The following is a 56,152-nucleotide window of genomic DNA, read 5'->3' as shown; positions in this document are numbered from 1 at the left end:
ATAAAATAATAATAATGTTAATAAAAGTGAGAGTAGGAATAAAGATGGTTAGCTGGTCTAGGCGTGTTCAAAAGCCACGCCTCCTTTCCTCAACATCCGGGCCTTTCATCGCGAAGCTGGAAAAAACACTTCAAACTCTCAGAGACGCCCATAATCAGAGTGTGTATCTACTTTCACCTACTTATACTACATTTTTTAATACAAAAATAAACTAACTGTAGCGTCTCTTATAACTTAGCATTAGACGTTTTTGGGGAAAGCTTGTAGTGACGGATAGTGTCAGTTTGTGGCTGTCACGAAGGCACGCGCGCGCTCACTCATACAGCCGCGCGCACGTGCATGTGACGCGCGCTCGCTCACTCGTCAGCGGGAACGCGCTCGGGTCCCAGCCAGTCAGTCAGAACCGACCCGAGTCTCGAGCGGAATACTGACGGACAGATACGGTAAGAAACCGGCACTTACGGAACTAACTGTCATAATGGTCCAGGCAGGTCATTAAATTGTAATATGTGAATTAATAGGAGTCTTGAAAGTGACATTTGCACACTTTATGTCTTTGAGGACAAGCTAGCAAGCTAACCGCTAACTAGAGTCATGGATATGAGTTTCTATTTGCAATATTTATAACTTGTTATGTGTATATACATTAAAGCTTTATGTAGTCAATATTAAAAGTCTTTAATACCTCACAGTTATGTGTTTTCTGTTAAAACAAAGCGCTTTAAGTTAGCCTGTCACGCTGCTGAATGAGTGTTGGTTTATATTTAGCACCTCAGCAGAAATATCAATATAAATATAGATTTATATTTATAGTTTTAATTACATTGAACTGTAATTAGACATCGCCACACGTTCAGCATGTGTTTACATACATCATAAAGACAAATGTGACATCTTAATACACAAACACACCACACAGTTCTTTGGTAGAACTACTGAACGTTCAGGAATTGACTTTATTAATGAAAGTGTTCATTCAAAGTCATTATTTGAATGAACTAACTGAGTAAATAAGAACAGATGAAGCAATATTTATAAACGGAATCAGCCTAAACCCCTTAGTCCTCCATGCCTGTGATATTTCTCTGCTTTGTCACATTATGTTATGAGGTGTGTGTCTGGTGTTAATCAGCTCTGAGTCCAGACATGCATGACTAAAGCCTCTATTTGTGGTTGTGTGAGATAGTGTGAGAGGACAGGCTTATCTAGCCTACATTTTCATATATATTTTTTGTTAGTTTTATAAAATAACACACTAAGATCATATAAACGTGTATAGTAAAGTATGCCTGTCAATGCAAACTTCTGCGTTCTGTTAAATTGTCTCAACAGAGTGCTTTTTTAGACTATATTTTACACAAATATATGCCATGAAAGGATCATTCAGTCTTTTCCTACATAGTCTGTCCTAAATTATGACAGCTGCTGATCATTTTGGTGTTTGTCTGCAGAATATTAGGGGAACCAAGTGGATCAGGCTGTGGAGTTGCTGCTGACATGGGGACGCCAGGATCAGGACGAAAACGGGCCCCGGTTAAAGACCGTTTCTCAGCGGAGGATGAGGCTCTGAGCAGCATCGCCAGAGAGGTAAGAGGTGTTCGCTTGTAATTCTTGTTCATCTCAATGGTGTCATCTTGTGGCTGGTGGTTTCCTGTGACCACAATAAAGAAAGCATTCAAGAAAGGCCCCGATATACTCACTGTGATGTTTATTTTTGTTCATCTCATGGTAGCAACGTGGATGTTCGCACAATCTTTGCCATTCCATGCACATCACGTTTATTAATAGGTCTTTACATTGCAGATTGCTCTAAAGTAAACAGCTTTACATTATTAGCCATATTATTTTGCAAGTATGTTGAATACTAAGCATTAGTATTAGTAAGTATTATAAAAGTATACTATATAGTACACTATAAAGTAGCTTTTTCTCAGTGTTCACATTTTGACTCGTTGGCATCTGGCATATTGAAAATATGCTAAATTTACATCAATCCTAGAGTAAAACAGTTGAGTTCTTTACCATTTAGCTTTTCAGCAGAATCAATTCAGCCAATCTCTGGGTCTTAAACTTAAGCCCTGCTCTCAATGTGGGATTTCAGCCAGGATTTTGTTGTCTGAGACAAATTTAGGGAATCCTAAACTATTCCTGAAATTCTAAAATCTGTGATCTTTGATTGTTGGTTTGACATGTTCACAGACAGCCGCTTAATGCACATTGCGATCAGATTTTTCCTGCCAGTGTCAGAAGATTTCCTTTCCTGCAGTGTGACAACAGCTGCAATAAGGATCAATCCAAGAACCAATAGCCAAATCAGATGACTCAATCCATACAACAATTCATATTACCGCGGGAAATGTCATAACAGTTTTTTATCTCCCTGGTTTTATCATTGAGACATGCTGTGTGCGAAATTGCCGCTATAGATTGTTCACTTTGCAGTAAGGAATCATTTCAGAATGCAGGATAGTGAAAGTGTCACAGATGGATGACGTTAAATTCCACAGGAGTTTTCTTCCATGTTTGGCGCGTCTTTATTGTTTTTCAATCTGACATTATGACAGCTGAGATCTTACAGTGTGACATGGGAGTCCTGTTCGTGCAGTCTGACATACTACAATCGTTTATAAAAAAAATTCGAAAATTATTATTAAAAAATTGCACAGTATGAGCCAGCATTTGCTTAGCTTAAATCATTAAATCAGAATAAATCATTAGCATCTCGCTCAAAAAAAAATCCTATTTAAATCTTGACACTTTTATAGTTACATGTGTACTAAGATCAGTGGAAATGTAAAAATAGCTTTTTCTACACTGATAGGGCTAGAATATTCGACGCAATGATATTTTGCAAATATTCAGAAAATAGTCTAATAGCACCAAGCCCTACACTACCTGTTAGAATCTGCGTAATATCATTGCACCTTCTGCAGCCATGGTGCTGCCTAACGGTCTAATCTGATTTAATAATTTATGCTAAGCTAAAATGCTCCTGTCAAAACCAAAGTTCAGCTGAATGGATTAAAAAATGGTAAAACTCACTGTTCAACTCCTAGGGAAGTTGTAAAATATGCATATTTTCCAAAAAAAAAAGAGGAGTTTTCCTTTAAGATTTACATGTCAAAGCAGGAGGAGACTCATAGGCCCCATTTACACCAATACGTTTTAGTTTTTAAAAAAAGAGTTTTAGAACAAAATCGATACACGTCCACACTGGCGTTTTACCTAGCATTTCTGCATAGCTCTCTGTCGAAACTACACTGCTGAAAACGCACATCACCTGACCACACACACTCTGGCATGCGCTGCAGCATATACCCGCATCTGAGCTCAAGGCAGTTACCGGGTGCTCTGTGGGCAACTCCCCAGATGAGAGCAGCGCAGGTCAGACGGTTCACCAAGGATCTTCCGCTGGATTTCATCTCACTATAGTTGTTAAAAGTAATATTTAATTAACCTTCTCTATATCTAACAGCTCTTCGGTCTCTTAAATCTATTACTTGTTCTCAGGTAACATGTTTTGGCTGAGAGCAAAAATAAGTTGATATTTTTAATTTATGTAATTGCGTACACAGATTATGCTTATTTGACTGATTGCTTGCTTATATTGTATAAACTCATTGTGTGTTATACTTTTAATATGGCCGTTATTGATTATTAAAACTGACATTTAGCAAAAGAAACATTATGTTTCATATTTTTCGAAGAAAATGAAATGAGCTAGTAATGCTAAAGGGATCCATTTTGTTATAAATATGCATACAGTGAAGATTACGGTCATATAAATATGTAGCTACACGACGCCTCAACATTTTTAATGTCTGTTAAGTTAAAATCACAATGAAAATAGGCAGTTCCTTATGTCATGTTTTCATTTAATTGTTAAGATAGTAAAGCAATGTGGCCAGGATGTTGTGAATGATGTTAGAAAGTACACTGTTCCCTTTGAAGATGTACCCGATGTGTCCTCAGGAGTTTGATTTCCATATCAAACTTGCGAAGGCTAAACTTACAAGGAAAAGATGCAAGACTGAACTTTGTACACTAGCCTAATATTGATGTAAAAGCCCAAATCAGATAGGTGAATGTCTACTCTGCAGCCTCACCTCCGATTTCAGATGTCTCCATACCCCCCCATCTACACTGATATGAAGCAGCAGCGCTTTAAAACCAAAAAGGCCTCTTCAGGGTTTCCAGAATGCTATTTTTTCAGGGCTCGAAAACTCCGGCATAGTGTGGACGAAAGGCGTAACTGCAGGAACTTATGCGTTTTAAAACTAAAATGTATTTGTATAAACGGGGCCATAGTCTTGCCTACCTATTCTATCATCGCCACCGTCCAGTAGTATTTCAAAGATGTTTACCAGCTGAAGTGGTAAACCTTTCCGTACTGTTTGCTTCTGCAAGCTGTTGCAGGCTTTTGAAACAAACTCCAAATAATCTTAATTTTGGTCTGATTTTGTTCAGAACTGTCACACCAGTTTGTTCTCTATTTTTGCTTAAAGGGCCCATATTATACATGAAAAAGGGTCATATTAATCGTTCTGAGGTTTATTTGTTCCCAAACCCCTCCTTACCGCGAAGCTAATCTGCGCTGATTGGACCGATGACAGCCTGTTGCGATTGGTCGACAGCGTTCAGCACTAGACAAATGCCCAGCGTGAGACAAATGCCCAGTGCGGACGTGCCGCGCGATAACCCCGTAACCGTTATAACCCCCGCACGGGAAGTATGAACCACACTTAGCAGTAAAAATGAAACCGATAGCGTGCACATCATTTACTGAGTGTGATTTCCGTCACCAAGCTTTTCTCCCTTCTCAGCTGTAACTTAGATCATTTCTATTTGCAAGTGTTGCTCTGGCACCCCTTGCGTGAAGTGTTTTATGTTCTCAGGGCTTACCTGTACTCTGCTTTGCCCAAAGATCCCATCCCCAGCCAGGGGGTTGTAGTGCTCACCAGCGTGTAGCATGCTGCCTTTGTGCCTAATAAACTGCCCTTATTTTGCACGCACCCCTAGTGTATTGTCTGCCCATTCTCACAAGTCTCATACACCAGTCTTTTCTGATCCTTCCCTTAACAAACGAATGAATCGCCCACTGTAAGCGTGTTGACTGCTGAATCAATTGTTTCCCCTCACACTTCCAATAATATCCAGGTAAGCACAGCATCCTCTTGACTTATGCCTTCAGGATCTGTTTGTCTTCGCGGCTGTGTTAGTGGGCGGTGCGCAGGCTTAAATTTTCCCGGGTTTGCGCCCATAACAACTGTTTCGTAGTCATGTCACGCCGAAACGGCTAAAGACTCGTTATGAAGATGATTCATTCTAACAACTATGAGTTAACTCTTTTTTTATTTATTATTATATATTTTTTTAGATGAATCAATAGTTTTACAAACTGTCCACTTTCAGATTTAAGCCTTAGGTGGATATTTCACTTCACTTAGATCTGTTACACACTACATGGAACCTCATTTTCGAAAACCCACAATAGGGGCTCTTTAAGATATTTCAGGGCCTTTAGAAATCCAGTTTTATTGACCAGGAAATTAGTGCAAAGCCAATTGAGATTCTGATATACATTTAGTGATTTTTGTATTTGCTGTAAATTCTTTGGGATATGCTGACACTGATCTCAAACCATTTTATAGATTTTTTTCCGCTAAAGCAGTGATACAGAATTATGTTTTACAAAGCTAATGGACATTCAGTGGACGTCAGTAGAATGAATGATAACTTGCATTTCCGCAAAAGTGAGTCAGATGCTGATTCTGTTGTTTTTCCGTCTTCATACACAAACTAAATGGATAGGATGCTATTTCAAGTCATTGGAGAGTGCCGAAGGTGTGGTAAGCTGTTTGTTTGTTTTTTTAAATACCTGACTTAAAGTATCCCTCTATTACATGACAGATATTACAGGAATATGTGTACCTGTGTCGGTGATAGCCCAAGGCTCTGTAAACAGCAAAAAAGAAATGGCCAACACCATATAATCAGAAATGTTCTCCTGCTGTCAGTCATTGTGCCTGTTCGTGTTTGCTGACGTTGGATTTCCTGGCATGTCTTTGAAGGGCGGTGTTTTGGAAAGAAGCCGTTTGTTTTGACATCTTAAATGGGGATCTTAACCGAATTTAAGCGACTTATCAGTATGGAAATATTTATCTTGTTAAGCTTGGCATTAGACTTTTTATTGTCTTGATAGTTTACCTATTGGGATATAAAGTTTATGTTTATAAAAGTATTTGTTTTTGTACCATTTTTGTAATAATGTTAGGTTTTATGGACAATATATTTTAATATTTAATATTATAAATATTAAGGAGGAAGACAAATGAATACAACAAAATATATACATCTAGGTGTAGATGTATATATTTGGACAAAACGTAAGATGAAATTCAGAGTATTATTCCACTAATAAGACTTAGTGAGGTGACATTTAAAAGTTTTGTTGTATTATCTACATAGTTCACCCAGAAGCATCATACTTTTTTTTTTTGAAAAATGTTGGAAACCTGTTACCATTGACTTTCTTATTTGTTCATTAGTATTTTCTACTATAGATATAAATTTTTACAGGTTTCCAACATTCTTCAAAATATCTTCTTTTGTGTTTAACGAAGCAAAATAACTAAGAGTGTCATAATAAATGATGACAAAATTTAATATGTTGAGTGAACTAGTCCTTAAATTGTGTGATTACCAAATTATATACTGAATTAAATGCCTTATTGCTTCAATTCAGTAAATGTTAATCTTGAATTATTACTAAAAAACCAAAGGTTATTTATCAAGGATTTGGCCATGTTGGTCAAGGCCTTTGGAGTTCGTCTGTCAAATGAGACACATGGGCTTTATAGGGTGAAGGTGAATGTCTCGTATGTAGTTGTAGATGTTTGTAAGTCTACATAGTTTGGACTTGCATTACATTGTTGGTCAGTCTCTCCATAGCATTGTTGCGATGTGTTAATATGTGGACGTTCAGGTTCTGCCAGTTGGAGCTGCAGCTGATGAAGTTTGACTCGCAGCTTGAACAGGGAGCAGCCAGTATGGACTTGTCTCAGATTTTTCAGCAGCACACATGTGTGAGCCCATCACCAAAACTCTGTCTGCTATCGGTATGTGCTCTGGGACTAATCCTGCTGAAATTAACTTGTATGACCCAAATTTATAATTAAAGAGTCTCTTGTGACTGAATGGGATGACCTTGATGATGCTAAAGCAGATTGGATACCTGAGAGTTTGATGTCTCACTCTGCATCATATTTGTTTAACATGTTTATTTTATAACCATGCATTCCTGTTACTTTAATTCTTGCATTTAGTGCTTGCATTTAAAATATTAAAACAATAAAGAGCAAATCTAGATTAATTATTTGAGCTTATCAGCCAGTTAGTCAGCTCTTTTAGGATTAATCAGCTATAACTTTTGGAAGTTTTATTTAGTACTGCAAAAGTCACTGTGATCAATAACCAGGGTTCATATGGTCATGGAAAACCTAGAAAAGTCATGGAATTTTAAAATGGCATTTTCCAGGCCTGGAAAAATTTTGGAAAAACAGAAAAACTCACAAAGTTTTGGAAAAGTCATGGAAAACAGATATCTCTTTACTTGAATTTAGGTTATTTACTTATTTTCTGTCCGTGGCCAATCATATACTCTCACATTATTAGTGCGGTGTACCCATTATCTAAATCAGTTTTACATAGATATAAAAATAAATTGAAACTAAATTGATTTGTTACATGTTTTATGAAATGCTGTAATAAATTTGAAGATGCATTGTTTTTCTTTTACCATGCATATGTAGACATTGCATGAAACATTAGGTCACTTGAAAGTCTTGGAAAAATCATGAAAAAGTCATGGAATTTTAGTAGTAATAAATCCTGAATAACATCACTATATATTTCTAACTACATGCTGAATTTGGGTTTGTAAGGGTTTGATACAAAGAACAGGATTTTTCTGTTAGAGTTACATGGTGGAAAGAAAAACAACGGTAGGTAGCTGACACTGTGCATACCTTTCTTTTTCCTCATTAACAGTTTGTTCAGTGTTTAACATGAAGGAAATGGGAGGCAGTTGTTTCCTTTTGATACTGTCACTGAAAAAGCAGATTCATGAGCCAATATCTCCTAACCTGAAAATGAACCATATAAGGATGTTTTAAAAGAGGGAACAGAGAAATCTAAAGCTGCATGGTGTGAGTTGCAGTGCAGAAGTGAAACTCCAGCCACATTGAGGATGTTTTGATAAGTATCTAAATATTTAAGGATGATTTATTCCTGCCGTGTGAGTGATCTGGCATGTTGCTGTGCGCTTTGCTGGAGTTTGTGTACTTCTCAACCCACACTGAGGCAATCTCACTTTTTTGAAGTGGAATTGCATGCTTATCAATTCCATTAAAGCATACATTGCCGGGTCTATGAGAGTCACTCCGCCCATGCAGTTCAAAGATTATAAATCACTGTCTACCTACAGCACGCATAAAGCCTTGGCTCGTTTCATTGAACCTGCCTCCGGATCCACCCTTTTTGCGCCTGTTGCAGAGGGAACTCCCTAATGCTTAACAGAGCTCTCTGTTAACTGAAAGCATGCCGTTTAATTTGCTTATGCATGGCCCAGGTTACTGTGGCTAAGTATGAGCCATGTAACCCCCTGTTGAGGTCACTTTTGCTTCTCCCCGGTTGTGTTGCTTTAAAATGCCACTCATTTTCATGGTCCATTAGTTACAAAGCAACAGAATGAGTTAGTCCCCTCATCTTGGAGTATCTAGGGCAAGGTGTGATATTTCTGAAGCTATTACTGGCTTGCCCTGCTGTCTAAAGTTTAATGTGAGGTCAAAATACTGTAGTACTTTTTTGCCTGGTGAAATATTCAATATGCATGCCTGTGCAATTATTAAAAATACTTTATAGGGCATAATAAAAGTGTAATATTTGTACATCAGTGTTTTGTATAGACATTTTTGTAGTTATATGTAAGTTCACTCAGCGCTGTACAATCATCTATTTATTGATATTATTGCACAATGCCCATAAATTGCATCACACTGTTATTTACAGGTTTGTGTGTGCTGATTTACATATTCCACTGAAATGAAGGCTTTGCTAATCAATATACTAATGTAATGTGCCTGCCGTAAAACACACGTTAATCAGCCAGCGAAATAATAATTAATGTTTGTTGAGATTAATATCGTACGTTTCATGCTGGATGCTCCTTGAAAATTGAAAAGCACTTTGACCCACAACCAGTTTAGGGTTGCGTGATACTGATAATCAGTACCAATCAATGCTGAAATTAAAAAAACATGCATTACCTGCTAACATTTGAGCGCTGTTGAGCATGTTAGTTCTTAAACAGTGCTGATTTGCAATTGTGTTCTTGTGCAGAAATGACTGATTTCTCAGTTAAGGTCATCAATTCACAGAAATCACCGCTGTTTACTAAGTCTAACCACAGATACAGGGATACTGGAGCGTTTCAAAGTCACGTCAGTCAGCTGGTTTGTCCATAAGCTAACATGCAGTATGAGTGATCCGCTAATGAATCACTGCTTTAAAATGCTCCAGTGTCCTTGTTTCTGTTTACACTCTGTAAACAGGTGAGTTTGGTGAACTCATGATCTTCATGTCCAGTCACAGTGATTTCTGTTGAGCACATGAACACAATGGCATATCAGTGGTGTTTAAGAACTTGCTTAATAGCGCTCAAATGTTAGCGTTTTTTTAAATTTCAGTATCAATTGCTACTGAATTTCAGTATCATGACAACCCTCTTATGTGAAGAATTCAGTTTATGTTGCCATGAACAATCATTAGATTCATCAACTTGAATTAAGTTTTGATGAACTAATTAAAACTTCTGAAAAGGGGTGTCAGATTTTTTTATATGGTTATTGTGGCCAAAATATTTAACAAAAACAAAATATTGCAGTGTCTGTAAAGATCTTTTGACACAATTTTTTATTTGTGAACTGTGTGCTTTTTTGGCACAACTGAGGCTGATATTGTTTTATTTTTTAGTATTCTATACACTAATAAAGTCGCAGATTGGGCCAGGGGTTCAGATTTTGACTTGCCCTGCCAAAATTTTGCCAAAAGTATGGAAAATGTGCAGGTATTTCATTGCAGTTTTAAATTATTTAACAAAAGAAGGCTGACTTGCCAAACTGATGGAAAAAATTTGCAAATACTTTTGTTGTACTTGCGTAAATGTCTGGTTCCAAGATGTTAGAAACAGACATTTTTTTTTTACCTCATAATTTGATGTTGCCGTCTCTTTGCTGTACTGGTTGTTACCAGGTTACGGAAAAAAATAACATGCTGACAACATTAAATCAGATAAGAGGAACCGAAAAGCAACATGGTGTTGATGAGAAGGTAGAATTTAAAGGATCAAAATGTTTCTTGATTCAATGATTGAATTGCACAATGATGATTGTGTGACTGTATTTGCACGCAACTAAAAAATAGTCGCAGGAAAATTAAACTTTAAATTAAAAACCTGATCGGGCCAGTAATGATCCTTACTTTTGATACTTTGATTAGGAGTCTACCATGTAAACAGTGATTTATTTAATTCTTTTTAAATTAATTTAATCTGACTAAAGTCATAATCGAACTAAACAGAAATCAAATTAAGATGTAAAGTATGCTGATTTTTGTCGCATTATTGAAGTGCAGTACGGACATGTAAACACCGCAATTAAACTATTACCATCGTGTAGGATTTTTACTGCGTTTTGCGACAGGCTAGTCAATAAGCACATCGATGTTGGACATTATTCTCTGCACCTATCGAGTCATTGAAGGACCCCAGACACACACACCGCATTATGGGGAGGTTTTTTTACCATACAACGTGCTGTATCAAATTCTATTAAAATAACACTCTTCCAGCAGTTCATACTCGCGTCCAATATCTCGTTTGTCATGGGGGGGCATGCATGAAATATTTCTGATTGACAGTGAAAGTGCCAAGCTGCACAAATTAAAAATAAAACATCAAAATTACATGAAACTCATTAATCAAACTATGTGCTATAACATGTAATACAGGATCATGAAAGGAACATTCAAAAAGCAACTCATGTAAACATCTTAAGCATATTATTGTCTTATTCAGATTAAGACAAATAATTCCATCACTGATGTCCATGTAAAAATAGTCACGGTTTCATTTAGTTAATTTCACAAACTGGTGCAAAAACACTGGGTTTTAGTGTGCAGTCAGTGAAGGCTTAGTAGATTGGCAAGACATTTTAATATGCCAATTGCTTGAATAACGAACCAGCGCAAATATAGACACTTTGCATTTTAATGTGACCTAGGATAACACCGTTGCAAACATTTCCATATCCGATGTCGATAAGCTTATTGTGTAGTCAGTCTGTGGCATATCATTGGTCTGGCCGACTACAGAGCTGTTGTTCTTTAGGATACAGTATGACTGTGTCTTTAATAAATGAACTAGCTATGTTGGAAGTTGTGAAGTAAGTGTGTCTCCCCCTGGTCAGATTTCCTGTTGCAGTCTCATGACGGAGGCTCTGCTGCACGGTCTATAGATAGAGCTGGAGACACTGGGCTCAGTTGAGCTGCTGTGGTGAACGGGTCAAACTGTCAGACAGCTCAACAGGTGCGGCGCAGGAGAATCACACACACACACACACACACACACACACACACACACACACACACACACACACACACACACACACACACACACATCAAACCCACCCTCACTAACCTCACCATATGTGTAAAGATTTGTTATAAGCCCCGTTTAAATGTTTGCTGTCAGGCTGCATACTTTCAAGTCACTGTCCTTTCTGTCAGGGTGTAATTGAATTGAAGTGTAAAGTAATAAATTACTTTGTTGGAGGGTATTAGGAAATAGAAATGTGAAATACAAGTCATACTGCAAGTGTGTGTATGTGTCACGAGGAACCATCCAGCATGTTGTTGTGTTTACCTGAAGTGTGTGTTGTTGATCTTAAATTAGACATTGCTGCTGAATCATGTTTGTTGTTATTTTCACCTGGTTAAAGATGATTTCCGGTAGACGTGAAAGAGACCACCCCATCAATTTAGCCACACCCCTTCTTTTTCCAAGCCCTGCCCTTGACAGTACGTCAGCCATCCTTATGTCAACAGAAACACTTAAGAAAATAATGAAAAGCATTTGCTGCATTTTTGCCAAGTGCTCTTACAAAGACAGGTGTGGTTTCCCAGAATTCATTTTTGTCACTCTTAGAGGTCTTTCATTCAGTTAAAGGTGCTGTATGTAAGTTTTTTTTCTCTTCTAAAGCATGAAAATACCGTAATATGTTTGCAGATGGAGTGAACATCCTTGTTCTGAAAAGCAATGCTAAAGTGAAATATTCAGCTTTAAAAATGTGCGTTACGTGCCTGAACATCTGTCTTTGTTTCGGTCATTTAACCCACCCAATGCCACTATAGCCAATTATATTTCAGCTCGCTGGGTTGTCTTGCTGGAAAACCATGTATTTTATTCATTCAGTCAGGAAGGCTCTCAAACTGTGTGTCCACGACTGAAATGTGACCTGCAGTGGACTGTAGCTGCCCCGAAATGAGACGCAGATTTATACAGTAGTTCCACATGAGGTGGTTATTAATGAGCAAATAATATAAATATTTCAAATGTAAACAATAGGTGAGCAGTTTACATTGTAACCCTGTGTCCTAAAAACATGCTATGTGAGAAGATACACATAAACACAACAGAATATTAAACAGCCATTCAGAAGCACAGACTAGTGCACTCACGAAATGGTAAGGTTTATAATCTAATTAATACATATTAAACCTCTTTAACATTATTAAATGTACATGCTGAATCACTGATATGTGTTGTTGTCACAGTTCTAAAGTTCCATTTCTAAGGCCCCGTTTACACTAGTGCGTTTTAGTCTTAAAACGGCGTTTTAGAATGAAAACGATCCGCGTCCACACTCGCGTTTTACCCAGCGTTTCTGAACTGCTCTCCGTCCACACCAAAACGCTGAAAACGCACATCACGTGACCACACACACACACACACACACACACACACACACACACACACTTTGGCAATCGCTGGAGCCCATCTACCCAGATGAGAGCTCTGCTAGTCGGACTTCTCATCAAGCATCTCCCGCTGGATCTAATCTCACTATATTTATTAAACGTGATATTTCATTCATCTTGTTGTCTTTATCTAACGACATATTCCCTGACTTTGGTCATTGGAATCTATAGCCGCTTTTCCACTATCGTGCTGAATCGTTCTTTAAACAGAACTGTTCCATTCCGTGCCAAACCGGGCCAGACAGCACGGATACGGTTTCATTTTCCACTGTCGTGCTGCGACAAAGCTCTTTAAAACATTACACAAAACGCATCAGTAGTTGCCTTGGTAACGCAATGTAAACGGCTCCCTTTGTTCAACTAAAGTTAAATAAGAGCCGAAACTATTTATTTTTTTTTTTCATAAAAGCAAAAGCAACCATGTGACTAAACACTGTTATGCCGCTCTATGAAATAGGGGTGCTAAATGTGCACCCTTATTTATTTATATGTTGCGCAGCTCTGGCTAAATTTTATTTGGAGGGAAAATTACCAAAATGTAACGTGATGATTAAAAATAATTGGAGGGGAAATAAATAATATTTAAAATCTCTGAACATGACAGAAAAATAAACAATGATAAGACAACAAAAATAGTGCATTTGTATTATAGTGGCAGAAATATAATTTTGTACAGGCCTTGTCAAAGGTGAGCGGGCACTTTCACTAATAAAAACACAGCACATAAATTATTTCATTTTTAACAATTAATTAAATTACACTGCGTTTTTATATCAAAAGTTGATAATGATATAAAATATACTACATTTTGATGGTAAAATGAAACCAATTAAGCGATGGCTGTTATTTGTTTTAGTATTCAAACATTAAATAACGAATGCAGCAAGTGAAAAAAGATGAATATGAAACAACACATATATTGCAGGATTTAAAGCATTTAAAGCACTATTATATTTAGCAAAATGCTGCTCTATTATCTTTTTATTTTGATCATTTTATTTTTATTATAATAATTATTTTTGTGTTCATATTAACTAACAAGCTGTAGGCGAATTATTGCTAGACGTTTTAGAAAATATTTGCGTAGCTAGCCTATATAAAGATCACCACAAAAAAACTAAAACACAGAAACATACATGCCTCATAAATGTCATATAACTTATGTATAACTGAATCATATAATTATCTAGAGCTGAAATGATGAAAATTGCTCATTTTATTTTTTATAAAACATTTGTCAAAACGTATTGATATTTTTTGAGTAAAAGCAATTCTGACATTTAAGAATCCATATTTATTTAATTCGTTCATTCTTTTGACTTGTTTATTAGTGCATATGCTATAATATAAATCATACAACAGTACCTTGGACAGTTACAGTGCCGCTCCGTAAAGCTGTCAAGCAAAGTCTTTTGGACGGCCCACATTACAACACGACGTCCTTCAGGTGGTCTCGCCGGTATTAACACGCTGTCCTGGCTTTGAATTAAAAAGTGCAATTATTTCCTCGTTGTTAAAAGAGTCTGCAAGTTCGTGCTCCATGGATATATATATCGTGATGTTGTTGTGGAATTTGGACATCGACGATGCTAAGCGTGACTTTATTCACTTTATTCGATGCGCAGAAGGAAAAAAAGTCAGCAGCGCAAGTCGCTGGCATGTTTCTCCCAGATCAGAGCGAGTTTTGTGCTGTGAAATACAGCGCTGCGTGCAATAAACTCACATTCAGCAGGCGAAGTAGGTCTGTATTCAAGTCAATAAAATAATAACGTTAATGAATAAAATATCTTCGTAAGAATGTGATGAGTTATTCACTTCTCTGCCAGAGACTGCTCTATGCTCTCATCCCATACGATCCCATACGAACCACTAACATCATTAATTTAGGAAATCATCCACCCTTTTCAAACTGTATCGTTTAGACCTGGATCGTTATTTTATATTAAATGTACTGTAGTTTATTGAGGATGTCTGATGACTAGCGCGCTTCTGCTGAGCCAGCTGTGGTAGCTTAGCAACCGAGTCGCGACGTCAACACACAGAATCTGTCAGCACAGTTCAGCACGGTTGTCTAACCGTGCCGAGAATTCCAGGCCGAGAACGGTTTGTAATCGTGCCGCGCCGTTCCAGGCTCAGTGGAGAAACAACCGTAACCGTACCGAAGTGTTCTTAGAACGGTTTGGCACGATAGTGGAAAAGCAGCTTATTACTTGTTCTCAGGTAACGTGTTTTGGCTGAGCGCAAAGATAAGTTAATGATTGATGAAACCACGTAGCCTATTATGTATATTGACTGATCGCTTGCCTTTATTTCCTATAATGTATAAACTTATTGTATGTTATACTTTTATAATGGCCATTATCGATTATTAAAACTGATATTCAGCAAAAGAGAGGGTGTGTTTCGTATTTTCACTGAAATTGAAAGGAGGCAGTTGTCATCGGCTCCGTTTTGTTATAAATTTCCACACAGTAAAGATGACGCTCATGCAGCACGGCGCCTCAACATTTCTGCTGTCTGTTTAGTTGTTAATATTAAAATAAATATAGGCAGTTCCTTATATCAAGTTTACATTTTATTGTTGAGAAAGTGAAACAACGTAGCCAGGGTAACGTTAATGTGAATGAAGTTATAAAGTACACTGTTCCCTGTGAAGATTGACGCGTGTCCTCGGTATGTTTTCCATATCAAACTGAGAAGAAGAGATGCAGCCTTGATCAAACTTGCGAAGTCTGAACTTACACGGAGAAGATTCTGGACTGAATTGTGTGTTAGGCTACTTAATATTGAGGAAAAGCCCCAATCAGAGAGGCGAATGTCTGCAGCCCCGCCTCCGTTTTCAGATGTCTCGTCTTTCCCCATCCACACTGAGACGGAGCAGCAGCGTTTCAGAATGAAAACGGCCTCTCCAGCGTTTTCGAAACAATCCGGCGTAGTGTGGACGGATGGCGTAACCGTAGCAAAACTTATGCGTTTTCAAACTAAAACGCATTAGTGTAAACGGGGCCTAAGGGTTTATTTTATTTTCAAGATCTGAGGTGAACTGTATCCTTACCGTTGCCCACAGCTTGATAACGTAGTGGACCAGGTCCACTAATAATGGACGATCGCCTGGGAACCTAGCAGGTAGCATGGGCGTTACCTTAGTGGATGGTAAAATGTCTACTACGTAGTGGACTCTGTCCAGTACGTGATTGTGGCTACAGACTGCAGCGAGGACATCTTGAAAGTATCTGCTACTGCATTTAGTAGTATGGCAATAAATGTCATGTAAAAGGGCATTCAAGCTCACATTATTAACATTTAACACTGGTAATCATAGTCAAAGTTTTCTATTGTTTAGCTGCAAGAAAAAAAGCCATTTCTAAAACAGAGATTTCAGGTGTTGGTTAGAACAAAAACTCCTTTTGATATGGAAAATATTGCCTGTATTACGTGACGTTGCTTTTATTTAGAACATGGTTTAAATCAGCCTTAAATCAGCCTTTGGTTTGACAGTCAGTCAGGCACACTGTACCTGTTGGTGTGGTCAATCTGGCAACCTGCCCTTATTGTGTTTTGAACCAGGTGTACAATACCTAAATCAACCACTGGGTGTCAAACTTACATACTGCACATTTAAATACCTTTCAACAGGGAAAGTGGATGCCCAACAACCAGCCTTGCTTTCTCTTTTTATATAAATATCTTGTCCACCTACCTTTTATATATATCTGGTCCATCCATCTATGATAATGATTTTGCTTTCTCAGCTGTAGATGAATGGAAAATATGACTGTTCCCCACTTCTTATTGTTGCCGTCTGTGTTTTGGGCATTTATATATAGGACAGTAGAGAGACAGAGGGCCAATGGGATCAAGTCATGACTCAGGTTTGAATATGGGTCCCGTGAGCCAGCTGCTCGTATATATATCATCAGCATGTGTGCTATTCGTAGCTCTGACGACTATTTTTGTTATGATTGCTGACTTTTGAAACATCACCAATAAATGGAAACAAATGTGGAGAAACTAGTGGAAACAAAGGAGAGTTTCATTTCAGGGCCATATGTCAACATGTGTACTTAGGGAGATTTCAAAAAGTTTCAAATAGTTTTTTTTTTATCTTTTTGAAAGAAGTCTCATGCTTTGTGAAGGCTGCATTTATTATCTGGTCTTCAATGTAATATGATGCTCCAGAAAGCCACTCTGATGTGCTGCACAAGAAATGTTTCTGCTTATTGAATCTTGGAAAAGGTTGCACTACTTAATACTTTATAATATGTACTGCAATACCCTAATGCATGTGTTTCAAATATTTATCTTTTGTAAAATTACATTTTCTGTTTTGCAATTATTTTGTTCTGTCAAATCAGTTATTTTCAATGTAGCATTTTAATTTTCTTTAGCTCTTTGTTATGGGCTTTTGTTTATGCCATATTATATTTATGGTATTCATTTTTAAACATGGTTATTAACAGCATCAGTTTGACAGCACTAGTTAACTAGTTGCACTACTAAATACTTTATAATAGGGCTGGGCAATTTAAACATTTTAACTCGATTACATTTATTGACAGTTTATTTATTTTGCCCCTACAGTTCACTGACAAGTTATGTAAAATAAAATGCTCACATATTACAAGTGAGATATTTTTGAATGAAGAGTGAACATCAATGCTGAACAACTGAAATTAAAACACACATTGCCTAAAACAGGCACTTTTTTTCCTATAAAAAGTTAAATAAATAACAGCGTGTAATGTCTACTTACATTTTTTTAAAAGGTGTGCTGATTTGTGACCGCAAGAAGCCTATGCTCGAAACAGAAGTATAAATCAGCCTTAACCAAGCGAGGTCACGTAACTCCACACGCAGTAGGGAAAATAATTGAAAAATATGACCTGGAAAAATAAGATTGATTATAGATCTATCGATTTTTTTTTTATCTTATTGATTTTTGATTAATTGCCCAGCCCTACTTTATACTATACACTAAAATATCCTGATGCATTTATTTCAAGTTTTTGTAAAATTATTGCTCTTTTGATTAGTTTTGCATACAATTTCAGAGCTTCCCACACAAAGACTTTACTTGGGCGGACCGTCCAGGTGTATTAACAGCTGCCCAAGTATATTTGGTGACACTTTTTTGTACTATTATTATCATCCTTTTACACTTTTTTTGTATCCACACAAGATTAACGTTCAGTATCAATTAACCAGTGGAAACGCTTCTCTCACCCTACACTTTTTGCATACCTTTTTTATTTAAGCCTACTTTTTCTTTTGGCTTTGCAGCTGAGCGAGCAAGAGAAACATTAAATAATACATTTTTTAATTGAAACAAACAAAAAAAGAAAACTTTACAATATACTCTGAGAGGATAAAATGCCATCTAAACTGGCTGCAAAATATATGCACACCATTACAAATCCAATATAACCAGAGATATTGTCTGTTTTTATTCCATTTTTCTGTCATTTATTTTTTCATTTGCTGTATATTTGATTAATTTGATGATATTAATATATTAGACATTTTATACATGTACTGAAATGCTTTGGCAATACTGTGCAGAATGTTTTGTCAAAAAAGTAACTTGAACTTGAGAGGGAAAGAGAGCAGCTTTTACAAGTGGGTTCTTGTGGCTCCTGAATAGCATACAAGAGAAATAGTGGATTTTTGTTTTATAATGCATAGTGATTTTTTTTTTCCTTTTTAAAATAAAAAAGTATAAAAGTGTCATAATAAATAAAAATATTGTTAAAAATCACATTATTTTTGGTTTGTCACATTTTAATTATTTATGTGGCATGGGTAAAAGGTGTTTCAATCCGGCTACCACCTCAAGTAAATTTTAAACCTGTGGGAAGGACTTAATTTAAAGTGTCCAGACAAGATGCACATATTGTTTATTTCAGCTACTAAAATTATTTTTGTTACTTGTTTTGTGCAGGCAGAGGCCAGACTTGCTGCAAAGAGAGCTGCTCGAGCAGAGGCCCGGGAAATTCGTATGAAAGAACTGGAACGACAACAGAAAGAGGTGAGTCTTACAGAGCCGACTGAAAGACAAGTAGCATTTGAAATTCCTGCCTAAAGAATGACTCTGTAATTGCATTATAGTTTGCAGTTAATCCTTTTTATGTGTCTTAGGCCTAATGCAAAGTATTTTATTCAAGTGTGCTGAACTGCAGATCTGTGCTCTATTGATCTAGTAAAAAACTTGCCTTGTAAAAGCATCATAAGTGCAATTTCTATACGAAGGCTGTTCCAGCATTGCAAATACCCATCATTGAGATGGAAAGCCCATAATGCATTGCAATAGGTCATTACCTTAGCAAAATGATAATGCAAAAGTTTATTGAAATATTGAGTCAAGTCTAGTACAGAGTACTAATTTGGTATGATGCATGAGGATGCAGTATTTTTGATGCCATAATTGATCACTTATGAGGTTCCATTTCAGTTTTACATTAAGACTCGCTAGGTTTTTGAGTTGAAGTCACTTTTTCCACTTGGTTGTAACATCATGCATCTTTTTCAGTGTGTTAGTGGAGCAAAGTATTAATATCTTTTATTAGTGCACTTTTTGCAAACACATTGCTCAATTTTTTTTTAATTCTTATCATGTATTAACACTAAAAATCTTATTTAACTTGTGTATTCATTTGTTTGTTGTTCTTAAAGGGTCACGAAACACCAAAACACATTTTTTGAGCTGTTGACAGTTGTATATGTGTCCCACACTGCTAAAAACACTATTAGGACACCTATATTTCACTAAAAAGTGTAAATTGGTTGTTTTTGCGTTATTTCAAGCAAATTCGTACTTCCGGTTTGAAACGAATTTTTGAAGCTGCGTCACGGTCATGAGATAATAGCGTGTATTCCAGCGTGCAGACTGGGCGTCTGTGCCAGAGTGTGTCTTATTACGTCTTACAGTGTGATGCATTAATGCATGAGTAAGGCTTGGTTCAAACCAATCAGCGCGCTCTATTGTGCAACTTCATTAATATTTATTACTGTCAGAGTGTAGACGAAAGAGATGCCACGTTGTGTTGGCAAAACAAGCGTGAAGTGTTGCTTTTATAGTTTGCTGCAGTTAAGTTTTGTTTTCATTTTCTCTCTGTGAGAGCGCAGACTCACGCGTGGATTAACAGTTTACGCGACGCTCGACAACTATAACTTACGTGTCTAAGGAGGATTATTGTTTACCTGAGAGCTGTTCTCATCTGCAAACGCTGAGATCCAGATTCGCTTGTAGTCTCCTCTAAATAAAGATGCGGCTCTAGTTGCTGTGGATTGTCCTGTCTCTACAGATTTGGTAAGTGAGCGACCAGTGCTCTTTGTTTATTCAGTTCGTATTTTGTTCGTATCAAACAAACTATTGCACCGAGTGTAAACAAGTTAGCACTAACAGTTACAACCAAACTATAACCTCGTGTTGGATTTTGTGACCGGAATAACACACGCGGCTTTCTGACACTACCTGCCGTGTGCATCTAAGTTTCCGGGAAATGCTGAGTTTTTTTTTTTTCATTCGCCGTGCGGTATCAAACATTGCATGAAAAATACACGCTTAGAGCAGCTCCTCGAATCAAATATCACGTTTGTCGGGAGGGACATGAATGAAGTCCCTGAATGAAAGAGCCAAACTGCAGTTAAAGTCCACCATTTAAAAAAACAAAAATCAAGTTTTACATCAGTAAATGAGGAGTAGGTTGTCTTTTGTGGCTGTTCGAAGCAAGAGAATTTACTAACAGAACTCAAAGCATATTAGACCCCTGTTTTGCACCTTTATGTAGCATTATCTTAATATCATGTGTGAGCTTCAGGATGTTTTTGTTTTGAGACACTCAGGCCCCGTTTACACTAATATGTTTTAGTTTTAAAACTGCATTTTAGAACAAAAACGATCCACGTCCATGTCCGTTTCATCTGACGTTTCTGAAAAGATCTCCGTCCACACTACACCACTAAAAATGCATATCACTTAACCACTTACACACTCTGGCATGCACTGCAGCGTATACGAGCGTCTGAGCTCCAGGCAGTCAGCGGGTGCTTTGAGTACAAAATCCCAGGTGAGAGCAGTCCACATCGGACAGTTCATCAAGGATCTTCCGCTGGATCTCATCTCACTATAGTTGTTATACGTGATATTTAATTAATCTTGTCTCTATCTAACGACTCTTCTGTCTTTTAACTATTACATGTTCTCAGGTAACGTGTTTTGGCTGAGCGCAAAGATAAGTTAATATATTAATTTCTGTAACCACGTACACTGATACTCCACATTTGACTGATTGCATGCCTTTATTTTCTATAATGTATAAACGTATTGTACGTTATACTATTATAATGGCCGTTATTAATTATTAAAACTGATGTTTAGCAAAAGTGACATGGTAGGTTTCATATTTTTCGGTGAAAATGAAAGGAAGCATTTATGTTATAGGTCAGTTTTGTTTTAAATATGCATACAGTGAGATGACAGTCATATATTCAGCTACACAACATCTCAACATTTTTGGTGAAGTTGTTAATATCAAAATGAAAATGAGCAGTTTCTTATATCATGTTTTCATTTTATTGTTAAGATGGTGAAACGACATAGCCAGGGGGATGTGAATCAGGTTATAAAGTACACCATTTCCGTTTTACCCGATATTTACACGACGTGTCCTCGAGTTTGTTTTCCATAACAAACTTGCAAAGTCTGAACTAACATGGAGAGGATGCAAGACTGAACTTTGTATACTTAATATTGAGAAAAAGTCCCAATCAGATTGTCTGCAGCCACACCTCCTTCGGGGCTCAAAAACTCCAGGGTAGAGTGGACGGGAGGTGTAACCGTATTAAAACTCATGCATTTTAAAACTAATGGCCCGTTTCCACTTAGTGGTATGGTTTGGTTTGGTATGCTTTTATGGCTGTTTCCACTGTCAAAAGGCATTCCGAACCAAACTGTACCATACCACAAACACGAGAAAGGGTACCAAAAGGTGGAGCTAGACGCGCAGCTGAACGCTATTGGTTTACAGAGATGCGTCATTTGCTTATGCAACTAGCCAGAATGAAAACAAAAAACCCGCCATGTTTAAAATAAACAGCCGAGAGATTACAGCGAAATTACATATACATATAATAACGAGCCATGGTCGACCCGAGCTCAAACAAACCTTGTCGTTGTCTTGATGAACAGCCACAAAGCCAAAAAGAAAAGCAGATTTTACCATGTGCCATATAGTTTTTACGAGCCAGTCTAAAGCGCGAGCGGTTTCGATTTCTTGCTTGCGCTCCCTGCGCGTCTATATCTGAAATAACAAACTTCCTCAACTGAAGATAAAAAACGTGCGCTTGATTATTGACTAGCTTTTGAAACCCGATCCTGTCAGAAGCTGAAAAACACGAGAGTCAAGCGCGAAAAAACAAAGGAGAAGCCGGAAAAAAAGGAGTAAATAATTTTTTCAGCAAACGTGAACAAACTGTCTTGTTTAACTATTATCATCATCTTTTGTACTAATATGAACTCAGAATGACGGAATTACTCTCTAATAGAGGCTACATGTGCTGCTGAAGATTAAAGACACAGATAAGAGGTTTGCTCTGACTGTGGGCTATATTTTATGTTGTTTTTAACCCTGAATAAGGACTAAATGTATGCTGTGTGAAGTTTTTCTGTAATTGATAACATATCGGAGACTTTAAGGGGCTATATGTGTTCATATTAGTTGCATTTATTTTAAATAATTACAGACATTACAGTTGGCTTTTTTGCACTGTTACTGATCTGCATTTATAATCAAATCCTTTTCATAGAAAAGTTAGTAATAAACATTTATACAGAAGTATTTATGTGTATAAAGCATCTGTTTTGTGAGAAGTGCTTCTTATATGATATGTGAGCGACCTGTACAGCTTTACTGTAGACATTTTCTCGAGATAAAATGACGTTGACTGGAACTTTTTTATTATACACCACGCCCACCAAAAGGGTACCCTTGGTAGTGGAAACCCAAGCCTGATAAAGGTGACCCGTACCAAACCGTACCGTACTGTACCAGTCAGTGGAAACGAGCCATAAAATATATTCGTGTAAACGGAGCCTCAGACCAAAGCTGAAACATAATGTTTTTAGATCTTCAGAGTGTTTGTCTGTTTTAAAAACCATTTTGTCGAAAAGACACAATATGAATACTTTTAGTAGTTCCAGATTTACATCCCAGACTTAGCAAGCTGCCTAACTAAGCCTGTAAGTGAAAACAGGCCTTTGACAGTACGGTATGTTTTCAGTGTTTGCAGACACGTGTGAATGATTCAGTTATCCATGTCAGCTGTATCTGTGTTTTCTGTAGTTGAGTGTAGATGTTGTTGTACGTTCACAGACCTGGTTTAAAGAGTATATTTATCAAGCACATACTTTCAATCTGTGTAATTGCATTTAAATATGTTTTTTCATCAGTTTGTTTGTGAAATGCTTTTCCACTGTCAGAAACTAACAAGTACCAAATGATCCACTGTCCGATTGAATTGCAACAGAAGTCTCAGTGTTTGTCCTGTGGCTGTCTCTCTCTCTCACACAGCTTTCTTACCATCAGCACTCCTCCTCTAGCAGGAAATGGGGGCAAATCCACCAATGGATGGTATGAGAAAGATTAGGCCAGTTTAGACATGCATGTACTTTTGCCTTTGACTAATAAAGAGCTTTCAGGTTGGAGTGTGCAAGCTGTGTTCTCGTGCACTCAGTTGTTTACGTGTGGCTCACAAGCATGTTTTTAATATAACTTGTGCTCTTTTGAGTTTATAAAGGAGCTGTTGTGGTGTTCTGGAGCTGGATTTTGTTTGGAAGGCATTGGATTTGTTTTTTTGCGGATTTAGTGTTGTTCATGTATTTGTGTATGTCTATTATAGACATTAAACTGATGAAACCGGATAATAACATTTTAATTAAACCGCATATAAACTAGCTAATGTAGGCTGTATGAGGCTGGTGGATTATTCTTGATGTGCACTACTTAACAAAAGTCTTGTCATCCTATCCAAGTTTTAGGAACAACAACAAATAATAACTTGACTTCTAGCTGATCATTTGTTATCAGAAGTGGCTCATATGAAAGGCAAAGGCCTCTAGATTACGCTTATTTTACATAAATAAAATATGATCATGCCTTGATTTTTAATGATTTAATTAGGACAGTAAGGTCTGACTTTGCTTAGACAAAAGTCTTGTGACTTAACAGAAATAATGTTCAGTATAGAATATAAAGCCATGCTGCAGTGGAAAAAGCATGAATATTCTGTATGACTCCCTTGAGCTTGGAGGACTGCATCCATACATCTCTGCAATTACTCAAATAACTTTATTAATAAAGTCATCTGGGATGGCAAAGAAAGCATTGCAGGACTCCCAGAGTTCATCAAGATTCTTTGGATTCATCTTTAATGCCTCCTCCTTCATCTTACCCCAGACATGCTCAATAATGTTCATGTTTGGTGACTGGGCTGGCCAATTCTGGAGCACCTTGACCCTTCTTTGCTTTCAGGAATTTTGATGTGGAGGCAGAAGTATGAGGAGGAGCGCTATCCTGCTGAAGAATTTGCCCTCTCCTGTGGTTTGTAATGTAATGGGCAGCACAAATGTCTTGATACCTCAGGCTGTTGATGTTGCCATCCACTCTGCAGATATCTCGCACGCCCCCATACTAAATTTGTCACCAAACCATGATTTTTTTCTTCACCAAACTTGACAGATTTCTATGAGAATCTTGGGTCCATGCGGGTTCCAATAGGTCTTTTGCAGTATTTGTGATGATTGGGATGCAGTTCATCAGAGGATTCATGGAAAAAATCTACCTTCTGCCACTTTTCCAAATGATAAACTAGAAGTCAAGCTATTATTTGTTGCTCTTACAACTGGGATTACTTTACAAGACTTTTGTCAGGTAGTGTACTTGCTGGCACCTGGCAGTATAAAATTTCTTAGTATCATAATGTATTTCATTTTTTAATGCATTTTATTTCATAATGCATTCGTAGTTCAATGCATTTTTAGATTTTATTGGTAATACTTTACAATAAGTATTATTTTTTGGTAACTACATAACATTGACTAACAGAAAAACAACTTGTTTTAATACCAGCTATGATTTTTTTTTATTAATGTTTTATAGACTCTTTTTATCTATTGAAGATTTTAATTTGATCATTTATTGAAAAACATCAAGGAGAAAATGCATCAATTTATACTGTAGTATTATTACATGATAACTAATTGTATAAGAAAAATCTATAAATACTAACATATGTTTTGACTATAGTATCCAGCCCCTTTTGTCATATTGCTGCAAATAGGCTTGTATGTTTGCCATGTCATTTGAACAGGCCTTATCATGGCAGACTATCAGCATGTAAAGTGTTTAGTGTTTGTTTGGGAATGCTGGTTAAGACTAAAACTAACACAATCTAAGAAATGCAGTATCCTTCATATCCTTAATTTCCTTCATCTCAGGCCGATGCAGAAAAGGCCCGTCATGGTCATCATTCCAGTAGCCACAGTCGACGGGTTTGTATTTTGCAGCGTGTCTTTTCTACTTTCTCCTCTTTTTAAATAAATTTTTTCCTTATTCCTTTACTTTCCCCTAATTTCTCATCAACAGGGATTAAATGATGACACGGCATCAGTCCGGAGTGTTGGAAGTTACAGGGTGTGTGATTCTGCATGATATTCAGACCTCATTTTTCTCATTGAGATATTTTAGTCATGTTTGTATAGAGTAAAATATGTCCGCAAGGGCTTGATTTGAACATTATTGATAATTATTGTATAATATTGGTACTTGATAGTAATTATCAAACTTAAGTAATCACAGTAGGTGAAGTAGGTCATTTAAAAAATAAGAAATGTTGTTTTCAGCATTTTACATACTACACGGCTTTAACAATGCGTTGGAAATTGAAAATGAATGTTTGTTTTTTTCATTTCTTTCTACTTTTAAAGTCAAACTCATCATCTTTACGAGACTTGAGCAGTTCTCATCGCTCTAGTCGGGGTAATTCTTCCAGGAGAAGAGACGTGGTGGTACGTTACTGTGTGTTTTGTAAGGCGCTGTACTTTGTGTGTATTTTGGCAACAGGATTTTGTTGACTGTGATGATCTGCTAATTTAGGCTAATGCACATACTAATATTGTTTGTTCTTTTAAAGTGACGTCTTGATCACAAAAAGCTTGTCTGTGCAATTTAAAACGTTTAAAAGATTCTAATTCTAAAGCTAATATGGAATATGTAGAAATGCTAAAAATATTGAAATGATATTGGGTTTGCTTGCATGCAGGTTTGTTCACCATTGCTCTACCTGAATTTTATGTGCCGATTTAATAGGCTTAGTGGTAGGGCTGCACGATAATGGAAAAATCTGAAATTGCTATATTTTATTTTTCTGCAATAAATATTGGGATATGAATACATTTTCACAAGATGGTTTGAATAGCACTATTTGACTGTTTTCTGGAGAATCTTATCATGCGGTATTCACATACAGAAATTGAATAATCACAATCAGGGCTTGACATAAACACCCGCCAAATGCGGGTAGATTTCAGCTGTGGCGGGTTAGACAGACACTCCCACTAGCCACTCTGGCCAGTTGAAAATTTTTTTTAAATTGTAGTTTTCTTAAAAGCAGGGTTCGACAATAGAGATGGCCCAATATATGTGCGATTGTGATCGTAGAAATTGAGAAGCTAAAGGACTGACAAAAAAAACTTTGCGTGAGCAGAAGAAAGCAGCTGAATACCCAATGAGATGATGATCACTCCCGCACATAGGTGATTTTTACTTGCGCAAAGCAACCGTGCCTAAACTCTCAGAAATAAAAGTATGCAAAGATCCATTTTAATACCTACTTAAAATTTTTAGGTACTAATATATATATGTGTGTGTGTGTGTGTGTGTGTGTGTGTGTGTGTGTGTGTGTGTGTGTGTGTGTGTGTGTGTGTGTGTGTGTGTGTGTGTGTGTGTGTGTGTGTGTGTGTGTGTGTGTGTGTGTGTGTGTGTGTGTGTGTGTGTGTGTGTGTGTGTGTGTGTATGTATGTGTATATATATATATATATATATATATATATATATATATATATATATGTGCGTGTGTGTGTGTGTGTATGTGTGTGTGTGTATATATATATATATATATATATATATATATATATATATATATATATATATATATATATATATATATATATATATATATATATATATATATTAGTACCTAAAAATTTTAAGTGGGTATTAATATGGACCTTTTAAGTACAAACTTGTACCTTTTAAAACGTTACCACCCCAGTGACAGCTCACATATTTTTATTTCTGAGAGTGTATATGTCTATATATAAATAAGCAGCAGCGGTTACAGCTTTCGTTTTAATTATTCTTTGAACAGCTTATTAATAGGCCTAACATTAACCGTGTGCCTGTGATCATAATTTCCTTATCACACACTGCATTTTATTTTATTTTTTTGCCTGCTTTCTTTTGCTTACAGTTGTTTTTTTTTTAATATAGCTTTAATATTATTATTATTTTCTTTTTACAATAGCATTGCTTTAATATAAGCTTAACTCCCCTTGTATGTCTAGTTAACTGGTGAAATGTCAATTTTTTTTAAGGAAAAGTTTTGTATATATAATTTTTTTATTTAAAAAGTATATAGTATATTACTATAAATATAGTAAGTATATTTAAAATGTATATAGCTATATTTTGCTTCTTTTAACACATTTAAAATTTGTGCCTAAGAAATAATTATTTCTCTTTGATGTGGTCAGAGATCAATTTGGTAAATTTTTCATTTTGACCCTCGAAAAGTCGTGTGAAATAAAAACTAATTGCAATGCAACAAACCTATTTGCTTGCGCACATTGAGCAAGCTTATGCACAACAGACACAACGTGAAATGAATGTGGACGTAACACAACATGTCATTCAAGTAATTTTAGCATATCAAAGTCAAATTTTCTACAGAAATTATTTATGATTTCTTATGTGGCCCGGTACCAATTGTTCCACAGACCGGTACTAGTCCGCGGTTGGGGACCACTGATTTAGACAACATTGCATACCTGCGATGTGACTATTACGGATGCGCACATTGCCATATCCATGCTGATACGATAAATTGTGCAGCCTTACTTAGTGACTAATTTGTAGAAATTTTTACTAACTCATTTATGAAAAAGCATGCATAGAGTTTGATAATGTGCAAAGGAGTGAAAATTAGGTACAAATTTATATTATACTTAAAGTTTTATAATATAAATTTTTTGCTGTGAGACTGCGTTTGCTATTAATGACAAGCAATGTTGAGTGGTTTTCTATAAATGAAGCCTAACCGCACTGACTCAGTGACTTGTTGCACTAACACAAGAGGGTCTTTGGTGGGATCTGATGTAACGCTCTCTTATTAGTGCATACGCCATTTCTGTGGCATGGATTGGTTCTTGTCATATTCAGAATTGATGGTGACTGCTGTTTTCTCTGCAGTCTGGTGTCTCCAGTAGTTCCTCTTTGAAGAGCTCCCTCTCCACTGTATGTATCTGTCATGGTTTGTGTATGTTCTCCATTGATTGATTGTTGGTAGCGGGGGATTTTCTAGTTTGATTTATGTATGGGTAGATAGCCAGATCTGGGATCTTTGTTCTGTCTAGCATTGTCCTGTTAATGTATAGGCTTTTATATCTATGACTATTAAAGAACTGCATGATTTATTGAATTATATTAAATTGTAATTATGGCTTAGTTCAATTATCAAATTACTAAGACTGTGAAATAATAAAATTAATATGTTTGCTTTATGAATTACTCATGTTAGGAGTGAAGCTTTGCACTGTTTATTGTGCATGCACAAAGATGTCATGACTAGGTTGGGCCCACACAGAATCTGAGCTTTTTTTTTTTTTTTTTAGCCCATCTTTCAGTTTTATCTATTGAATTATGTAAATGTGTGTAAAAATGTTTTAGCAGTTTTTATGTTAATTTCAGTTATATTTAATAGTTATATTATTATTACTGAACAATATGCATTTGTTTAAATACATTATGTACACTACCTGACAAAAGTCTTGTCGCCTATCCAAGATTTAGGAACAACAAATAATAACTTGACTTCTAGTTGATCATTTGGTATCAGAAGTGGTTTATATGAAAGGCAAAGGCCTCTAGATTACGCTTATTTTACCAAAATAAAATATGATCATGCCTTGATTCTTAATTATTTAATTAGGACATTAAGGTCTGACTTTGCTTAGACAAAAGTATTGTCACTTAACATAAATAATGTGCAGTATAGATTTTAAAGTCATGGTGCAGTGGGAAAAGAATGAATATTGTGTATTCCCATGAGCTTGAAGGACTGCATCCATACATCTCTGCAGTGACTCAAATAACTTATTACTAAAGTCATCTGAAATGGCAAAGAAAGCATTGCAGGACTCCCAGAGTTCATCAAGACTCTTTGGATTTATCTTCAATGCCTCCTCCTTCATCTTACGCCAGACATGCTCAATAATGTTCATATCTGGTGACAGAGCTGGCCAATCCTGGAGCACCTTGACCTTCTTTGCATTCAGGATATTTGATGTGGAAGCAGAAGTATGAGATGGAGCGCTGTCCTGCTGAAGAATTTGCCCTCTCCTCAGGCTGTTGATGTTGCCATCCACTCTGCAGATCTCTCACACATTAAATACTGAATATAACCCCAAACCATTATTTTTATTCATCATATTTGACTGATTTCTGTAAAAAACTTGGGTCCATGCGAGTTCCAGTAGTTCTTCTGCAGTATTTGTGATGATTGGGATGCAGCTCAACAGATGATTCATCAGAAAAATCTACCTCCTGCCACTTTCCAAATGATCAGCTAGAAGTCAAGTTATTATTGTTGCTCCTACTACTAGGATCATCGACAAGACTTTTGTCAGGTAGTGTACTATTTGGAAATAAAAATGTTCTGCCTTTTAGTGGATGTATAATATGAGCGAACAACTGTAGGTTTATTTACCAAAAAGTGGTCCTAATTGGATTTAGATTTTTTTTTTATAAATGTGCTATTTTTATCTGTTAGGTTGTCAGCTCCAACACTTTCAAATTCTTTTTTTCTTTCTTCAGAAATTGTGTGCAAAAAAGTTAGCAAAGTTGTGATTTGATTTTAGTTGGCTTATAACATGCATTTGAGAATACAACATGTTCCAACATCTTCCCAGACTTGTAAAGAAAATAGCATGTAAATGGCTGTTGTCAATAGAAGTTTGAAGGGAAGTTTTAAGGTCTTGCTGTGGTTTAAAAAAAAAAGCACAAAAAAAAAAAATTCAACATAATAAAAAATATAACACAATTTATATTAAAGTTAAATTGCAACCCTACTAGATTTCTTTAGTTTACAAAGTTAGAGGAAGCTTTACAAATGTATGTTCTTCTCTTTCAGAGCTCTGTTTATAATGATCTTCACAAAAAATCTGTTGGCAGTAGCTCCAAAAAGGACCTTCTGGTCAGTGCTGATCAATATTGTGCACTCAAGTGCTGCTTCCTTCTTGATACATCGACTTGATCACATTTATCCTGATTTAGAACATAGTATTTTAGATTTTTGACATTTCTGTCAAATATCTGTGCTCATTTCCATTGCTTTGCACCATTTCCTTAGACTGGACTGTATCACGACCAAAGAAACTACACAAGCTTAAAGAACTCCAAACCTCCTCCTTCTACCGCCTCTACTTATACACCACGGGTTTGTCAGCTTCCTTTCTGAATTATTAATACTAGCTAATTTGAACTTGCTAATTACGATTTGAAATGTGAGAAGTTGATTTGTCTTGGCAAGGTTTTGATTCCAGTGTAGGCTCTTTCCTCGGTTTTAAAATTGGTCATCAGTTTGATTCAGTGGTTTAGTGGCGTTATCTGACAGAAATTGCTTATTGTTTGACCTTCTCAGGCTCCATCCAGCAGCAGTTCTGCAGGTCTGACGCGAAGCTATAGTGTGGTTAGTCTGATTTTCATCACATGTGATTAAACCACACTGATCACATGTAAAGAACTGTTGTTTAAGCCCCTTTGTCATCTGTTCATTTAAAAATGGCAAGATCTGTATTCGCAGGCTTCCATATGTGACGATGGTCTGTATGGCTCATATAGTTCCAAAGCTGTAAGTAACGCATCAGTATATGCTAAAATAATCAGGAATGCACGATTTTGAATTTGTTGCCTATATCCGATTCGCCATTATTTTATTTTATTAAACTCCTTTTAAATTAAAAAAAAAAATTGTTTTATTTGTTTGTTTTATTTTTGAGCAAATATTACAAGTGTCTAGAGCAGGGGTGTGCAAACTTTTTCAAATGAGGGGCAAAAAGCCAAATATTATTAAAAGCTGTGGGCCAATATAAATATACCAAACTATTTTACATTAAAGTTGCCATGGGTAATTTCCTAATTTATTTCATATTAATATTATTTGTAAAAATTAAAAACATTTTTTCATAGTAAACATCACTTTAAATTGTATTAACTAATGCTGTAAAACCTTTTAATTCTAAGTTATTTCATTAAACACATAATTACATTTATAACACAGTATAGTTTAATGCTGAATACACTAGTTTAACAGATCTCTATCTGTTGGGTGACAGTATGTACATTTTAAACTAAATTACAGCATTTAAACTGAAACATTTAATTTCAGTTAGCTTTTTTTGTAGCATAACGATAAAACAAACTATAAAAAGTTTACAATAAATTTGAAATTACATTCTCTAAATCATTCTCCCTCTTTTCTCAGACGGGACGGTGTCAAAAATTAAAGGTTACCATGGGCCAACTTTGGCCCGTGGGCCCTAGTTTGGGCGTCTCTGGTCTAGTGTATGATTATTATATCAGATAAACTGTTGCTTCTGATCATTAAATCAAATCAAATTTAATTTGTGCATTTATGACACATGGAATTCTTAATTCCTAAATAGAACTATAACTAAAATGTTTGTATTTGATTTAAATTATTATTAGTGTTTATTTATTTGTTATTTATTTATTAACATTTTATTTAGGAGCCCCTGAATAAATAAAATTTCTGAGACAGATATTGTAAAAAAAAGATTTTAAAGTGCAGTATTTGACATTTTAAGTGGTCATTAGGACTTGCGAGATGCTGTTAGGGCTACAGAGTCTGCTGCATGCACTAGACTACTGTTTGTTAATAGTTAACTTTCTGACAGATATTGGTAGTCACAATACAAAACAGTAAACCACCATTCAAGTAAAAAATCAGCTCAGGAATGAGCAAATTACTGACCTCATCTTGCTGCTGCTAGCACTCTGATAGGCAAGTCAGTAACTGCATAATCACAAACAACTCATCATATTCAAAAAATTAACTTTCGAAATCCTTTAGTAGTTACAAAACTCGACATGATAAGGTTGTTTGCACAAGATGCCATATTGGACACACGAGACTTACTCTCGTGGACATTTATTCAAAGTAGAAGTTCCTCTAAAATGTCAGTATTGCAATAATAAGCAAACTGTTAAATGTATGCTTGTGGAATGCTTTATATTAAATGTCATCAGACGATGGAGAGACTTTAAAGGAAATATTTTTAATTGAAATCAAAAATGGTAGGAGTTTTATCAAAGGTAAACCTTTATTTTTATTGTCTTTTTTAATGTTGTAATTAGAATAGAACAGTGATATTTATAAAATGTTTGTACATTTTTATATGCCATGATATAGCCAGAGAAGCTGATATGGCAGTAAACTCAAAAATTCTCCAATCATCATATTATTGGAACGGCATATCAACATAATTTCTCGTATCGGGCAGATGCTGATATTTAAATTTCAAACAGTTATCGGCTGAGTTATCAAACACTGATGTTATCGTGCATCCCTAGTAATTTTAATGATGTCCTATGCTTGGAGCAGTGTTAGCTCAGTGGTTAGTGTTGTTCCCCGCAGCCCTCTGAATGCAGCTGGTATTCTTCTGGTGCCAGTTCTACCCGCAGTAGCCCCGTGGTGAGTGTCGCATGTGTCCAGAGCTGCAGCATGTTACACGGCAGCTGCGCATGCCAGAGCTGATTCTGTGTTTTTCTAAATTATGCATTCATTCAGGCAATTTGCCTTTTGGAAAGCAGATGCTCCCTTTAGTCTAACTGCAGGTGTTGAAGTTCAGTGTGTAACTCATCCTTCATTGTTTGTACTTCGATCGTGAATGACATCTCAAATTGCGTGGCATGTTGAGGAGAGGTGTGTCATTGCATTTTTAAGGGATTGAACTTAATGGTTGTGAAAATAAACACTTCAAAAAACCTACAGTGAAGCAGGAATTGAGATCTACGCCGCTGCTAAAAGTTTTGTAGTTGGTGAGATTTTTATTTATTTATTTGTATTTTATGCATAAATATTATAAAAATATAGTAAACAAAATTAGTACTAGGGCAGTATGATAGTGGAAATATGTGATAATGCAATATTTTATTTTTCTGCGATTAAATATTGCAATATGAATACAGTTTCACATGATGGTTTGAATAGCACTATTTGACAGTTATCTTGGAAGTCTGATGGTATTCAAGTACACAAATTGAGTATGCAAAATAAAAATGCTTTGTTTTGTTTCTCCAAATATCAAACATTTTGTAGATCAAGTAAAAAATATTTTCTTTTCACCTAGTTTTCCTTTAAAACAAGTAAAATTCTTTGCAAATTCTGAAATGTTGATATTACTTGGACTAGAAAAAATACAAAAATCTTAAGAAAAACATTTCATATAAAATCATATAAATTTCATAAATTTAATTAAATTAAATTCTATAAATCTTTGTTAAACCTCCAAACATCATAATTGTGCCCAGGTGTTCTAAACTTCTTTGTAATGCTCAGTCAAAGTCCTTAAAAACACATGCAAATGATAAATCCTCATTCTGTTATGGTTAAACTTAGCTGTCACTCTACAAATCACGTGTTCTGTGGCTCCTGGTCAACTATAATTCAGACTCAACATTGCAAATCTTACGTGCAGTCATGTCCGTCCATGAAATGTAATTACAATCATGTCCATCAGTGCTCTAGACTTGCTGTTTCAGATGGTTGAATTACTTTTTTCTCGCATAGATTGACTGGTGTGATTATGCATTTATAATGGTATGAACTGTTATAGGCGTGGTCAAATGTGTTTAAATGATCTATTATTGTAATTATTATTATTTATGATGCATACATATTGTTTTGATGTCCTTCAGGTGGGATCAAGCATTAATTAGGGGGGTCAATCCCCCCAAACCCCCCTGTAATTCACACACTGCCAACCACCTCATGATAATAAATACTGCATTTTGTGAATGTTTCGAAAAATGATTATAAGCCTCTATCCTGTGAGGCCGAATTAAAAAGTTTGCGATAGACAGTGAAATAAAAGGCTTCTTTATGTTTAAATACTTACAAAAAAAAAAATCTTATTTTTTAAACTCCTTTTGTTCCTGTCCTACTTTTGGTTGCATTTTTATAATAAAATTAAAAGCTTTGTATTAGTTGCAATTGATGTCAGTACTGTCTTCTTATGATGAATCACTTGATGGCTTCCTCATTGTAAATTGCTTTGGATGAGAGTGTCTGTTAAATGACTAAATGTGCTTGTAAGTATCTAGAAAGCTGTTGTTTGTGGTTGCATTTGGTAATTTATGATTTTTTGTGTGTGTGAGATTTGTTTTGGGCCTGTGATTGATCAAAGATCATCTGGGTCAAAGGATAAAGACAGCATGATTAATGTAGTGCAGAATTGTTTTAAATGTTTGTTTTTTTTATTGAATTCGCGGCAAAATCTGACAGAATAAAAACTGTTTTGATGGTTTGTTTGCTGAAGGTGGAGCAGGAATGCAGTCAATGTCTTTGTTTTTCTTGTGGTGCATTTGTCTAAACATCTTAAGCAGACCTTGTTTGATGAGTTGTCACTAATACAAGAGCAATTAAAAGAATGTCTTTTACTTGAAATCCTTCTGCTTAACCAACACCATCTCATGGCAGTTCGTAACTTTTTTTTATTTAGTTTCTAATTTTTATAAAATTGTACGATTTCATTCATACAATTTAGTATGATTTGCTCATCCCCCAATGATGGTTGAGTTTGGGGGTTGGTGCCACGCCTCCTTTTAAAAATCGTACATTTTTGTACAACTGAACTGAACTGGGTTACATTTCCTCATGAGATCAGGCTGGCTTAAGAGTTTTGACAGATTGATTTTGGTTTTCTTCCTCTGCAATGCGTTTTTAAAATCTTTTTCACTCTCTTAAACCTTGTAGTCATCTTCTGATGATGATTCAGCCAGTACTGTGTCCCAGAGTCGACGTGGGAGAAGGGATAGTGTGGTGAGCCAGAATAGAAATTGTCCGCATTTTTAGAGTTTAGACAACACAACCATGTATTCGGTTTTCATTAAAACAATAATATATCATTAAAAACAACACTTTTTTTTCCTTTCCCTGTCTGTGTGTACTATGTAGATGTCTGATTTCTCTGATATCTCAGAAACGGCTGCTGATTATTTCAGCCGCTCTAATCGCAGAGGCAGTGTTGTCTCTGATCTTGATGATCTGAGCATACCAGACCTGGACAGTGTAAGTCAAGACATGCATGAAGTATTAACCGGTGTCAAACATGCACTCAAGTGTACTAGATGGTTTTAGTTTGGTTATAAATGTTCAATACTACTGCATGGCTTGATCCTGTGAGAAAGTTCCTGAAAAGGTTAACATTACTGGTGACAAATATGCTTCCTCATTAATGTTTGAATCTGTTCACATTTCACATATTTGCTTTATTTCAGCCACAAGTGAATCAGCTGTGGACAGTTTTAACCTCCAAAATGTGTATGCAAACATCTAACCATTAGCTCTATTGTGTGCGTTTTGTGTGTGTGCGTGTAACTCATCAGTGGTTTGGTACAGTATAATCTTTGTCAGTATATTGACTCTGATTGTTTTTGGTCAAATTGTATGGGTCATGTGGCTTAATGTGTGCTTAAACCAGTTGCTGGAACTATAGCAAATCAAATCCCACTAACCTTTTTCCTTTTTCCAAGTTTAGGATGAAGACAAAAACCAGTTAATGACCATTCAGATTGGGTTGAGCACCCATCACTTTTAGTAACCCACGAGTCTAATGGTATTTTCTTCTTTTGCAGCTCGATGAGAAGAGTGACAAGCAGTTTACAGACTACAGCCGGGTAAGAGGAAGAGATTGTTTTCAATTTCCTCTTGCAGATTATATTCTGACTTCTAATTGAGCCATAATTAACCCCTAAATTAACTTTTGCTGATCCCAAGTGGTGAAATGTAGTTTGTCACTTGATTTTAGTCAGTCTTAAGCACCACCTCGAGTGATGTATTATCTATATTTTAGTTTAGTTTTAATATGCAATTAATTCCTTAAAATCATCATGAAACACTCTGAGATTTTAATATAATACAGAGTTATATGTGGAACATCGATGTGGTAAATGCCGAGCTAGTGTTGTTCCTATACTGATAAACTTGCGGTGACCTGTTATTGTGAATTATTTTCCATTTTATACGGTTCCTTTTACAGCATCAATGTTGTACTGTAATTAAAATACATTCAGTTAAATAAACTTTGGCATTCATTTAGTTGCTCAAGTGTAAAATGAGACAAAAAGCCGTTTACTCGCACTCGCTTGTCTGAATCGTCAGGCTAGCGCAGAAGCTCCATTGAATATACTAGGGTAAAAGAATTGTTCATATTTTAAAGATATGGCGGGGGAAAATGTAATTTAATGCAGCGCTTCTTGTACAATCTGAGACCCACTTTATATTGGATATCACTCAGCCAGTGGAGAACGCTGATTTTTAAAGAAAACTTACCTTAAATGCGCCAGTTTTTGCATTGGTATACAGTTTGCCGATTGGCCATTGTGTTCACATGCTCATCAGATGTGACTGTGATTGGCTCTAATGATCATCTCTTTACAATTGAGCTTAGATGGACACTTAAACGTTTAAAACGCACAAACAGCTGATTAATTAGTGGATTGACAGCATTCAAACAATGACAGACACAATTTTCAAACACTCCAGTGCCTGATGATATTTCTGTCCCTTCACAATATGTATATGTGTGTCAAATTTAAAAATGAATAACTTTTTAAATTTAAAAATCTTGCATTTCCTCATGTTTTACCACTGAATTTTGGTCTGAGTCCATATGCATCACTAGCAGATAACTCGCTCTCCTGCTTTGCCCCCTCCACTTTGCTTTTTTCTATTACAAATTCTGTTGTAGCCTTGAATTAAAAGAGGGGGGTTCATGAACCTTTGAATATCAAAAAACACCTGTACTAAAATTTTCTGGACTCATGAATCACACTTGCAGTTGAAGTCAGAATTGTTGGCCCCCCTGAATTATGAGCCCATTGTATATTTTTTTCCCTCAATTTGTTATTGTTTAACAGAAAAAAAGATTTTTTCAATACATCTTTACAATTATTACTTCTCTAAATATAATAGTTTAAATAACTAGTTTCTAATAACTTTTTTCAAAATATATAATAAATTATTTATCTTTGCCATGATGACAGTACATAATATTTTAATAAATATTTTTCAAGACTCTAGTATTCAGCTTAAAGTGACATTTAAAGGCTTAATTAGGTTAACTAGGCAGGTTAGGGTAATTAAACAAGTCATTGTATAACGATGGTTTGTTTTGTAGACAATCTAAAACAATATTGCTTAAAGGGGCTAATAATATTGAACTTAAAATGATTTCAAAAATCTTAAACAGCTTTTATTCTAGCCAAAATAAAACAAATAAGACTCTCTCAAGAAAAAAATGTTATAGGAAATAGTGTGAAAATGTCCTTGCTCTGTTAAACATCATTTGGGAAATATTTAAAAAAAAAGAGAAATCATTTTGACTGTATATACATCTTAACATTTATTAGGTCTTCAGGTTGTTAAACTGCTTTTATTCATTGTTTCATGCTCTGTATCCTCCAGCCGTCCTCCCGATGTGCTACACCGGCTCTCTCTGCTGCTGCTCTGGCGTCATTAGGAGGCAGCTCTTCCAGAAGAGGCAGTGGAGATGCTGGAAGTGTCATTATGGATTCAGAGGCCTCTATTAGCGAATTAAGGGTAATTACACCACATTTATTGACTTTCACTGCAAAAATGCTTTTCTTACTTTGAGTTTTTGTCTTGTTTCTAGTGCAAATATATGAGCTTTCTTAAATCAATAAGTCTATATTATAAGTCTATATTATAAGTCTATATTATAAGTCTAATTAAGTTAAAATAGTCTTGTTTTTTGTTATTTTACTTACCCCACTGGCTTATTATTTAACTTGCTTAAGGAAAAACTCACATAATTTTGGCTTATTTCTGAAAACAAATTTTTTGTTTTTTTACTTGTCTAGAAAATTCTTTTTGATTTTAGGATTTATGCTTTAGATATTTGTGCTAGAAACAAGACAAACTCTAAGAAAAGCTTTTTTCTAATGTTGCTGCTTTACAGATTAAACATAAACTCTCTGTAATATGGATTGTTTATGCAGTTCTTAAAACAAGATGAATCTACCTGCCTTTTGAATATATTTTGGCTGAACATCGAGCTTCAAACTTTCCTATTAAATGCTTACGATCTCAGAGTATCCATTTGTGTTCATTTCACAGTATTATTTGTGTTTGTTTTTATTTATTTTTTTATTTGTCTTTATTTAAATTCTTTCCTCTTTGTGTTTGAATGCCTTCGGACAGCTCTCTCTCCCTCTTTATGTTTGTTCAAAAATGTATGATAAGAGGTCACCGCTCTGACCTTTAGCGAATGCCAAACTTTTCCCATGATTCATTCCTCCATCTCAACAGGACATCTATGATCTAAAGGACCAGATTCAGGATGTAGAGGGCCGATACATGCAGGGTCTTAAAGAGCTAAAGGTAGAGGGTCCTGAGCTCAATGCATGCCTTCCCTCTTCCTCCACTAACACACCAGGCTCTTAGCACTCTTTAGTCTTGCATGAGTCTTGCATGAGTCTTTCACTTACTACATTAGCTCTTTACAGTCACGTTTAGCCCTCTGTTGTGTTGCCTAAAGAGATCATTTCTCCAAAGAGCCAAAGTCACATGGACATATTTTGTCTCGCACCCAACCTCTCCTAAAGAAGATGGAGAATGCAGACACACGATTTTGACCAGGACGTTTCAGATGCAACTGTGTAAAGAATTTTTGTGTTTCTGCAGTTTATATTGGGATGCTGGAGATCACTTTGATAATAATACAGACATAACAAGACATCTTAAAGAAAGAAAGAAAGAAAGAAAGAGAGAAAGAAAGAAAGGATGGAAGAAAAAGAAAGAAAGAAAGAAAGAATTGAATAAAGAAAGTTGAATAACAAAAGAATGAGTTTAATAAAGGAAGAATCAGTTGAATAAAGAAAGTTGAATAAAGAAAGAAAGTAAGAGTTAAATAAAGAAAAAAAGTTGAATAAAGAAAAAAAGAGTTGAAGAAAAAATTAAAGCAGTTGAATGACGAAAGAAAGAGTTGAAAAAGTATAGAAATAGTCTAAGGAGAGAAAGAGTTAAATAACGGAAGAAAAAGATGAATAAAGAAAGAATAAGTTTAAGAAAGAAAGAAATAGTTGAATAAAGAAAGAAAGAGTTGAATAAATACTTGAATAAAGAACAAAAGTTGAAGAAAGAAAGTTGGATAACGAAAGAGTTGAATAAAGAAAGAAATAGTCTAAGGAAAGAAAGAGTTAAACAACAAAAGAAAGTTGAATAAAGAAAAATTTGAATAAAGAAAGAAATAGTTGAATAAAGAGAATGAGTTTAAGGAAAGAAAGTTGAATAACGAAAGAGTTGAATAAAGAAAGAAATAGTCTAAGGAAAGAAAGAGTTCATTAACAAAAGAAAGTTGAATAAAGAAAGAAAGAGTTGAATAAAAAAAGAATGAGTCGAATAAAGAAAGTTTAATAAAGAAAGCAATAGTTTAAGAAAGAAAGATTTAAATGAAGAAAGAGTTTAATAAAGAAAGGAGTTGAAATAAATAGTTGAATAAAGAAAGAAATAGTTAAAGAAAGATTTGATTGAGGAAAGAAAGAGTTGAATAAAGAGAAATAGTGGAAAAGTTGAAAAAAGAAAGAATTAGTTAAATAAATAAAGAGTTTAATAAACAAAGAAAGGGTTAATGAAAGATAGTTGAATAAAGAAATAAATTAGTTGAAGAAAGGAAAAGTTGAATAAAGAAAGAAAGATAGTGGAATAAAGAAATAATGAGTTTAATAAAGAATTAGTTGAAATAAAAAAGGAAGAGTTGAATAAAGAGAGAGTTGAATAACGGGAAATAAAGAAAGAGTTGAATAACGGGAAATAAAGAGAGTTGAATAAAGAAAGTAGTTGGAAAAAGAAAGGAAGAGTTGAAGAAAGAGAGTTGAACAGTGAAAGAAAGTTGAATAAAGAAAGAGTTAAATCATGAAAGAGTTGAATAACGAGAAATAAAGAGAGTTGAATAAAGAGAGTTGAATAAATAAAGATTAAGTTGAATAAATAAAGTTTAATAAAGAAAGAGTTGAATCAAGAAAAAATAGTTAAAGAAAGGAAAAGTTAAAGAGCGTAGAAGAGTTATAATCTAGGGCTGCACAATCATTCTTTTCAGCATCGATATCGCAATGTGATCATTCACAATAGTCACATCGCAAGAAATGCAATGTTTATTTTGTGTTGAAATGTATCATTGGCATGTGTTTTGATGCCTGTGAGTGTATAATTATTTAAAAAAACATTCAGGTATAAGAAACTACCATTTGTTACCTTAACTGCTATTTATTTTATTGAATTATTCTTATTGTTTAACATACAGTGTACTGTACTCTTATACTGTTAGACTCGGAAAATAATAAAACACTTTATTTCAATCTTTTTCTTGACTGTATTTATAGATTGATATACATGAAAATACAGAAATGCACTGCAAATAGCACAGACCACAACGAAAACGTGTTGGGGGACTTAAAGAAGTTTATAGATTGTTAATTAGATTTTATGTAGATGCACTCCCACTGCAGAATCATCCCAATCAATCTAACATTATAAATCCAAATAGAGATATTTAGTCATATTGCGAAATTGCATTTACATCGCAATATATATCACAAAATTTAAAAAATCACAATGTTAGATTTTTCCAATATCGTGCAGCCCTAATAAGAACGCAAATGTTAGTATTTTATGTCCAAAAAATGTGCAATAAATATAAAGCAATTACTCAGAGTAATATAAAATAAAATAAATTCTTTCGAAGCAAGAGTGAATCAAATTGGTCAAAAAGTGAAAGTAAAGATGTTTTAATGTTATGAAAAAAGTAGAACTCTATTCACCAAGACACTATCTAATAAGCATCATAATCTACACATAAATATTATGCTGTGTTAAGTATAATATAGCATGTTCTCCCCGTGTTGGTGTGTGTTTTCTCCGGGTGCTCCTGTTTCCCCCGTAGTCCAAAGACATGCTCTATAGGTGAACTGAATAAGCTGAAATTGCTGTAGTGTATTAGTGTGAATAAGCGTGAATGGATGTTTCCCAGTACTGGGTTGCTGCTGGAAGGGCATCCGCTGCTTAAAACATATGCTGGAGAAAGTTGGCAGTTCATTCCTCTGTGGCAACCACTGATGAATAAAGGAACTAAGCCGAAGGAAAATTAATACATGAATTAAGTATAATATAGTATATAATATAATATTGTATAATAAGAAGAAATGTTTCTAGAGCTCAGGTTATCAATCCTCATGTCATCAATCATAAGACTTGAGAAAAATGGTCACCGGGGGATAGTTTAAAGGGGAAAATGGCATCAACACACATTCCTCCTTATTTTATCCATCCTAGCCTTGCTCCCATGTGTTAGACCTTAAGTGTCAGTATATGTAATGAATATATAAGCTTGCCTTGACTTTATCTAAATCATTTAATATATGGTTCAAGAGAAAATAAAAACAGGTCACTGTTAAAGCTTGAAAATCACTATGCTAGAGCACCAAATTAAGTAAAGGTCGCTCAACAATCACAGGAAATATTATATATATATACTGTATTTAATAGAAGTTATTTCAAGCTACAATGATATTTACTTTTTTTCCCTGGTTTTCATTAAATAAATTTAGCTTCGAGAAATCTCCTTCAGAATCTTATCAACCTCAACCTTTGAACGATGATGTACAGAACAGGTGATTGGAGCAAAGGAACTGTACAGGAGGAGCAAGTTATTTCCTATTTAGAAGGAATCACACAGACAAGCCTTATTTTATAAAAGCACACTAAGACCAGGGACGTATATTAGCCGAGTCGATGTATGTTATGTTGACTTTAAAAATGTCTGTATTTTTGGATGGATTACACTTTTACTTTTACCTGCACTTCACAGTTTTATCTAATCTTTAATGCAGTGGTCAGTGTGTGTTTTGTTTTGTTTTTGTTTTTGCCTGTCGAGTCTTGTAGTGATTTTGTAGCATATTAAGCTCTTCCAGTGCTTTTCACAGTAAGGATATTTCCTCTGCTTCCATCAGGAATCTCTGTCAGAAGTGGAGGAGAAGTACAAGAAGGCCATGGTTTCCAATGCCCAGTTAGACAATGAAAAAGCAAACCTCATATACCAAGTGGACACGCTCAAGGATGTCATTGAGGAGATGGAAGAGCAAATGTCCGAACTGCGCAGGGAAACGGAGGACAAATCAAAGGTGCCTGTGTTATATGTGTACAGTATTATGAAAAAATTATTCGTTTTGAGACGATTAATCCAATAAATATAGAATTGTGATCAGGGCTTGACAGTAACTTTTCTGATCACAAGCCATTGTGGCTAGTAGTTTTCCAACATTACTAGCCAATCGCCATTATCACTAGCCACAATGTGTTGTTGGCAAAATATAATTTGTATGCATAAATATGACTTTGGCATGCTAAAATTACTTGATTTAGAGTTTGTGGAATATCCACATGCCTCCTAATTCATGTTATTTTTTGTGTATGAGCTTGCTCAGTGAGCATGAGCACATTACAAATAGTTTTTATTTCACATGACTTTTCAGAGCTCAAAGGATTTACCAAATTTATCTCTATAACCACACTTAAAATAAATAAATATTTATTTCTTAGCCACATATTTTAAATAAGCAAAATATAGCTGTATACTATACTACACATATATGGGAAGTTAATATCCCATATCCTGTTTAAATAATAGTTCAATCGAAAGCAACTGGTGCTGCTTACAAAAAGGAGCTCTTGAAAGCAGCAGGACTGTGGGTGCATGAGCATAACTTTTTGTCTAGTCTATCTGAAAGAGAATCGATAGTTGAGTTGCATTTCCAGGCACGGTTGTTTCAAGCAAGGAAACAGGAGCGCACACATGTTTTAAACAGCACATCAGCTGTTGGCGCGAGTGATTATCCTCTCATTCAGTATTCAACCGGCTTTCTTTTGCCCACACAAACAAAATTATAGTTTTCAATCATGCTGCTTCTCAATTCTAAGATCCCATTTGCACGAATATTGGGTCATCCTTATTGTCGAACCCTGCTTTTAAGAAAGCTACTATTTAAAATGAATTTTCAACCAGCCAAAGTGGCTAGTGGAGGTGTCTGTCTAACCCGCCAAAGCTAAAATCTACCCGCATTTGGCGGGTGTTAATGTAAAGCCCTGATTGTATGATCTGTTATTACCACAGTGCATAGACCCAACTGTTCAAAAATGCAATGAAAGTTCTGATGTACAGTGGGAGAAATAAGTATTGAACACGTCATGTTTTTGTCCTGGGTATAATTTCTAAAGGAGCTGTTGACACAGGATTGAACCAGATTTTGTTAAAAACCCAAACAATACAAACATAAAAATAAAACAAAACAAAAAATTCTAAAAAAAAATGAGTGTATATAATAATGAAATGACTCAAGGAGAAAGTACTGAACTACTGAAATGTATTTAATACTTTATATAAAAGGCTTTTTTTTTTGATGATGGCAGTTTAAAAATGTGAATGAAGTCACATGAATTACTCAAGTGTGAGGTTTTTTTTCACAGACTTCCACAGAGTGTAAAAATCTTAATAGTTCTGTGGGTCTTTTTCTCTCAAATCTGAGCTTTATTTTGTCTTTTTCTATTGGATTTAAGTCAGTTGATTAGCTGGGCCTTTCTATCGCTCGATTTTCTTTCTTTGAAAGCATATGAGAGTTTTCTTGGCTCTGTTTTGGATCATTGTCTCGCTGAAATGTTCATCCTGGTTTCATCTTCATCATCCTGATGATGTAGATGTTGGACTGAAGCAGATGATATTCATTTACAATGACGAAGGGCAGAGGGTTGCTGAAGAAGTATTGAGAGATTCACTGCCTTTCTACACCTTCCTTTCTTCATGTGTTCAGTACTTTTTCCCTGCGTCGTTTCATTTTATTACACATAACTTGATTTGTAAACTAATTAGTTTTGTTTTCTTTGCGTATATGGATTTCCTTGGCTGTAACCAACATCTGGTGAAAATTTCACGTCAGCGGCACCTTTAGAAATATGTTTTCTGAGAAAAATGTTGAAATATTCCATACTTATTTCCCCCACTTTATTTAATAAATGTTGGAAGCTTTGCCAGATTAGGATGTGAATATTTTTTGTTCTTGTGATCGACAGGAGTTAGAGCGACAGAAGCACACATGTACAGTCCTACAGCACAAACAAGAGGAGCTGAAAGAGGGCATTCGTCAGCGAGATGAACTCATTGAGGTAAAGCCAGAACAGAAGTTATATTATCGACCCACCAGAAAAATTTACATTAGACTCTCTGATTTAAAAGCTTTTGCTGAATAATCAAGTTAAAGATGATTCAGAATCATCGTTGTGATTGAAAGTGCTGTTTGTTTCATTCTTCATGGATGAAGTTCATAATCTTTATATAATTCACTCTCGCCCAGTGAGATCCTCCTGTTTTCTCCCTTCACATGTCCCTGTATGTTCCTTTATTTCTTCTTTGTTGTGTCTTTTAAATCTCTGCTCTTTGTTTTCATCTTCTGCTTTATTAAACGCAAACCCCAGGAGAACCAGAAAATTCAGCAAAAGCTAGATACCCTCACGAGAGAGGTGTTTGACCTCCAGGAAACTGTTAACTGGAAGGACAAAAAGATTGGGGTAGGATGAAGAATGAGATGCTGTTTGGATTGAGGGTGGAAACACTTTAACTGTTTATGCATCTCTTTGTCATCCATTTAATTTTGCCAAGCCAGTCTGATTTCTTTACAAACAGTGAGTATTTTTACATGGACACCAATTATCCGATTTTAATGCGATTTAAGGCAATACTCTGATTAAGAGTTTGCCATGTAAACAGCGATTTTTGGTTAATTTAATTTGATTAAGATCATAATCAAACTAAATAGAAATGGAATTAAGACATGTTGAGTATGCAGATTTTAGTTGCATTATTGGATTGCGGTACAGACATGTAAACACCGCAATCAAACTATTATTGTCATGTAGGACTTTTCGCCACATATTACGACAGGATGTTTCATACACACACAGCTGTTTGACACTATTCTCTGCACCTATCGAGTTAGTAAAGGACCACAGACACACACACACACACCAAGAAATGCGGATGTTATTTTTTTCTCCGAATCTCTTTCACCAGTCCTTAATTCGTACTCTCATTCAATACCTCAGTTTGTCATGGGGGGCATGCATGAAATTTTCCTGAATGAAAATGCCAAACTGCAGTTAAGGTCGACAAATGAAAAATAAAACACCCGAAATTACATAAAACTGCAGTGGAAACGTGGATAGCGAGATGACGCAATGTCATTAATCGATCTATGTACTATGACATGTAAAACAGGATCATGAAAGGAACATTCGAAAAGCAACTCATGGAAACCCCTTAATCATATTATTTAGTCTTATTCAGATTTAGGCAAATAATTCCATTACTGATGTCCATGTAAACATAGTCAAAAGTGATGTTATGTATACAGTTATTCCCTTGTTAACACTTTAACTAGCATCGTAACCGCATGGTTGACCATTTGTCTATAGGTTGTCATTAAAACAAAACACTCAAAAATGCTTTTTTGAAACATTAGTGTACTAAAATATGCATGTGCATATAAAAACCTTGACATTTTTTGACTTGTTTTAAAAAAACAACTCTTAACTCTAAATTCTGAGTAAAACCAATTTCACAACTTGTTTTCAGTTTAATAAAATGATTTGTGTATAAATAGATTTATTAACACAATTTGCATAGCAGTCATCACAGAATATGTATTGTAGTTTCTGTAATTGTAAATGCATGCTGCCCTCTGCTGGCTTCTCATGAAACTTAACTGTGTGCATGGTGCATATGAACGTAGAACATCCAGTTTGAAAAAAAAAAATGAAAAAACAAAAATGTTTTATTTTTATATACTCACTTCTGCATGAAATTAAATTTATGAAATAACTGCTGAAGATATAAAAGAGCAAGCTAATTTTCTCACTCCTTCACTTCCTGTTCATCTGTCAACTTGGTCCTATTTTCATCCTGTTATCTGTGACTAAAGCTAGGGCTGGACAATGTATGAAATATTTGTGATGGTTAATCATGATTTATTATTATTATTTAAGATCACATCATTAGACTAGTTTCATGAAATAAAAAAAAAAAACTCATAATTTCTTTAAATCAGCATGGTTGATTTTAAACAATCAATTTCAAATGTTCAGGATTGTCATATTTCAATAAGACGTGTTTACATATAGTTTACATTATTCATATACATTAAATGCATCTAATTTGCAAAATATTGTCACCAAATAATTTTAAAAAGATGAAATATTACATAAAATAAATGTATGCAAAAATAAAACAACTTACTCTGACCTGTACTTTATTAAACAGATAAATAATTAGTGATCAAACTAACTTTTAGAATAATTTATTTAGTAAAAATGTATGGTGCTTATATGTAAAGCTATCTAAATAAATAAAAACATAAGTGCACTATTTATTTAGATAGCTAGCTATATTGTCCAGCACTAACTGCAGTGTTTTTCATTGTGTGTGTTTGCTGCTGTTTCTTTGCCTACTGTTCTCTTCACTCCTCTCTCTTTTCCTGCCCTGCGTGTGGCCAGGCCTTAGAGAGACAGAAAGAATACTTTGATTGCATTAGGATTGAGAGAGATGAGCTCAGGGATGAGCTGGCTGACCTCAAGGGGAAAAGCCGAATGGGAGAGGTACGTCCTTTAAGTGCTCCTGCACGGGATGAAAGCTTCACTTCAGCACTGAGTAACAAAAATAAACCAAGCATTTGACTTGTTGATTAAATGGCCTGTTATTTGTGTAGTACCAGTTTCATCTGCGTTTCATAAACCATGCACGATGTAAAGTTTGTCTATGATATTCAGTGTTAAAATTGAATATTGATCTTTTTTTATCTTGCATTATATTTATATTGACAGTTTTGATGTGAGATTTTTCCACTGAGCATATTGCAGTATATTATGGGATTGCCAGCTCTTATTTAGATACATGCAGTTCTGCTCTATGCAGATCTTAAAGAGGACATATGATGCATTTTTAAATGGTGTTATTTTGTATTTTGGTGTGCATTGTAATAGGCTTGCATGTTTTTTTGTTGTCGTTTGTTTCTGTACACCGTACATTATTTTAACACCTCATGCTTTTAGTCTGCCTGAAACATTCTGGTTTCCTAAAAACTCCTCCTTCCTAATAGGAGCCCCAATATTACCTTTATAATATTATTACCTGTATTTACCTGTATAATATTATACTTCCTAATATTTCGCCCCAAGTCGAGGGGAAACAAAAAGGGCATAATAAACGACGAAAAAAAAAAAAAAGTGTTGGGGTGGTGGATTTCCCAAACAAAACAAAACTTAAAGAAAAAGATTCCCTTCGGTCGACAACCAAGCCCACACACTCAGTTGAGAGTATATATGAATAGATTTATTCTAGAAAAATGTGATTAATATAAATGAGCATTTCGTCAGGGTGACCACAGGCCAAAATAACAAACAAAAGAATCTATAAAATAAATCCACTAAATTACCTATTACTATTTAAAGAAAAATACAAAAAAAGCTTACCTAACTCCCTAAACATAAACAAAGTTAAAAGTAGTCAAATAAATAGGCAGGTCACCCCTACACGCTCAAACTCTCAAAAATATTTTAACAAATGATGGTCATCAGTACAATGTTGGTTGTTGGTCGTCGGCCGAAGGGGTGAGGGAAACCCAGGAGCTCCACTCCACTGAACGCACAGAAATGAGCTCCCCGATCCTTGCTGGAAGCTCCTTTTTATACATGCTTTTGCGACCAGCAGCCAATCAGAACAGGGAATCACGCGATCATGGGAGCATATGAGACAACAGAAAAACAAGGAGGCGGGACAAAAGAAAAAGACAGAGTGCATCGCAATAATAAATAAATAAATAAACTCCAGTCGTAACACCCAGAGTCCTCTGATTGGCCAGCTGACCAGCCTCTTTTTCAGTAATGTAACATTATAATTACAACCTTCCATGTATTGTAAAGCAAATGTAAACACAAAAGTTTTGTGCACAGTTCTTCGAACTATTGATGTTAGAGGTTTGTGGAATAGTTTTAAATGAATGGATTTAGCCTGGTCTGAATCAGTGCTCTGTTAGATTTGAATAAATCTTTTTATGGGAGACTAAGACATTTGTAAGTGTTTTAAATGCACATATATATTACACAGTAAATGAAAGCATTACAAAGCATCATTTGACTTCTTTAAAATAAGTGTAATTATGAGGCAGCAGTCCTGCATTGTGCGCATGGGGAATGTCACTGAAAAATGTCACCCGTCTCTCACAGAAACATGGGCTGGTCATCATACCCGAGGACACACCAAATGGAGATGTCAATCACGAGTCGCCTACGTCAGGCATCACTGTGGTGACACAAGAGGCAGCGCAGGTGCTGGAGTCAGCGGGAGATGGACCTTTGGGTGAGTCTCTGAACTAATGCTGACAATTTTCAACTTCTTCACATGAATGATTGTGGTTTAAATTAACAATTTGATAAATCCTGAACCTTAATGTCCTATTGAAATTAAAGTTATTCCTTTAGGTGTTGGTATCAATATGTTAATCTATAATCCAAAGCAGTGGTTTTCCTCGAACTGTCATTTTTTTTGTATGCATCGTATATTCTTGCAATTGCCCTAGTGTGCCAGCATCAGTTTATTTATTTCAGTTCAGTTACTTTTGTTATAGACTTGTCGTCATACACCCCTGGTTCACTAACACATGTAATGTGTCCATATAGGTATTGAAATCTGGTACTGAATGACAAGACATTTTTTAATACTTGTCAGTATAGAGACAATTAGGTTGGCACCTAAAAAGACCTCGATACTCCACTCTACAGCTAATTTTACCACGTGAATATACATGATGTGTAAAGCCTATATTTAGTTATTGGCACACTTTATTGGTATTTACATACCTCACATGGATGAAACTTCAATATTGATGAATTACATGTTCATAAACTAAACATACCAGTTTAGTTTGCTGACCTGCTAATCCATTTATCCAATGTTTAATGACCTGATAATGCTGTGCGCAATGGATGCAGTGCAACACAGTACAACCAATTTCATCAACAATTAATCAGTTGTTCATAAATCATTGATTCAAATAAGGACGGTTGATTAAATCAAGTAGGGATTCATGTCATTATGCTACTAATAATGAATATATAATATAGAGAATATTTGTATTATTATAAAAATGTCATGGTAATGTTTGATTCTCGTCTTCATATCCCTAGATGTAAGACTACGAAAGCTTGCGGATGAAAAGGATGAACTTTTGTCTCAGGTATGATCATATATGAAGCAATTGAAACTGGATTATTGCCGTAGAAGAGTTGAAGTAACGCATCTCTGCACTTTTAGATCAGAAAACTGAAGATGCAGCTGGAGGAAGAAAGACAAAAGCATGCAAAGATCGACAGTGTTTACACAGAAGGGGAGCGAATGGAGAACGGCACTGACCTGCATTTCATCGAGATGCAGAGTACGAGCACTGACACGACATACAAACACAGGCATTACACTACAATATAGGGCTGCACAAAAGTGGAAATATGTGTGATAAAAATGTGATATTTTTTTCCTGCAATATATAGTCAAACCCAAAGTAATTCATACCCCTTGCAGATTCTGACTGCCACTTTTAGTTCAAAGGTAAATAAAAGCTGAGAAATATATTTTTTACACAATGATGCATCTTGTATATGGTCTTATTATCTTTTGGGAGATGCCAATATGATTTACAGTAAAAAAAACAAGAACATGCTGACTGAATAAAAGTAAATTTAAGTCAAAATTTGCCAGGGGTATAAATAATTTCGCACTTGACTATTATACAACTTTACAAGATGACTTGAGTAACATGCTTTTTATAAAGAACGGATGGTTTTGTAGGGGAGTGAATCACTTATAAAATGTATTTAAAACAAACTTCAAGCATAGATGATTACAATAGAGCAAAAATAAAGGGAAAGGGGCAGAAATTAAATAATCAAATGTAAAACTTTAACTGTAAAGTCTTTATAAATAATTGAATAATATTATCCTTTATTAAAGTTTCAAATGGTAACCTTTACTGTGCCTGAATGCTTTAAACGCTTTCAGGTCTTAAAAACATATACAATTGATAAAATTTCACTCCATTATGTTTAAACTCTGCAGTGACGCCACAAATCATATGTGTTTGAACTGTCTACTCTACTATAATCCTAATTCTGTGTTTACTTTTGCGGATGTACGCATTGTGATATCAATGCTGAAACAATATATTGGGCAGCCCTGCTACAATAACATCCATGTGTCATAGACACACACACACACACACATGCTTTAACACCATCTGTTTCCTGTAGGGGACACCAATAGACAGATAAGTGAATACAAATTCAAGCTCTCAAAGGCTGAACAGGAAATGGCAACGATGGAACAAAATGTAAGTGTGTTTATGGACGAACAGCACAATCATTTACAATAATATTTATTCATGTTCATTAATATTATAAATGTAACAAATTGTACGCTGAATTATTTACGTAGAACATCCATATTTTGACTATTTTCACAAAATATTTTTGAATGAATGTAATGTGTATTTGAAATAATGTATGCTTTTCTATCTATATCATATGTGTATATTATATACATACGTTATATGCATAATTATGTAAATTTGTCAATGACACACATGAAGGATGTATTAATATGTAAAATAGTAATATTGTCAAATACTACAATCTAAAATAGCTGTTTTGTATTTAACTATATTTTAATTGTAGTGTCTAAATAGAGTTTGTGATTGCATTTTTATTCCTTTTATTTTCAAAATGTACAAATATTTGAAGGTAATATAAAGTTTGTAATGTAAAGGATTGATTTATATGAAAACATGTAATAAAACTAATAATGATCTATTATTTTAGATGTTAAAAATAAGAATTGAATATTAGTATGTGTTCTGTTTTCTTCTGTGTCTTGCAGGTAAACAGACTTGAAGGACAGGTGTCCAGATATAAGGCTTCAGCAGATAATGCAGAAAAGATAGAAGATGAACTGAAAGCTGAGAAGAGAAAACTTCAGAGGGAGGTATGAACTCAACACTGGAAAAAAAATACAATCAGGCCCCGTTTACACTAATAGGTTTTAGTTTTAAAATGGCGTTTTAGAATGAAAACGATCCACATCCACACCGGCGTTTCAGCTAGCGTTTCTAAACAGCTCTTCGTCCATACTACACCACTGAAAACGCACATCACATGACCACACACACACACACTCTGGCATGCTCCAGGCAGTCGGCGGGTGCTTTAAGCACACTTCCACAGGTGAGAGCAGCGCATGTCCGATAGTTCATCAAGGATATACCCCTGGATCTCATATCACTATATTTGTTAAAGGGCCATGAAACCCCCTTGTTTCAGCAGGGTGTTTTCACACCTCTACTTTGGAAAAAGTCAGAAAAGTGGGCGTGTCAAGCTCTGTTTAGGGGGGAGAGTCAAAATATACACACACACACACACACACACACACGGGAGAAAGTGAAGGTGTTTACATGGACATATGTTGAATTTTTTGCCAAATAATTAAATGTTGGACTTTAACTGCAGTTTGGCTCTTTTAATTAGGGAATTCATTTATGCCCCTCGCGACAAACTAGATATTTGATTCGAGGAACTGCTCTAAGCGTGTATTTTTCATGCAATGTTTGATACCGCACGGCGAATGAGAGAAAAAAAAACCTCCGCATTTCCCGGAAACTTAGATGCACACAGCAGGTAGCGTCAGAAAGTCGCGTGTGTTATTCCAGTCACAAAATGCGGCGAAAATCCTACACGAGGTTAAAGTTTGGTTGTGGTGCTAACATGTTTACACTCGGTGCAATAGTTAACTTAGTTCGATACGAACAAACTGAATAAACAAAGAGCACTGGTCTGTAGAGACCGGACAATCACCAGCAACTAGTGCCGCGTCTTTATGAAGAGAAGACTACAAGCGAATCCGGATCTCAGCGTTTGGAGATGAGAACAGCTCTCAGGTAAACAATAATCCTCCTTAGACACGTAAGTTATTGTTGTCGAGCGTCGCGTACACTGTTAATCCACACGTGACTCCAGCTGCGCTCTCACAGAGAGAAAATGAAAACAAAACTTAACTGCAGCAAACTATAAAAGCATCACTTCACGCTTGTTTTGCCAACACAACGTGGCGTCTCTGTCGTCGAAACTCTATGACAGTAATGAATATTAATGAAGTTGCACAATAGAGCGCGCTGATTGGTTTGAACCAAGCCTTATTCATGCATTAATGCATCACACTGTAAGACGTAATAAGACACACTCTGGCACAGACGTCCAGTCTGCACGCTGGAATACAACGCTATTATGTCATGGCCGTGACGCAGCTTCAAAAATTAGTTTCAAACCGGAAGTACGAATTTGCTTGAAATAACGCAAAAACAACCAATTTACACTTTTTAGTGAAATATAGGTGTCCTAATAGTGTTTTTAGCAGTGTGGGACACATACAACTGTCAACAGCTCAAAAAATGTGTTTTGGTGTTTCGTGACCCTTTAAACGTGAAATTTAATTCATCTGTTCTCTATCTAACGACTCTTCTGTCTTTTGAATCTATACTTTTCTCAGGAATTGTGTTTTGGCTGAGCGCCAAGAGTTTTTATATTAATTTCTGTAACCTCTAAACACCGTCATCTATGTAGATTTATTTATTTTTAATGGACACAAGAGTAGTACCACTAAACAATCCAGATGCCAAATCCTCACTCAACATTTTTTTTGTTTTGTTTTGTAGCTGCGCACAGCACTAGACAAGATCGAAGAAATGGAAATGACCAACAACCATCTTGTAAAGCGCCTAGAGAAGATGAAAGCCAACAGAAACGCTCTTCTGTCGCAGCAGTGAAGACGGACTCCCCAACACCGCACAGTAGGACACCAAAAACAAAACCGCAGGCCCTTTACCTTGTTTTACACCCTACTAAAGCAACATGGTCAGGGAAGGGAGCCGCTAAACCTGAGAATGTTTTTCTGATGGTTTTGTTGTTGTTGGTTTTTTTAAAAAGCTTGGTACGTCATGGTAGCCGTGAGGTTTCATTACTCGGACTGGGTGCTCCCCCCCCCTTCCTCTTTTGTAAGTTGCACGAGTATAAAAGCGCTTTTTAAACTGTACATCAACCTGAACGCAGGGCCCTCGACATCCGTGTAAATGCTTACACAGCAATGTGCCTTCACAGGGAGGATGAGGGTTATATGCATTATAACACTATACATGAAAACCATATATTTCTACCGGTACGAAAAGAAAACATTAATGTGTTTAATTAAGGGTACGGCCATGAGTTGAACATTATAGAAAATCAATCATGTCTGCGATGGTTTCAACTAAGTGTTTTTTTTTGTTCCTCAAATATTTAAGATATTTCTTGAAAATAAATGTGTAAATGAATGCAGTATGAATGGGTGGATGATTCATGAATTGTGATTGTTTGCAGGGCACATTGATATTATTTTTTTGAAGTGCTTTTTCACAATGGACTACATCAGTTTTACACTAAATGCAGCGATTTTAAACTCCCAGTGAGAGACCGTTGTTTCTACTGTGACATTGTGAGATCTCAGATTTGTGTCCCAAATGCCACTCGATGCCTTTCACGATGCTGTTGTATTCAGGTTTGATGCAACTTCTTTCTTTTTTTAAAAATCACACTAGAAACAAATTGTCTGACACTTCACGCACACAGTGATTGACTAAAGCAACTGCAAAGTATACTGTAAATAAACTACATGATTTACAAACTGACTTTTCTTTCAGGAATTGTTTTTAAATGTGATTTCTACATCACAAAGAACCTGTTTTTAGCTGCTGTTAAAGGGCTGGGGTCATTTGCTTCCATGGTTAACAGTTTATCCTGGGTTTTCATAATATGTTGTTACATGCTGTAACATTCATTCATTCGACTTAGTCCCTTTATATCCGGGGTCGCAATGAACCATCAACTTATCCAGCATGTTTTGCACAGCAGATGTCCTTCCAGCTGCAACCCAATACTGGGAAACATCCATACACACTCATTCACACACATACACTACGGATATTTTAGTTTATCCAATTCACCTGTACCACATGTCTTTGGACTTTTGGGGAAATGAGAGCACCCAGAGGAAACCAACACGGGGAGAACATGCAAACTCCACACAGAAATGCCAACTAAACCAGCAACTTTTTTTCTGTGAGGCATCTTGTTGCCCCATGCCGTAACACTTGGACTTCATTTATCATGATGCTGCAAAGTGGTGCAAACCCAGCGGCCTGTACCATGAAGCTGGAATAGCTGGCTAGCCGATTAAATTCGTTTGGTTTCCACCAATTCTGGGTTTTAGATACCATGAAGGTAGCTCAGCTCAGCTGCTCTATAATACCATGGCAACAAAGAGTAATTAAGTCGAGCTGCCTTCAAATTACCTAAAAGCCAAAATTGGTACAAACTAAACAAAGACCATGGGCACGGGTACGGTGTAATGGATGGCGGACGTGACGTGTTGAGATCCTGAAGTGTGAGTGTTTTAAAACACTGCACCGAAGCATGATCCAAAAAACACCAGGTCACGTGACTAAAGTAATTTAAAACATTGTTCATTTAAGATGCATTTCGAATCTGCGTTTGACAGGGTAAAAAAAAAAAACACCTTTGTCTTATGTAGCCCAGTGGACCCTGCGTGTGCACAGAGTAACTGCAAATGGCCAGAGTTTGAATTCAGACTTGTACAAATGCTCTAAAATTATGATTTGGTGTGTTTTAATGTTACTTTTTTATGACCAAAACAAGACCTCTCACCGCTCAACTAAATTACTTGAAACCTTAATTATTCCACATGGGGTTTAAAACCTCAACTAGCTTAACTGTTTCTTTGAATAAGCTGTTTTTTGTAAATTGTCTAGGCCAATACATAAAAATGAGCATTTAAGTGTCACTGTACAGAATGCTTTTAAAACATTTCGAAGCTTCGACTGTTTCATCGTTTCATGAAGCCTCACTTTGCCCACCACTAGTTAAGAGTTAGACTTGGGATCCAAAGCTTTCAGGTTTAAGCCCTATCACCAGCAGGTCATTCCTTTGACAAGCCACTGAACTCCCAATTTCTCTGGGTATGTGTTTTAAGGTGCTCATGTGGTTTTAGTTAAAAGCATCTGCTAAATGCATAAATGTAAACTTCAAATCTAACCGGCTAGCCAGCAAATTCATCTGCTCTCGAGCAAGTTTCATAACCCTTGGTAAAAACCTATCCTATTAATCCTATTTCTAATTGTGTGAAACAGTTATTTACCTGAAATTAAAGGGGACAGTTCGCCCCAAAATTAAACTTACCTCAACATTTACTCACTCAAGTGGTTCTAAATAA

At 35.7% G+C, this 56,152-nt stretch overlaps 1 protein-coding gene across 28 annotated transcripts; it reads left to right on the top strand.

The window, feature by feature from the left end:
• Window positions 1-350: 350 nt before the first annotated feature.
• On the top strand, window positions 351-54,551 carry lrrfip2 (leucine rich repeat (in FLII) interacting protein 2). Of its 28 annotated transcripts, XM_087277581.1 has the most exons (28): window positions 369-443; window positions 1,452-1,587; window positions 19,034-19,120; window positions 23,664-23,723; window positions 25,589-25,642; window positions 25,737-25,784; window positions 26,078-26,158; window positions 28,620-28,664; window positions 30,559-30,621; window positions 30,778-30,864; window positions 31,069-31,116; window positions 31,231-31,278; window positions 33,085-33,141; window positions 35,425-35,490; window positions 35,626-35,739; window positions 36,306-36,347; window positions 38,137-38,271; window positions 39,001-39,072; window positions 42,699-42,869; window positions 44,812-44,904; window positions 45,214-45,306; window positions 47,287-47,388; window positions 49,015-49,147; window positions 49,975-50,024; window positions 50,102-50,222; window positions 51,091-51,170; window positions 51,716-51,820; window positions 53,544-54,551. In XM_087277581.1, exons 2-28 carry the CDS (start codon window positions 1,498-1,500, stop codon window positions 53,652-53,654), a joined length of 2,256 nt encoding a protein of 751 aa, XP_087133707.1. In that variant the 5' UTR covers window positions 369-443; window positions 1,452-1,497; the 3' UTR covers window positions 53,655-54,551.
• Window positions 54,552-56,152: the final 1,601 nt, after the last annotated feature.

This window comes from Danio rerio, chromosome 13, assembly GCF_052040795.2.
Source record: "Danio rerio strain M-AB ecotype USA chromosome 13, GRCz13ab, whole genome shotgun sequence".
Taxonomy (NCBI): domain Eukaryota; kingdom Metazoa; phylum Chordata; class Actinopteri; order Cypriniformes; family Danionidae; genus Danio; species Danio rerio.
This window is presented reverse-complemented; position numbering and strand designations above follow the sequence as displayed.

What these genes read in the sequence shown, in the direction of transcription:
- lrrfip2 (XM_087277581.1), top strand. Translation starts at nt 1,498, where the DNA reads ATGGGGACGCCAGGATCAGGACGAAAACGGGCCCCGGTTAAAGACCGT. An exon ending in GGAGTGTTGGAAGTTACAGG is followed by an intron (nt 25,785 to 26,077) that starts GTGTGTGATTCT and finishes CTACTTTTAAAG; the next exon opens with TCAAACTCATCATCTTTACG. An exon ending in GCATTTCATCGAGATGCAGA is followed by an intron (nt 50,223 to 51,090) that starts GTACGAGCACTG and finishes TGTTTCCTGTAG; the next exon opens with GGGACACCAATAGACAGATA.